This window comes from Mytilus galloprovincialis, chromosome 9 (assembly GCF_965363235.1).
Source record: "Mytilus galloprovincialis chromosome 9, xbMytGall1.hap1.1, whole genome shotgun sequence".
Lineage (NCBI taxonomy): Eukaryota > Metazoa > Mollusca > Bivalvia > Mytilida > Mytilidae > Mytilus > Mytilus galloprovincialis.
The window spans coordinates 33,521,855-33,593,943 of record NC_134846.1 but is presented as its reverse complement, the minus strand read 5'-3'; the positions used below and the strand labels follow the sequence as shown (position 1 = coordinate 33,593,943).

Below are 72,089 nucleotides of genomic sequence, written 5' to 3'. Positions count from 1 at the left end.
AGTTTCAAAATCAGGTTCTGAAAATGAAGTATATGATATAATTAATTTGATAAAACCAAAGGTTTACTTATAGGATCTCTTAAAAGGAAAAAAAAACAAAATTTTATAAAATTTAATAAAATTAAATGGATTACAGGTAATGTAAAAACCATCGGAGTAAATCACGGATATGAAATTGATAATGATGCTTTATGGCAAAGTATAAAAGAAAATATTAAAAATGTGTCCACGTTTGGAAAAGCAGGAAACTTTCATTTAATGGTAAAACCTTAATAGTAAAAAAAATCATATTGCCCATGTGAAGTTATGAAATTGAAATGCGGGGAAGTCTTGAAATATATTCAAAAGAAATAAGCAATATTATTTGGAATTGTACATGGGATGGGAAAGTAAACCAAATAGAAAGACAGGTTTGTTGTCTTGATATAACAAAGGGCGGAATGGGCATGATTAGTATAGACCTATCATTAGAAGTAAGCAAATAAAGTCTCTTTATCGCATTCTCCATGAACCGTTAGAAAGCTGGAATCCGATTGGCAAGTATTGACTTCGACAATTTGACAACAAGTATAATGATCAGTATTTTGTTATGTAAATGTTCAAATATTAAAGGACTAAATCTTAAAAATATTCCTTTATTTTATCAGAAAATGATTTATACATGGTCTAATTTTATAAAAATTTGAGATAATCCTACAACTAAGAACCAGGTACTTAATATGAGACTATTTGGTAATTCAAAGATTTCATTTCAAAATAAGCCATTGTTTTTTTCTTCCTTTCTAAAAAGTAACATGAGTATATCAAAGACATATGGAATGAAGAAACCAACACATTTTACAGTTGTTGTTCTATATTTGAAAAACTTGTAGATAAAAGAAACAGTATGTCGGAATTTCCAAGAGTTAAAAGTTGAATACCAATTGACTTCTTACAAATTTTTGAAATTGATAATGAAATTAATGAAAAAACAAACATAGAATTGAAACTTTCTAATGAAATGGTTATATTAGACAGAAATGGAAAAAATCAAACCTAAAGAGTAAAAACTCAAATATATTTGAGACATGATTAATAAGAATATATATTCAAAATGTCAACTTAAATTGCAAGAATTTTATGGCCACGAAATTAATTGGAAAATAGTATGGGGCAATTTAAAAAAAGTTAATATCACCATAAAATGAAAGAATTTCAATGGAAATGCATTCACAATATCATATGTACAGAAAGTAGACTTAAAAAAATGCAATTGTCAAACTGAAAATGTCATATTTGCCAAACAGCTAATAATACTGAAAATCTGCAACATTTTTTTTTCGTTTGCAATACAACAAAATTAATCATTAGTAAAATCAAAGATATTTTTACATTATGGAATGTTCAATTAGATGATGAAAATTTAAAACATGTTATGCTTTTGGGAGATAGCAGTGGTCAATCGAACCAAACTTGTAAATCTCTTTTTTATTTTGACAAAATGGTCCTTGTGGAAAATACAATGTAAGAAACAAAATCAAATATGACGGGATAAAAATGTCCTCTACATATATTCTAAATCTTTGGAAATCATACATGATAACACATCTGAAATCGGCACCCTGTTACTTATCGAATAATACATTAGACAAAGAGAAAATAAACACATTAATTTATGTTATACTATAAGTACATACCTTGCAGGAGATAACAGTCACAATGTTATATAGTCTGTCTTTTATATCTCTTTAATTTATATTGATTATGGTAATCCATGGTTTAAAGATGCACTCGATTATGTTATTATGTTATGTGTATCTGGTTTATAGGTGCACTCGTTTATGTTATAATGTTATATTATTTATCACTAGTATTACATTCTAGAAAGATATTCCGTTTTTCACTCATTGTCATATAAAAGAATATAAGTATTATTACATGTATATTATTTTTTTCTGATAATACAGTGCACTTTTTCAGCCTCCTGCTTCCCGGACAGTTGGTTTAAATGTCAACAAGATCCACAGTTTGCATCCTGGGCAACTGAGGAAATTGTTAATAGGAAATATTTGGATAAACAAGTATCAATTTAAAAAAAAATGATATTCCATTTCATTAAATGCACTAGAAATATATGATACTAAACCCCTAACGGGAAGGATTGTGCCTGATGTTCATATGATGAAATCATAATCTTTCAGTCAGTTTAATTGAAGTCTGGAGCTGGCATGTCAGTTAACTGCTAGTAGTCTGTTGTTATTTATGTATTATTGTCATTTTTTTTCTTTGGTTACTTCTTCTGACATCAGACTCGGATTTCTCTTGAACTGAATTTTAATGTGCGTATTGTTATGCGTTTACTTTACTACATTGGTTAGAGGTATAGGGGGAGGGTTGAGATCTCACAAACATGTTTAACCCCGCCGCATTTTTGCGCCTGTCCCAAGTCAGGAGCCTCTGGCCTTTGTTAGTCTTGTATTATTTTAATTTTAGTTTCTTGTGTACAATTTGGAAATTAGTAAGGCGTTCATTATCACTGGACTAGTATATATTTGTTTAGGGGCCAGCTGAAGGACGCCTCCGGGTGCGGGAATTTCTCGCTACATTGAAGACCTGTTGGTGACCCTCTGCTGTTGTTTTTTATTTGGTCGGGTTGTTGTCTCTTTGACACATTCCCCATTTCCATTCTCAATTTTAGATTTTACAAACTGAACAATTAAGTATTAGTTTAAAACATTACCATACCTATTTGGACTGCACCCCTTCTGGCAATTGAGGAATTAAAGTTAACTCAATATACAGATTGTTTATATAATATTTTGCACTTGTTTTACACGAAAAATCTTCATATTTCCGGCCTAAAAATTTGGTGCGTGCACCAATTAACTCTCTTGTTATATATTGTTTTTGGTGTAGGTACATCCTACATACATTCATAGTGGGAGATCATTATGTAATAGAAATGGCTCATTGTTAAGTTTGTATTGATATAAAAAGACCGCTTCAAAGATGTTCAGATTAACAACCCCGAAGTGCGAAGGGGTTTGAACAGTTCTTTTTTTGGGCCTGACATAATCATATATAATTATAAATAATAACAAAACGGTTGATATTAAAGAACCGTAGAAGAGAATTATTTAAAGATATCTTATGTTCAGTTTTGTGTTAAATTGCACAAAATAATATAAAAATGTTTGAACAGTGATTGAAATGGATATTAAAGCAATTTACAAAATCTTGTCTTAGTGTACTTTTTACATGAAATTATTTTTGAGGTTGATTCATTGTTGTTTGCCTCATCTCCAGTGGCAAATATTTCATTCATGTTAATATATGACGAGAATACATTAATGGTTAATCAAAGGTACCAGGATTATAATTTAGTACGCCAGACGCGCGTTTCGTAAGAACTTGCATAGGTATATATTTTTTCAGAATTTTTGTTTTATATACTTTGCTGAAATAAAGATTTTTTTCAAATTATAATAAAAAGCATGGAGCACCGTTCTTTTTTTTATAAGCTACGGGGCCTTCGAAATAGTGCAAATTTTCGCAGGTTGTCCATGAAAATACATGGAGACTAACTGTGCACGACTCATTGCGGGCCTGTTTTTGTATTGTTAAAAAAGAGGGGCAAAAGATACCAGAGGAACCGTCAAACTCATAAATCGAAAATAAACTGACCACGCCATGGCTAAAAATGAAACAGACAAATAGTAGTACATGGAAGCAACATAGAAAACTAAAGACTGATCAACACGAACCCCACCAAAAACTGGGGGGGGGGGGGGTCTCAGATGCTCCATAAGGGTAAGCAGATACTGCTCCACATATGGCACCCGTGGGGTTGCTCATGTTATTACAAACCCGGTAAAAAATCTAATTCGGTAAGTCACATTTCTGAACTGTTCTAATTAGACAGCCAATATGATATCATTGGAAAAATTACAGATCATCAGTTACCGCAAAATGATTTCCAAAATGATTCGAGAAACCGACACAATGTCGGTCAAGCTTGATTGAGAACGTGAAACTTGTGTATTGTCCAGTTTAGTCTTTCTTCCTTTTAGCAGAGATATTTAGAAAAATGCAAAACAGCACCTCTCTCGAACAAATTTATTATTTCCGACGTGTAAAATATTTCAAATTTGACAATGTGATCTTTTACATAGTATTTAAATTCACATTTCATTAAACCAATTTAATTTTCAACACAAAATTACCCCATCAATGCAACCATTATAAATGAACATTTGTTGATATCTTTCCTTTCACGGAACATATGGGATAATGGTAAATACTGACAGGCACGGACATTGATTTTCCGAAAGAATTAAATTTCACAGTTGACTCACTTACATTTTCCCACATAAAAACATACATGGCTATCATCTGTCAAACTTATTTTTGACTCCTTGAGTAAAATTAGTTTCGATTCTAATAAATGACTTTTGTTACACATTTAAATCTAATTTTTTTTCTGTTTGGTCTGGTAGTTGTCTTTCCTTCTCAATTTAATATTGAAAGAATTGAAAGTTATGATTATCTGTCCATATTTTAAATTTAAACCACTAGCACTTGGGTTAAAAATGTTAAAGCGTTCTCACTTTCAATAAAAGGGGTAAATTGTTCATCGACAATCAGACGAAGTCAAAAGAAATAGGAACAACATCCGCTGCAGACAATCCTCAACTAGAAGCATGTAAAAATTGTCTAGAACAAAACTGTTATCGTTTGAAAATTCAGCTCAACAATAAACATATATATATAAGAGTCGCACACCGGAAATCTCTGTGTACTGTGGTATCGGATAAACATATGGATAAACATATGCCCGTTAACTATTGATCCTCAATCCATAACTGTCGGCAACATTTGTTTTGCACAAAAAAAAAAGACACAGAAATAGAATAAATTGTTTTTTTTTTATTTTTTGTCCATTATGTATCTGCTATTGTTATTCTATAACGTCACTGTATAGAATCTGTTGACGCATAATCATGGATATCAGACTTAACTGGACTGGTAAGCGATTGATATTGAGACAAGTCCGGTTCTGTTAATTCTTGTTCTGTAGATGCGTTCATATGTTCATCTGTTTTTCTTTTGGTTGATAATGTGTCATATTTTCCTTCCTGCTTGTGTGCTTCATGATTAATTGTTTTATTATCATTTATGTTCTCATATATCGCGGGTATATTGATGTCGGTCGTTCCAGTCTTATTAACAGATGAATTGATGCTACCCGTCTCAAAATGTTTATGCCGATTTTCATAGGAATTCGAATTCTTTGCTATCTTTCGTCTTCTGTAGAAAACTACTATTATGAAAATCAAAGCAGCAGCTATTACAACAACCAATACTGATACTATAACTGCCGTTTTACTAGCTACAAAAAAATCTTTGTAAATTAAAGATAGGAATGCTATTTTATTTGATATTACAAATATACCTTAAATATTGTGTTTTGTGTGTGTTTGCACAGCATGTTTTGGTAAAACTAGCACTTTCATTACAGTTCGTTGTCCAAACGCCTCAAGTTGTCACATATAATACACAATGTTCGATGATCAAATACAAGTAATAGATATTATGAATTAAGACTGAATCTGAAAATAACATACTGACAGTTTATATAGAGAGCACACGGAGTAAGTATGATTATGCTACAATTTAAGGTAAAAACAAATCAGATATTACATTTGTGACTTAAATTATCATTTTATACACTCTTAACACCGATATAAAAGAAGACCCAAACAGGTTACCTAAACAGGTTTTTTGACTTGTTAAGTTTAGTTTAAACATATTTATCTATAGTGGATTGGGAAACAAGTTTTACAACTTATATTAATCCCTTTCTACTTTGCGGGTGCGAGTGCTGCCTTGTAGCGGCATTAGCCTACTCCTTTTCGAAATCTACAAGGGTGTCTTTAACGTGCAAGATATATGGCTCTCTCTTAACACGGGTCAGCCATTTATCGTATCCTTCCGACGGACAATCATCGTTTCCTCAAGACCATACTCGCAAATGGTGTCAAGGGAGAGCCGAAAATTGAGTTCCTGAAATTTTCATCCCGAACGAGAGTCCAACCAGGAACCTTTGTGTTAGTAGTCCGATGCACTAACCACTACACCACGACTTGCTACGTATATACTATGCTAGAAAATAGGTAAAGCGCGAACCAGACGGACCAAAACTGGACACTTGGTCTGAATGGATCAAAAGTATACGATCAGGTATTCATAAATTTCGATGTGCCATGAGCACAAGGGTTTACAGTCAACTCAAGAACCAAGAGATTGTAAATGCTTTATCCTCTTTGTATGACAAACATGTGGTTATTCCAACAGATAAAGCTTCAATAATATTGTCTTTGTATGTAAAAACCATTATTTGCAAGGCCTCACAAATGATTTTAAAATAAACAGCACAACTGGTAATACTTCAATTCTTTAACATCATTTACAAACTCACAAATGTGTTCTGCTGTTTTGATTTTTTTACATCACAGAAAACATAGAAAATATACCGTCATTATACGGAATACAAAACTTCGTTTGATGAACAATACATACCTGCATCATAATAATTGTTCGACTAAATATCTGTGCCGATTACTATTTTTTCTACAATAAAAGATTGTATTCACAAATATTCTGAAGAGCTATATTTTACAAGATGTGTTAATCAAATTGTAATAAATTCTAAAGATCTACATGTGAATCTTAGAACATAATATCTTCAATTTTGTAGCAGCATAAAGACTTTTGATTTTTCTACGCTTCACACTACTATTCCCTATAGTCAATTTGAAGATCGACAAGAACACTTCATCAAACAGAGATTTTAATAGCATGTTCACACTATACGGACTTCAAATACAGGTTTGTGCTCCTTAAGCAGAAACTGCTCAAACAGAGTTATGAGGAGGAAAGATTAAAAATGACTCTGCGTTAATTTTACGGACACCATCACGAATTGGTTAGTCTATACATTGTGTCTGTGTCTAATTTATCTAATGATCTTTTTATCGCATGTTAGGTTGTGGTTCAACATCTGTGCCGTCTGTCTTCTTTGTACCGGACGTGACCTATTCCCAATTATGACTTTCTGCATAGCGTTATTTAGCATTGCTGTACGACGTGTGTCTCAGTATTTTTGCATCCGATGTATTTAGTTATGATGTATAAGTTGTTGTTTCGCTTTGATGTGTCTTATCGCATATATCGTTTTTGGTTTAAAATCAGTATTTTCGGTACATACCACATTATGTTTTGTTTGTTAGAAAAGTCGAGTTAATTTCCATTTTCCATGGATACAGTATAATGTTAGTCGAAATAATTATGACGTCGTCACAGCATGTATTCAAATAACTCTCTCTATAACATCATTATCATGATAACTGTCAGGATTAGCATTGTGATAACAATTGTTAGAATTTCAAAATTATATACTAGTATTCGTTACAAAAAACTTCATAATTATGTTGTTTTCCTCTTAAAGTTGAATATTGGTTTCAGTTTGTAACCTGGGTTTGTTTCCCCTCAATCGATGTATTTCTTTTAAACAGTGGAATACTAATGTCGAATTTATTTGTTGAGTAGATGCATAAAATATTGACTTTCATTTTTGAAGTTTCTTTATAATCAAACTATATTGATTGATTGCTTGTTGGGTGCTTACGCCGCATTAGCACAACAAGGCTACATCGCGGCGACAAACTATATTGATATAAGTTCTGCATGTCTCAACAAGTGTAACACAATTGTTTAAAATGTATTTTATTACATATCATTTTTAAAACAAATCACGATAATTATTGTTATCGACAATTAGTAAAGCAATTAGTTATAATCTACCATATATGTTACTATATTTAGATCTAAGAGATTATTGTTAATTTTTTTTCATTTTTTTCTGTTTGTCTTTTGAATTCAAAAAACCTATTATAATATATTTGTTTTGCTAGATGCGTTCTTAACTTTTGAATTAATCAAAGTTTCCTAATTATATCATGTCATGCAAAAATGGTATCTCTTCATTTGTATTATTGTCTAATAACAAGACATCAGAAGCGCCTCTTATTAAAAATGTGCTCACGTTCAACGATTTGACAACTCTTAAATTTGTCAAACGACGCATTCAGTTCTAATAATAACAAGTGTATGCTACAATGTTACACCATGTAAAAAGGAGTTATGTCAATCTGTTCGTATGTTATCAATGCATAATTTTAAACCTGTCATGCATAACACTGTCAGTTATAAAAATTGTATGTTATACAAATGAAATTTGTTATAAGAGTGCCTTGCGATTGTTGCCAGCCAATTTGTTTTGCAAATCTTATGAAACATGCATAAATAGTGATTTCGACCAAGTATTCGATTGTTATCATTACATGTACATTTATATGCTACAACAACCCCATTACGAATATTATCAACATTTTCGATAAATTTTGTTTTCCAACGTGTTGTATTGATGTTGTAATTGGCAGTACGTGCATTCATGCCTTGAATTTAATAGATTTGGCAATGCCTCAAAAGTATCCTTAGCTAATGAAAGGTACAGACTCTTATTAAACACACATATAATGCAATTATAATCTTATATTGCAGTCATATAAAACACATTTAGTTAATATTTGATTAAATTTTATCAGATAAAAAAAAAAACAAAAAAAAAACTGGTAACATTATACGTGACAATATCAAACGATTAACAAAACTTTATTTTTCATTTAAATCAAAGCTTCACAATAAAAAGTCAACTATCTTGAACGTTTAAAATATTTGAATGAAATTACACACTAATTTTTAACTGTAGATAGTTGTAACGCAATATCATTAATGCCTAGAAATATTATATTCATCCTCTGTTTCTTTTCCAAAGAAATGATCATATGTATCTTCTGTTCTAGCAATGTTTACTCCTCGACTTGCAGAATCATAAACATTGTCTACAGCGTGGGTATAAATGGTATCTTGATCTTTGTGATGACGGGTAGTTCCTGAATGGTCATAGGTATCCTCTGGAGACAGAGCATACAGACCACCTTGATGGCCGTTTGTATTATGAATAGGTTTTGCAAACTCGTAAGCTTGATTAGTTTTTGCAAATTTGGACCTATCAACCCCAATCTGATTTGGATCTAAAATCATACAATTTTCTGAACACTTGGTTGATTCTTTTGGTGATTCGTTAAAACTTGATTCAGCTGTAGGATCAACAACGGCATATTCATCGTCATATGATTCAGGACTGGGTTTAAAAGTGTCATCATGCAGCACAATGTATGTAGGTGTACTCGTCTTATGGTCTAATGTTTGAGAGTTATTAGTTTCAAAGTTCCTGGTATAATCATATCTATCAACGATGTTTGGCAATGTTATGGTTTGGTTCCCAACATAGTCATTCGTTTCGGGATTGTTTCTCAACTTTCCGTGAGATTTATTGCATAATACAAATCTAAAATAACAAGAAAAATATATATTATCTTTTTTATTACAAATAAATGAAACTAATAATTCTTTAAAAAAAAAAAACCCGGATTAAACCAAACCAAATAATTTTGTTCTTTTTCTAAAATGTGTTCTGTTTTATATGCACATCTAGAATTGAAATGAATACATTGCAATCAAACAAACTACTTGACTAGGACAAAATCAATGTTTGATGTGTCGTAGTTCTCTTATATTTGATACGTTTCCCTCAGTTTTTGTTTGTAACCTGGATGTGTTTTTTCTCTATCGATTTATGAATTTCGAACAGCGGTATACTACTGTTGCCTTTATTTGGAGGATCAAACCAAAAGCTAAGAGTACCAAACACAAACTACAGATGCGTAGACAGGATAAGCATCTACTGCTACAATGTATGCAAATATAAACTGAGTCAAACAAAGATAAAAAGGTTGATTAACATGATTAATGTAACATTCACAAAATAAATTGCTTATTTTTAATTTGAAAAATTATTTACTTATTGTTATAAAATGAAAAAAACAACATTATTTATTTTATATATCTTTACCTTCTTCCGATGCAAACACCAATAATGACAATACATAAAAATATCATACTGCCCACTACACTGCCTATAATTATGCCTGCAAAAACAATTGATACGCCAACGTTAACAATTGCAAAGTTCAGCTATCTCTCAAAAGAGCAAGTATTAATAAAAATCAAAACTCGAACCGCATTTATTCCTTCAATATATGTATAAATAGCCAGCAAGGAGAAAACTACCTACCATTCAAACTGTAGAAGCAAATATCGTGAATAGCTATGCACCAATAATGTAACGGACGGACGTACCAAAGGACAGACGGACGAATTGAAAGGGGTAAATTCATATGCTTGTACTTTCAGTTGCAAGGACATAACAAGCGTAAGGTAATAATTCTAGTTGGACAACCTGATAAATAGGTTATAAAGGAAAAACACACAAGAAATAATACAGACAGTCAATCTACAAATATGATGCTCACATTTTTATACAAAATTTGATCGCTTCACAAGGAGAGCAAGTATGAAAGATGCACATGGATCTTTGATACTGCCAGTCAGAAAACAATCAATCAGATGCAACTGTCTTAACATGTTTCATAAATTGGGGCAGTAAATCGCATTGCATTTAGCAGTGTTCATGATGTTTGTGAGACAAAGGCCTTCCAGTTTGAACCGCCGATACAAAGTACCAGTTTAACAGATCCAATTTGTATAATAATAAATTCATCATACATACTATCATGACATTTGGTATGCCAGACTCTCGTTTCGTCTACAAATGACTCAACAGTGACACTCAAATTAATACAAAAACGTGAAAAAAGCAGAATACAGTACAAAGTATGAAATGCATGAAGCCATTATTGGTAAGGTTTTTATATGTAAGACTAATGACGAGTTTAACAATGCTTATGATGTATTGTGTTTCAACGTTTTGTTCTATCAATGATATTACACTAAGATCAAAGTTGAGAAATATAGTCTAAAACGAATCCCCCACTTAATATTTTATTTAAATACTGGATGCTGACATTCAATGTATTGTTTTGAAGGTATATGAGCAATAGCTAACACATTCAACCTCATAAATCGAAAATAAACTGACAACGCCAAAAAAAAAAAAAGACAAATAGACAGATAACAGTACTCTAGACACAACACTGAACTGAAATGAAGACCAAGCAACTCGAACCCCACAATCAACTGTTGGTGATCTCAGGTTCTCCGGAATGGCAAGCAGATCCTACTCTTCATGTTGCACACGTCGTGTATCTCATGCTACCACAAACCCGGTTACAGTCTAATTTGGTAGGTCACATTCGTGGAAAGTATCTTCTCCTATAAATCATCCGCCATGCTAAACATACAGCAGTTTAAATTTCACCATCGCAAATAGGACACAATTACTAAACATGCACCAGTTTACACTTTTATTCTTGTTTATAACGATTGAAGACTGCGAAAGCATGTCACCAGAGAAATTAATCAATAAGGTTCACCACAGAGAAATTCTTACGTGAAAAAAGTCTCGTAAGTTCATAACATATTAGTATACACTAGATTAATTGTTGAAGAAAAAAGCCCTGTGTAAAAAAAAATATAACATATATCGATACAGGAAAGCGGAAAGATTCATAGACACTAGAGATAGTGTGTTCATTGGAACTTATATAAGCGGTCTAATCTTAAATTAGTAAATGCTCGTAAAGGTTTTAAGTTAATTTCATGTATGCTACATCTTCTGACATCAGACTCGGACTTCTCTTGAACTGAATTTTAATGTGCGTATTGTTATGCGTTTACTTTTCTACATTGGCTAGAGGTATAGGGGGAGGGTTGAGATCTCACAAACATGTTTAATCCCGCCGCATTTTTGCGCCTGTCCTAAGTCAAGAGCCTTTGGCCTTTGTTAGTCTTGTATTATTTTAATTTTAGTTTCTTGTGTAAAATTTGGAAATTAGTATGGCGTTCATTATCACTGAACTAGTATATATTTGTTTAGGGGCCAGTTGAAGGACGCCTCCGGTTGGGGGAATTTCTCGCTACATTGAAGACCTGTTGGTGACCTTCTGCTGTTGCTTTTTTCTATGGTCGGGTTGTTGTCTCTTTGGCACATTCCCCATTTCCATTCTCAATTTTATCTTGTAGTGAATTCGTTATGGTTCTTGCATTGACTTGCAGTCAATCCATTTCTCTTAAGTAGCGTATCAGAAAATTAAGTACGGTTATTTTTGCACAGAAAAATAGCAACAAGATTGTTACACATAGAGAACTATAAAAAACAATTAAAGCTTTTTCATTTTCTGCAATGATTGTAATCGTAATTCAATTTTTTCCACAGAGGATTTTTTCCCATACCGATGTATGCTAATGTCACCCTTTTTCACTAACTTAATACATTACCTTATGTAATCCAATTGCTGCTGACGATGTAAACGTGCAATATGATGACGCCATTAGTGCAAGAAAACCGCAAATACTGAAGCAGTACTAGATTTAAACATCATTTCACAGTAGTGGCCAAGTTAAAAAAAAATGTGTTTCTGTGTAGGGTTATGTTTACTAAAATACATTTTCTTTTTTTTTTCTTTGCTTGTTGAGGTTGTTTCATCAAATTATTTGTTTTATCGTGCTCTTAGTATTTTCAATTTTCATGATATGCATTAAATGATATTCTTCAAGATACTTGTATCAGAGTGAAATTCGCTATACAGTTTATAAATACTAACCGATGTTGCTCTTGGATGTCACTTTTGCATTTTTTTCGTTGGCATAGTCAGACGTACCTGAAACAGTAATTCCGATATATTAAAGAGATAAAATATTTTCCAGCATCCAAGTAAAACCTGTAAATAATTTAAACAATTTCTATTGTTGTGAAATTAATAACTGAAAATCATAGAATTTTATTTTCAGCAATATGTTATGATTTGAAAAAAAATAACTTAACACACCAAGACATGTAGCGTTAGTGTCGAATTATTATGGTTCACAATCCATACAGCTAGGATTGAGTCCAGTAAGTCTTTAATTTCTTGAATTTTGTTTAAATGTGATTGGCAATCATACTTTGGTCAAAAGTAGGGGGACTATAAACTAAAGAAATAAATTGTCACTGATGTAAAACGTAATCTTTATTTTGTACTAACTTGTTGATAAACTAAAATAGATATTTAGTGTTGTACTGGCTGCTAAAGAATTCATCAATATTGAACTGGCTTTTATAGAGATATTTTGTGTTGAACCTGTTGATATAGAATTACTCTGCGTGGAACTGGTTGTCTCAAAGCTGCTCAGTGTTGACCTAGTTGTTGAATCCTTCACTGTAAGTAGAATTTTAGAGTGCACTTATATATATATATATAATTGATAAGTGTTTAATAAATATTTCTCTATCTTCAAAAGCACGCACTGTCTTAAGTAAAACATTTAAAAATTAACCCCATCTGCACATCTGTAAAAACAAACAGTGTTATGTATAATTTTATACTATTTCAAAACATCTCACAAGTAAAGCAGTGTTGGCTCGAACAGCCATTATGATCAAAATAGCTATTATAAGACGGGCAATACAAAATCAAGGGTACTTTAATCTTTGATTTTTGTAAATCTATTATGTTGCTAGATATTTATTCTTATTTTTGCTAACCCATAAATATTTGTGGTTTCAAACATTAAGTGATTTTAACTGAAATATCTTACTAGTTTAAAAGACCTCACATCTTTTTTGGATTATGAGAACTTCATGGCTAATTTGTCGTGTAACGAATGCACTGGTACAGTATTTAACAATAGACACACTTGTTCAGCTAAAGTAAAATGTTGAAACCGGTGAACAATATTCTTTAAATCTGCGAATGCGTGTTGAAGATTTCTCGTGAATTAATATTAATATTGAATCAACAAACGATGTAACAGTTTTACATAAAAAAGTTCGAGTGATTTGAGACATGAGTTTAATTAAACAGGGGCGAAAGACAACACACAGATATTGCAACTCAATTACAAAGCAAGAAAAAGACAACAAGACAGACAAAAGTATACACAACACAACATAATTAATCAATATTAATACCATTCCCGTTCGTCGAACATAATACATAATCTGAATTTATCAATGGTTGTAGGTATTCATAGACTTTAAATACCAATAAAGAGCAGATTTGTTTCTGTATCGTGAGTTCACAGGTTCAAACCAAAACATTTAAAGCCAGGGATATATAAATACGTAAATACGGTAGAATAAAGTGGACCAAAGTTAATTTTAAAAGAAAAGATAAGTCAGTTTAGGTTAACTTTGTTTAAGAGAAATGGAACGTTATGTTCCTCGCTATTTCTGAATTCACTGGGAATTGACTGGGAAAGTAACCAATGTTTTTGTAGAATGATCATACTTTCTCGAGTCTACTTAATTTTTACGTTTTTGTTCAGTATTCAACATATTCTCTATAAGTAGGTACAGATGTAAGTTGAGATATAGCATTTATCACCATCTTTTACGAGAAACATAATATTTACAGAATAAACAAAAAAGAGATGGAAGATACCAAGGATAAGTCATCCGTATTGCTCAATGTCAATATGTTTTCGGATTTTCACCTGTCCAAAGTCGTAAAAATTATACGTTTATGTCAAGCTTGCAATTTGGAACAAATACAGACGTGTACTATGTAGTACAATAGATAGTATTGATTCTTATTAGTAGTATTACATGTATGCAGTTAAATTATCTCAGAAAATACATTCAGCATACATGCAAGAACAACAAGGGGTTATACAGAATGAGTACATCCTATAGATATCTTACAAAATAAAAATTAAACCGTAAATACATATCATCAGTATGTTTAGCTACAGTTATATTTACTTTTGCATGAATACACAATTGATATATACTTTGCAGGTGGTTTCATTGCAATCTCTGCCGGTAAAAATCTTGATAGATTATAAACACAATCTCCATTAAGTTGTGTGTTTTCACAAAATCGGTATAGCTTGTTTCCGATTTCTTTTTCCTGATCTCTACAGGGTTCATCAACACCCATGTCAGTATTAAAAACATCAAACTTTATACAAAGGCTGTCTTCCTGTAACTGATTAGCTTTACAGTCTTGAATCTTATTTGTCTGGTTCACTTCTAAACAGGAACGAGTGATAAGGTTTCCTGGAATTTAAAACATGTCATTGTAAAAGACATGATTCTAAAAAGAGTTCAACAAAAATACCGAACTGAAAGACAAATTAAGAAAGGACATATCCATAAAAACGTCCATAGATCACGCTGTAAATACACGAAACAAGTGAAAAACTAGTACCATATTTCCTATTTGGAATTTAAATTTTCCGAAAAGGGAACTAAACATTGTTTCATAGCTAGTTTAAAGTCCGACTTGTATAATATTTACCGCACATTTATACCATTATAACACTCTGTGTCAATAAGCATTGTTATAAATCAATGTTCTGTACTGCCGTGTTTTGCAGCTAAATTAGAATAATACGGATTCTATATTTAAATCAAAGGAACAAAAGTTGGTTAACGTTCCTATGAAAGGTTTACACCTGTATAACTGTATTACAATCCATATCCTATTACGACTAAATTTTCGGACACATATATAATACAAAGGATGTAGCCTGGTTACTAAAAAATCCATCTGTTGAAAAGTCTCAGATAAAAAAAAAAAGTTCGAAAAAGTGAACTCAACCAAATGAAACAGGAAATTTGAACTACAACTATCAATAACAGTATGTTGATTCGAAAGGGGGCATTTAGCTTTTGATAATCTAACTACGGACCTTTATTGCTGCGATATTTCTTGAAATAAGCGCAATATTGTCACTGCACAAGGCATCGAAGTATTGTCCCAAATCTGACTCGATGTGGCTTGATAGTCTCAGCGTAATTGTTATAAAGCCTCATGAACGATGTGGTCAACATAGGTGTTTATGCTTGCCAACCGTTCAAATCATCATTTCATAGATATCCAAGTCAAATCTTGTGTAACTTACGTGTCGTAATTTTATACACAGACATCCTATTGCTATCGCCGCATATCTCATCTTTATGCTTCAAACAAGGCATGCTACATTCAGATTTTCTTTCATAAAATGGATAAGAACCAAGGTCCTCTCCATCTCCACAAAAACACTCGTGTCCAAACTATAATTGAATTAAAAAAAATATTAAAAGTCTGCCTCAGTATGCAATGTTAGAGCACACACATTTATTTTAAGGTGTTTTGACCAAGAGACTAAATATTGTTCAGTATAATGTCATCTATTTATATTTGGTTGCTTTTTAACATAGTAAAAAGTATCTTAAATTAATCTATACTTGCTATTCAGTTAACACTGGTATTAAAGAGATAATCGTAACTGGAATTACGACTATCCCAATATGGCGACGGCAGATATAGGTCAAATCTTTACAGTCATTTTTTCTCAAATGTAGCATGTTTTTGTCAATAGTTACTCAGCTGCAAGGTTTTTCTATACCATTACATCATATTTGAATCGTAACGGTGCACTTGAATTATCTTAGCGCTTTGACAATTGCCATTGAAAAATTCGGGATGATAATCGTAACTTTATGGAATTTTTCTTGTTTGATAATCGTTATTTCTTTATCGGATAATAGTAACTGAAAAGTAATAAATGTGTCTTTCAGCATTAATGGTAAATGTGTGTTAAAATACAAATGTCCAGTAAATAATTGATTACATTAACGGAAAATAAAGATAAATGAAGAAACTTACAGGTTAATATCTAGGACAATTTACTTATATATCTCGATGTATGGGCGTTTTCCAATAAAACCGTGATTTCTTATCCAAGCCACTTTAGAAAAAAATTTGTTTGATCTTTACATGTGATTTTTGTGCAATCAGTACATGGAATTAGATTTAACATTTTTAAGCAAAGAAACATACTCTTTTTAGAGGTTGATTCCTGAATGTTTCAAAATAACCAAAATGGTTCTTCATTCCTACTCAATGTTTGCAAGAGATATAAACATAAGGGTCTTACAAAGGAAGTTATGGTTTTTAAAACGGCAGTTGAATTGTTGGCAAAAAAAGAGCACACCAAATGTACCAGAGTGATACCGTATTTTTGTTAATGTCCACTACGAAACGGTTCAAAACTCCTTCAGTATCTGGTTTTAAAATTATGAAAAAAATATCAGTGTACAGCTAAGTACGTGCTTTGATGAATATAATCATTTTTGTTACTATTGCAATATAGGGATTGTGGGGAAAAAATAAACATTTAAATATGTCCACTACAAAACTGTTACCTACGAAACAAGTATTGGAGATTTTGTCTTTTTTTCAATTATATTCGTGCAAAACGAATAACAAGGGTTAGTTTCATGTAATTTTCAGTATATTTTTATCAACACAGAATAGGGTTGATGTCAACTACGAAACTGTTTGTCCACTACGATCAAAACGGTTTTGTCCACTACGGCACTCATCAAAATGTCCACTACGTAACATGAGTTTCACGTTCATATGTGAAGTACTGTCTAATCTTTATCGATAGAAAATGGTTCTCAAATTCAGAAAAAATGAAATATTTTTAGTTTATAAAGTAAAACAAACTGAAATGTCTATAGGAGACATTAAAATGCAATAAGATGTGCGTTTAAAAGCAGTTTCGTAGCGGACAAATATCCCCTTCGAAACAGTACATAAATTATGGAAATGTTACCATTTTAAAGAGTATCTAAGATTGCACTTTTTATTTACAGACAGGTCTATAATAGAGGTATTCAAATTACTCTAGAATTTTTTTTCGACAAGTTGATTTTTCATTTTTTTTAGGTCTAAAATATTGAAAACAACACGTTATTAATTTCTTGCGTCCGAAGCGCTTTTCTGGATTTACCTTCATCAGGAACGCTCAAAGCCAAATATTTGAAATCCGAAGATGTATAAGTACCGAAACCGTTGAGCTGAATGTCAAAAAATACCTAAAATAATTAGCCAAATTAATCTAAAGCCAACTTTGCCTGAGGGAGTTGAAACCTTAGTTTCTTAATAATTTATAAATTTATAAACGGACAATTTTAGTAAAGTTTGTTAAATCATGTCAGTACCGAAATACTGACTACCGAGCTGATGATACCCTCGGGGACTGATAGTCCACCAGCAGAGGTATCGACCCAGTGATGTAAAATATTGAAAACAACACGTTATTAATTTCTTGCGTCCGAAGCGTTTTTCTGGATTTACCTTCATCAGGAACGCTCAAAGCCAAATATTTGAAATCCGAAGATGTATAAGTACCGAAACCGTTGAGCTGAATGTCAAAAAATACCTAAAATAATTAGCCAAATTAATCTAAAGCCAACTTTGCCTGAGGGAGTTGAAATCTTAGTTTCTTAATAATTTATAAATTTATAAACGGACAATTTTAGTAAAGTTTGTTAAATCATGTCAGTACCGAAATACTGACTACCGAGCTGATGATACCCTCGGGGACTGATAGTCCACCAGCAGAGGTATCGACCCAGTGATGTAAAATATTGAAAACAACACGTTATTAATTTCTTGCGTCCGAAGCGCTTTTCTGGATTTACCTTCATCAGGAACGCTCAAAGCCAAATATTTGAAATCCGAAGATGTATAAGTACCGAAACCGTTGAGCTGAATGTCAAAAAATACCTAAAATAATTAGCCAAATTAATCTAAAGCCAACTTTGCCTGAGGGAGTTGAAACCTTAGTTTCTTAATAATTTATAAATTTATAAACGGACAATTTTAGTAAAGTTTGTTAAATCATGTCAGTACCGAAATACTGACTACCGAGCTGATGATACCCTCGGGGACTGATAGTCCACCAGCAGAGGTATCGACCCAGTGATGTAAAATATTGAAAACAACACGTTATTAATTTCTTGCGTCCGAAGCGCTTTTCTGGATTTACCTTCATCAGGAACGCTCAAAGCCAAATATTTGAAATCCGAAGATGTATAAGTACCGAAACCGTTGAGCTGAATGTCAAAAAATACCTAAAATAATTAGCCAAATTAATCTAAAGCCAACTTTGCCTGAGGGAGTTGAAACCTTAGTTTCTTAATAATTTATAAATTTATAAACGGACAATTTTAGTAAAGTTTGTTAAATCATGTCAGTACCGAAATACTGACTACCGAGCTGATGATACCCTCGGGGACTGATAGTCCACTAGCAGAGGTATCGACCCAGTGATGTAAAATATTGAAAACAACACGTTATTAATTTCTTGCGTCCGAAGCGCTTTTCTGGATTTACCTTCATCAGGAACGCTCAAAGCCAAATATTTGAAATCCGAAGATGTATAAGTACCGAAACCGTTGAGCTGAATGTCAAAAAATACCTAAAATAATTAGCCAAATTAATCTAAAGCCAACTTTGCCTGAGGGAGTTGAAACCTTAGTTTCTTAATAATTTATAAATTTATAAACGGACAATTTTAGTAAAGTTTGTTAAATCATGTCAGTACCGAAATACTGACTACCGAGCTGATGATACCCTCGGGGACTGATAGTCCACCAGCAGAGGTATCGACCCAGTGATGTAAAATTCACACTTTAATTGAAAAACGCCCTTTTAACTGACAAGAATATGCATAACCTTTTAATATATACATGTACCTGTTAAAGATATGGAAAATGAAGGAGCTCTTGAGTCAGGTATTTTGGCAAGTAGATATTTTAATTTCTTTCAAAGTTTCAATGTTATGTGCGCGTTCAAGTTTTTTGTTGTTGTTGATAAAATAGAGGGGGATTAGCAATATCCCATATCCCAAAAGTGCAAAACTGTAGTTCCTTATTTCTCGTCAAACTGTCTCTGGCGAATACTAAACGTGTTTCCTATTTCATTATGGCATAATAGGGTATGGGCTAGAATTGAATCAGCAGTGACTTCCCGGGGACAGAAATAGAACATATAGCCACCTGCAATAAATGATTTAAAACAATATATTTACTACATTTACTATGTTTTTATTCAGGATAAATCAATGTTTTTAACAATCTTAATCACAAATCTGATGTAGGGTGGCACATGCATTTCGCCCGACAACTATTGCCATATATCAAATCAAAATTACCTCTCAGCTTATTCCCATTTTTGTGACATTCCTATTTCTTGGAGTTTTCTGTATTTTTACATAGTTCGTGTTTTTCCCATTTCCAAATTTCTTGAAGCTTGTTCACTCTTCCAATTTTATGATATAATAGTATGTAGCTGTTTTCATAAGAACTATTAATAATATATATGCACAAAAAGAAATGTCATAAGATGTTGAAACGTGATTAGTTCATCACCAGAATTTCATCATATGCTATCAGATAAACGTTTTTAGTGTCAATATCAATAAAACACTATCCAGTTACGATCATCTTTATTTTCAATTTTCAATACCATATTTTCGATTATCTTTTTTCCGAGTTACAATTATCATCCCAAATTTTTCAATGGCAATTGTCAAAGCGCTCAGACAAGTCCAGTGCATCGTTACGATTCAAATATGATGTAATGGTATAGAAAAACCTTGCAGCTTAGTAACTATTGACAAAAACATGCTACATTTGAGAAAAATGACTGTAAAGATTTGACCTATATCTGCCGTCGCCATATTGGGATAGTCGTAATTCCAGTTACGATTATCTCTTTAATACCAGTGTTAACTGAATAGCAAGTATAGATTAATTTAAGATACTTTTTACTATGACCTGCAAATGTATGTTAATTAAAGGAACCAGTAATATATCGCTGTTCAATACTGTAGTTAAACACATCAATTACAAGAGGAAAACATCAGAACACTCAGGGCAGAGACATATATAAATAAATAATAAAACACTACAACATTGTATAATACAACATGAACACCATAGAATAAAAACACACACTTCCTTTGAATTTTCGACACTACATCAGAAAAACCGAAATGAATTATAAACTGTGTATCACACGAATGTTTCAACGTGACTTATCTATGTGACATTGTTGTTATTACAGATATATTTCTAAAAATAGAAACGAATTTGTTTATTGTAGATACGTACAAGAATATATTTGTAATTGTGTTATACTTTGTATTGTCTAACCATGTCGGTTCTTTTTCAAAATTAAAACGGTTTATAAAATTTTTTTAATTATTGATAAATTCTTTACCTGTGTTCCGAAGAATTTATGTTTATATGATGATTGAGTGCATATATCAAAACAAATATCGGCCGACATTGCTGTGTTCCTTTTGTGAGCTTCACCAAAAAGTCTAAACCCCAAGATGTTATCTCGATAGCAGCTGACATATTCGTAAGAAGCTGATTAGAAAGACAACATAAAATTAATAAGGGGAAAAGCCATGATATACATTTTGTTTTGTTAATTCCATTGCTTATGGGTAATTAAGATATTTTTGGTATAATCAGAACAATATATATTTTCATGACGAAATTTTTTAATCATGTTTGGCGTTGATTTGCATCAATGGCAAAATGGATGACTACGAACAAAAGGAAAGTTGATCTTCTTATGAAACATTCTATAATTTTAGGAGTGGACCACTATATCCTTAGAATGTCTCGATTTAAAAAATATATGCACATCTATATTTCCGAGTATCACGGTATTCCTTTGTCACGTCAACTTTTAATATAGAATATATTCGTGGTTATAGCAATTCAAAAGTCGTGTCTGTGCTACTTAAAAAACTAAAAATAAAAACATGCATAAGTTAAATTTCGGAATAGATATTTTTACTACCGTATGTAATGAATATAAGATGTAGAAGAATATGACTGTCTGGCATGGTTAAGCTTACCAGGCCTCACTCCAATACCACATTAAATATGTTAATTTTTGTGTAATACTTTCACACGTAAGATCTTCTACATCGTCATGTCCTGATGCCCCATACATTTGTTTTAAGATGTTTTCGATCAGAGACAATAACAATCAAAACCAAGGAGTAAACAAAGACTCACAAAACCAAAGGACATTTACTTCGTACTTTATTTTGCCTTTTTAACTTTTTGGTGGATTCGAGCGTCACTGATGAGTCTTTTGTAGACGTCTGGCGTATATACAAAATTTAGTCCTGGTATCTATGACGAGTTTATTTGCATCAACAGTTATAAATAATAATTAAGAAACAACACAAACTCCACTAAAAACCGGGAGTGAAATCAGGTGCTCCGGAGGGGTGAGCATTTCCTGAATAGTATACGGCACCCGTCATGTTATTTCTTTGTTCAGTTAGGTAATGATGGAAGGTTATTATGACGGAGGAATAATATCAGATATGATTTCTGACAAACTTTTGTCATAATGGCCAATCAGCTCGTTTTGGTGATCGTAAAATTTCTTGAGTGATGACCTTAATTTTATTGATTCATAGCCCTGTCTAAGCAACTTCTGAGAAAGCAGTATTCCTCGTTCAACAAAATCAAAGAGGATGCAAACTATTTCAAACTAAAACCATTGAGATCTTAAACCAAAAAATAAGTAATACTATATTCCCGTTTAATTTTACATGTTTTAGATTACATTTGACCAGATTAAATTTGATGTAACCTGTTTATTTGAAAAAAGGTAAACGAACCAAAATGATACTTTTTTTTAGAAACACTGAAAATAGATGTAAAAGGAAAACACTAGTGTCAGTAATAATTCTTTACAATTTAGCTATAGATCCGCTATATTTTGTTAACAAATCCGAAATGTGTAAATCTGTTCCTTTATCGAGCTATGCTTATTTTGTTGGACCCATGTTATATGTATAGATTATAACATGCCCTTTTCCATATTGGCCCTGGTATCATCCCGAGACTCCCATATCGGCCTCGAGGCTTTAGCCGAGGGCCGATATGGGTCGAGGGATGATACCAGGGCCAATATGGAAAAGACATGTTATAATCTTTTTATCACATATTTAATTTCTGCAGAAAAGAGAAACAAAGGTCAATTATAATAATTTAATGAAAGATAAAAGGTAAAATCTTAAACATTTTATCACAAACGTATCGTTAAGGACACAGTGACGTCACGTCATTTAGAATCAGGGCACAATATGAATATGGTCTTTTTTGCCCCGGGCAATTTTGAGGTTATTGCATATGCAAAACCAGACGTATTCGTAACAAATATGTGATAAACATAAAATATGGCATGGCTTCATTGTTATCTCGATAAAACTAAATTGATTGAAAAAAAAATTACCAAATGAATGTATATGACACTTCACGTTGACTTTGTTTTCGCCGGAATTGCAGGTTATTTTCAAACTAATGAAACTACGTCGAGATCGATTCAGACCCCCTTATTTCATTCGGAAGTGTCTGTTTGAACTTAAAATGTTAGTTATTATTTGTTTCAATTATGATCGTTTGAACACATATTTCCCGAGGAACTACATAGACTATCCAGAATGTGAGTGTTTATTACAAAATGTATTTGATTAATCACATCATCATCTAGATGTTTTTAGTTTTATCTTTGACATATTAACACACGCACTAAATATAACCCCGAAGGACTTTATATTAAGTAAATAAATTAGAGGTTCATATACAAATGAATCACCTCTTTGACAAAAAATGCGTTTAATACCTGTAATTGTCAACCAATTAACATGCTTTATTTTATCTTACAATTAGATTGTTCGTGGAATTCCTGGATTCCTCTAATTGATATTGCGCATTAAACATGTTAAAGATATCAATGAAGACCCTCATTGTGTTTTCATAGGCTATATAAGAAGTATCGTAAACTTGATCTTTGGAATGTAAGTATAGTTTAAAATAACTTGTCTACTCCAATATTGGTCCTTGTATCGTGCCGATATGGGTCTAGGAATTATACCAGGGATAATATAAGAAAAACATGTTATATAGGAAGATGTGGTAGGAGCGCCAATGAGACAACTCCTCATCCAAGTAAATTTATAAAAGTAAACCATTATAGGTCAAGGTACGGCCTTCAACAAGGAGCTTTTGCCCACACCGAACAACAAGCTAAAAAAGCCCTAAAAAATTCTAGTGTAAAACCATTCAAACGGGAAAACTAACGATCTAAAACAAAAACGAGAAAACACTTATGAACCACACAAACAGACGACGACCACTGAACATCAGCTTTCTGACTAATGTTGCAAAATTTTCATAATGTAATTCAATACAAACACTGTCGTTGTTAGCCATTGATGTTACGTCAATTGGAATCAGGGCACAATAACCAATAGCCTCTTGTTTGCCCCGGGCAGTTTTTAGGTTATAACATATGCAAAACCTATTTTTATCAAATATGTGATAAACCAATATTCTAACAGAACAATCACATACCGGTTTTTGAATATTGCTAATTATATCATAATTGTTATATACAAACGGCAGGATAGTACATTTGTAATCCCAAATTTGTTGTTTTAACTTATTTTATTGACATTTAAAAAGTGATAAATGAACAGTTTTTTTTAATTGTAATTATATTTGAAAATTCTTAAACTCAACTTTATGACCCTTTAAACATTGAAATCCATATTCACCCTTGCATATATATGACACATCGAAACGTAGATCTTTTCCTATTTTTATTGATGAGATTTCGGAACAATTAATATAAAAAAATACATGTTTGTAGGTATAGGAAGATGTGGTAGGAGTGCCAACGAGACAACTCCCCATCCAAGTAACAATTTATAAAAGTAAACCATTATAGGTTAAGGTACGACCTTCGACAAGGAGCTTTTGCTCATATCGAACAGCAAGCTATAAAAGGCCCCAAAAAATACTAGTGTATTCATTCAAACGGTAAAACCAACGATCTAATTTATATGAAAACGAAAATCGAGAAACAGTTATGAACCACACAAGCAGACCACGACTACTGAATATCGGATTCCTAACTATTGTAGCAAAGTTTTCATCATTTAATTCAATACAAACACTGTCGTTGTTAGCCATTGACGTCACGTCATTTGGAATCAGGGCACAATAAACAATGACCTCTTGTTTGCACCGGGCAGTTTGTAGGTTATAACATATGCAAAACCCATTTTTATGAAATGTGGGATAAACCAATATTTTAACAGAAAAATCACATGCCGGTATTTGTATATTGCAAATTATATCCTAATTGTTATATATAAACGGGAGGATAGTACGTTTGTTATTCCATAATAGTTGTTTTAATTTACTTCATTGACAATATAAAAGTAATTAATAAACAGTTTGTTTTAATTGTAATGAAATTATACTCTGAAATTCTTAAATATGTAACAAAACCTAAATGACCCTTTTTTTTAAAAACATTGAAATCTATATTTACCCTTGCATATATATGACAAATCGAAACGTAGATCTTCCCATAGACATGCAGACGTCAGAAGAGATCCATTTACTTGACAGCTTGTAGAACCTTCACACCGTTTTATTAACTTATATTCATTACTGTTGAGGTTGCACTCTGGCTGGTTTCTATCACATTTGTCTATATTTTGAACGCTTACATTTCCTATTGTTATTGATGAGAGTTCGGAACAATTTAATGACACTTCATTCCCCGGAATAAGATGAACTATAGTAGTGGATTCTGAAAATATAAATATATTTATATCAGTATTATATAAAATTATTTAAAAGATTATGTTGCTATACATAAATAATTCTGTTTTTTTTTTAAGGAATGTGTACAATTATTTCCACTGAAAACAATATTTTGATATATAAATATTTTAATATGAGCGTCACTGATGAGTCTAATTATGAAGACGACACGCGTGTCTGGCGTACTAAATTATAATCCTGTTACCTTTGATAACTATTCGATTGACGTTTATTTATAGATACTTGAATGTTACCACTTTTGGACAAAAACACCATGATTATGTCCATAGTCCTTGTTCCTAGGTTATACACATCCAATCGTTACAGAATGTCACTTGACTAATGCAAAAAGAAGGATGTTTAGCTATTAAGTATTTTTTTTTAGATTAAGGTTGAAATTAAAAAAAAGTCAAAATGGCATCGCCTAAAAATAATCAGTGATAGTGGTGAACACCGAGTATATTTGCTTTTGTTTGTTGATAATGTTGTAAATTGATGGTTCTACCTAGAGGTTAATTGAAATATTAATACAAGTTCAGATCAGTGCTGAAAATGCTTTTTTTGGGATAGAAGCTTAAAAAGTGAATATGCCATATTGTTCTATTCAAACAGAGTAGTCACGCATCCTTTTAAAAAGAAATATTCAATGGATGAGGCTCTAGACACATTTTTTGCTTCACGGCTTATTATAACTTCTTCCATAAAGGGTAATAGGAGAGTTTGAAATTCTGGCTTAATAAGTACAAACAAATGTCAGCAAAGCGTTCAATATTCTATATTGAAAACCGACTGTAGATTATAAAAATGAAAACATAAGCAATAACATGACAATTTCGTAATTGTATAATATAGTTGATAGAATGTTTGTTTTCAGCTTAACGTCTTATCGAAAATGTGAATAATTTCAATAGTTGATATCTAAAAAATTGTCCGACCTTCCTTTTAAAAGTAAATATTTGTAGTAGTTAATTTTTACACACTCACCAGTCCTAACTATTGAAACTTTGAATGATTTCAATAGTAAATAAAATATAATACTATTCAGAAAGTTAGCCATGTTTCCCTGTTTACTGACCAAAATCAAATAAGAAGGAAGTTCATTATGAAAGTTATCAAAATTGATACTTCTATTTATACACGTAGGTAATATGCGGAAAATTGTTATCTAAATGTTGACCTTGTCATTTTAATGTTTAAACGCACCTGGTTGCAACTATTTCAACTTTACGCTTGAACGATTACTCGTATTTTGAATATCTGTATGTAAAAAGTTTCTGTGTTACTGACTATTCAAAGGAGTAGGTCCGGTAAGGACCGATTTTGGCCTCAAAATTCAGGTTCATCTGTTGAAAGATTTTGACCACTTTTTAAACACTTAAGTGTCTATTTCATTTGAATCAATTAGTTTATGTGAAAGAATTCAACTGATTAAGTCATTAAAAACGATCCAATTCAAGCTCAAATATGAAAAATCTACCAAATATGCCAAAAAATGTCACTTTTCAGATGGTTTTTGTCAAAAATGAAAGTGGCCGCATCCGTGTTCATCCTCAACCTTTATACATGTTATGTATTATCATAAAATACAATTTACATTTCAATATTAAGGATGAGCACGAATGCGGCCACTTTCGTTTTACACGAAAACCGTCTAAAATTTACCTTAAATGCTAGAATTGTGAAGATTTTAGTAATTTAGCATGACTTAATGGTGCCAGTACCCGATATATGTGCATTGTGTTGTCAAAAAGAGCCCATATTTATGTAGCAGAAGCATTTTACTGTCAAATAAATAACTAAAAGTTTACATTTTAACAACTTTGTAAAACTGCTATATTTTGGGGCCAAAAAGGGGTCTTACTGGACCTACTCCTTTATGTGAAAAGTTATATTCTGTTTATTTATTTCTCAAGAAGTGTTAATGCTTGATTACAAACAAAGTTATACTATTTTTCTCTATTCACACCAACATAATTTCATTTGAAATTTGTTTCTGCTGTTATATTTCATCTTATTATGCAGTTTTTGACTTATCTTTTTCTTTGTAACAATTTTTAATATACGACGTTCTTTAATTTCTAAAGGAATAGTTATTTTCATAAGATTTACATATGTTCGCACATTTTATTTCACGATGTAAGTGTATGCTATCCCTTTTCCTGTTTTCAATGGATTTAATTAAAAAATCTTAAAGATATCTGTGTAATTGCTTTAAATCTTGACGGAAATATTAAAAACATATAGAGTAAATCAAAGAGTCTCATTCAAATTTGTTTTTTTGATTATAGTAAGGAGGTTGAAAATAGGAACCATTACAACATTCACTTTGTCGACATTGAAAAATGAATATGAAACAAAACAAATCAATCGATTAGTTTATAAGGTAGGTAACTTGTTGTAATAAAGGGATGGTAAATTCAATAATTGATCGTGTGAGTACTATAGTGGTATATGGATAATTTTGATGAAAACGGCAGATACATATAGGTATTTTTTGAGATAGCAGTGGTGTATTTTTTGAGATAGCAATGGTGTGATTTCGCATTACTATAAGACGTGCTGGGTAGTTTGCTATCCAAAATCAATGGATTTAGTTATGATGTTGTATTTGTAATTCTTTTCGGATATTGTTAAATGTGTTGTAGTTTGTTGTTGTAATTCTATTTTTTTTTTTATTCTATTCGTATGTAAAAGTAAAGATAATTAATCATCCAGTTCATTTTATAAGATTTTACTTTGGGACAACTTAGGAAATACCGACATAGCTAGATAATACAATTAATTGTCTATTTGCTAACACACAATTCTAGATTCATAAAATTGTTATTGTTATATTAAACATTAAATACCATAATAACAAACCTGAATTTGATCAATATTAAAAAAAAAATGGAAATTACCTGTGACGACACTTTTACCTGTGACGTCGCTTTTTAGCGTTATCATCGTGTGACATTGCAAGTTTTTTTTGTGATGTTTTTTTTATTTCTTCTTTTTTATTTCGTGGTTAGTCCCCACTTCGGTGTTGAAATGAACATCAATTACATAGTAATTTTTATCAATATAGTACTGTTTGTAAGGGTACGAATTATTCTTAATACTACGGATTTTCTTGTCTCAGGTATAGATAAAATTAGCAATATATGACACAATATTTTGGGTAATCGGTGCTCTTCAACTTTGTACGTTTTTTGCTTGACCTGGGCTTCGCTGGTTATTCTTATGTAGACAAAGCGCGCGTATGATGTATTAGATTTTAGGCATGGTACCTTTGATAACAATTAGCATGTCGAAATGTCCTATTGTGTTGTTTATTTGTGTATTTCTCTGTCCATAATGTTCTTGCATTTATATGTACTACAGTCCTGTCTTGTTTTAATAAAATGCCCTGTACCAAGTCAGGAAAACGGCAGTTATCTTATAGTTCGTTTCTGTGTGTTTTGCATTGTCGATTTGTTTTTTTGTTGCACTTCAGTGTTTCTGTTGTTTTGTTGTTTTCCTCTTATAATTGATGTTTTTACCTATTTTTTCCCCTCGATTAATTGATGACTTTCAAACAGCGGTATACCACTGTTGCCTTTATTTGTATATCCCTATACAACTATACTCCGATATTCTGAATTCTACGAGTTTTGGTCAGAACTATACTATTCTTATTTCCAGACTTCGAATAAAATATCTTAAACATTTAGCTGGAAAACGAAAATTATTTTTTATAATGTTCTATTGCCATTATTATTAGAATTTGTTTTTTTCTAGAACATGTTTTCAAATTATCGCAGTTATGTACTTTACTTAAATGAGTGGCATGATTGGAACTTAATACATATATTATCAGCTGGAAGTCAAATATTACAGAGTTGTGGATACCGTATAGCGGGTTATTTTCGCTTATTTTTGCGGGAAATTAAAATCAAATTCCGCGAAAATTTATGAATCCGTTTGGTACTTTCTAAAAGCTAAAGCGTTTTTAAAACTATCTGTTTTCCCGTTCGTCGAATCAATAATGGTTTATGTTATTTGAACCAATACAAATGCGAACGACCATTGTTCCCAGGTTGTCAGGTTGTTATTAGTTAATTTGTTACATAATAAAGTAATTAATAATATTAGAGTGTAAGGTATTTTATCCTTATTAATCAGTGTCAAATTAAATCAAAATCGCAAGTCACTCATGCTAATTTTATGATCTAATTAGAACATCAAAGGTCCGGGCAGTTTCGTTAATAATCAAAATATACTGAACTCCGAGGAAAATTCGAAACCGAAAGACCCTTATCAAGTGGCAAAATCAAATGATAAAACACATTAAACGAATGGACAACAACTGTCATATTCCTGACTTGGTACAGGCATTTCCAAATGTAGAAAATGGTGGATTAAACCTGATTTTATAGCGCTAAACCTCTCACTTGTATGACAGTCGCATCAATTTCCATTATATTTGCAACGATATATCGATGCGTGAACAAAACCGACATAATATATACAATAGGTAAATAGTCACAATATTGGTATAGCAGTCATCACCTAGTCGCAATCTCAAAACAAACAAAAAATAATAAAAAAGCACAAAAAGCATCTATATCAAATTTAAAAACCACATGCATTGCTTAGCGTGTTTAACGTCATAAAATGTAAATGTCACACATAGAAATATAAAATAATTTTGCCGTTCAATGTTTTTTTCAAAACAAAAAACAAAAATTCACATAGGGAATGGTGGTATACAGGGTTAAAATTCAAAAGTATGTTAGAACTCATTTCAGAAACAGACCGATATTAAAAATTATCCAGAAGTTCCTTAGAATTTATAAGACTCCACATATGGTTGATATCCCTACGCGAGTAAAATAATTGTGTCGTTCAAAGTGTTTACAATTCTATAATAGAACAATTACATAATGACATATAATAGAACAAAAAAATCATTGGCAGGACCTTCAAAAGCACAGAGTCACGTCATATGAATCAAAGAAACATAAAAAGTCGTACATACAAAACACACTGCAAAAATGAAAGATTATTTCAACACATCGACCATATTGACGGTGATTTATAATTACCGAGCCATGTCAAACGGATTTCACAGAAAACAGACCAAACAGTAAAAGCAATATCAATTATAGAACAAAGACAAATGTAAAAACTATATAACCCGTTGTTAAGATGATAAACAACGTCAGTACGTAGAATCTATACACCAGGACCATCATGTATTAATTACGAAGTTGATACGGAATATTTATCAACAAGGTCTTGGTACCTTCCGGTGAACCTTTTTAGAAAAAGGACTTAACGTTCTTTGACATACCCCTGGTTCATCATTTCTGCTCAGACACTGGTGACCTTAAACAAAGTCTGAGTAGAATCTGAAAGCTCTTGAATATGGAATAAAGTTGGAAATGTATATCCCATATGCAGGTGAAGTTGGTATATTGCTACTAAGGTGGGGGACATTGATAATTTCGAAATTAAAATCGTCTCGTTTGTTGTAGATTCTGGTACTAAGATGTATATTCAATTCGAAGTATAAGTCTAAAAATGAGGCAACCGTAACATTCGCATGAGGTTTGTACACCTGTGAAATACATGTAAGTACTGGTTATCTACTGATTTACTGAATCAAAATATAATCAATAAATATAAAGACGTCATGCAGGTAAAACAATTATTCAACCATAACAATAGATACTTGTCAATTTTTGCAACTTTTTAACTACAACCATTTCAGTATCCGCCAAAATATTTAATTGGAATTAAAGAATCCGCCAAAATGTTTCGTATACTTTGTTGCCCCTAAATCGCGAAATTCTACGCCCGGGAAAAATAACCGGCTATACGGTATCACAGAATAAAAAATATCCATGGAGGTTCTTCTATAGAAATAAAACAAACTACTTACTCCAAAATCTGTGTAATATCAAAGTGGTCTACCTCCAAAAAAAATGGTGCCAAGACAAGACCAACATTTGGAATAATCCTGGATTAACTTAAATAACCAATATCTAGCTAAGAATCTAACAATGTATTAAGTTTCGTGCAAATACGTAAAACATTTGGGAGTTGATATAACAAAGCTAGTGCTGGTCAATACCTAAATAACTTCGACGAAAGCGGCATAGCTGTGATGGGACTCAAGGGACGGAGATATCCTATCTCAAATTGAATGTGCTGGACAGAGTCAGCCTCTCGAATGCATACAATTTTTTTCTTCAGTAAATGACAACATTTTATATGCAGCTACATAAAATGTTCGTACTAATCTAACAATGTACTACGTTTATAGTACATGTACATACAATAAATCATGTTGGAGAAGTTCCGATGATATGATGGTCGGTTCAAAAGGATTACCTTGTCTTAGGCAAAAGGAACATAGATCTGAATTGACTACACATAATACAAAACCCTTACATGCGGATGTTTGCATGTCATGATAAATCATTTTACTAGTCGTGATGTGATTTAAAAACGGATTTAAAAGATGGTACGAACATGGACCGAAGCACTGACAAAAGTTGACAGACAGACAACCTGTTTCCAATTTGACACAAACTACCTTTTATGTTTTTTTTAGATGAAGGCTTGACACAAGGATGTAGAGCATCATCTTGATGCCCAAACATTCTTTCAGTACAATTTGCTAGAGTTTCCTTTGCATTTTGTGTACTGTTTTCCACTAACATCTAAACATTATTTTATGTTTGTTCATATAGCCTAGGTGACCCGAAAGTGTAATCAGTTCCTGCTCCATATGTTGCGACCGTCGTGTTGCTCGAGCAAAGTGACTTTTACAGAATCGACACTTGCTTGGTATGACTAAGTGTTAAGTCATAACAAGACGACACAACTTCCATAGCCGAAATGGCAAAAACAAAAATGTCAAACATGTAAATACATACATTGTCTGCAAACATATTAATTTCTGAATCATTATACAAAGTTCTTGTAATTAAATTTCCATTAAAAAGATTATCGATAACTATAAATCACCATTCATCAACGTATTAGTTTAAGGAATGTGATCAATCCCTAACATATATTACTTTGTAGCAAGTTTTTTAGAGGGGCTCGTGTTGGTCAGTTTTATTTTCTATGTTGTGTTTTGTATACTTTTGTTCCTCTTTTGATCGTTTTTTTTTGTGTTTTGCAATGAAAGTGACCTTTTTTTACCCACTAATGAGTTTGATTGTCTTTTTGGTATCATACGCTTCTCTTTTTGTAGATTTGTTTTTTGAAGATTTTTAATGGCTTTATGAAAATTGTTTCAGGTGAGAAACAGGTTGCACATGTTGAAAACAAAATATAGAATTAAATACAGAATAAATATGTATTTATTCATTTTGAACGTATATTGATTTATTTAGCATGGTATGATTAAAACCTTTCGAATTACACAAAATGTACCTGTTTTGTTTAATGAACTTCATTTAAAATCTTTTAGAATTTTTTCATTGTAAAGATACAGAGGGGAATTCGAAAATTAAATCAAACAATATAATAGCCATAAAACAATAACAATGCAAGGACATACAACAATAACAAAACGTCACACAAAAACCAAAGACTGAGTAGCTCAAATGAAGAAAGGGTAGATTATTATTGAAATATATTTCTATTGTGTAAATAGATTTTCGATTTGAAAAATATCCAACCATAGTATTTTCATTTATTAAATTCAACAACTATTTGAGGATATTATAAACTCCTTGCACTCATAATTATTTTGCTTAGTTTCTTAACATTTCTATGTTTATAGAGTACTTTCTTTTGCAAAAGCAATGACAAATTATTCGAGAAGCATGCGCATTCATTTCATGTAAAATTGAACAGCCGATCCTTCACAAGAACCAAGTAAAAATGACGATATTTGCAAAATTTTAACCACTAACGTTTAACGAGTTACGAGATAATGGTTATTTCTTCGACATGTTTGGTACGTAACAGAGTAACTGTCATGGACATGTCAGTGAGAAATAGAACATGTATAAGTTGAAAATGTCACTATGACTTCAGGCATGCCTTTATAAATTTTGTGTTTCTAAACTAGAGGCTCTCAGGAGCCTGTGTCGCTAACCTTGGTCTTTGTGCATATTAAACATAGGACACATGAAAAAATTGTGTTTTGGTGTTTGTGGTGTGTTTGTAGATCTTACTTCACTGGACAATCTTGCTGCTGACAGTTATCTCTATCTATAATTAATTTGTCCCAGAAGTGACAGTTGAAAATAATTTGTAAAAATTTAAACAAAACTTTACAAAACTTGCAAAAATTGTTAAAAATTTACTATAAAGGGCAATAACTCCTTAAGGGTTCAATTGACCATTTTGAACATGTTGACTTATTTGTGGTTCTTACTTTGCTGTACATTATTGCTGTTTACAGCTTATCTCTATCTATAATAATATTAAGATAATAACCAAAAGCTGCAAAATTTTCTTAAAATTACCAATTCAGGGGCAGCAACCAAACAAAAAGTTGTCAGATTGGTCTGACAATTTCAGGGCAGATAGATCTTGACCTAACGAACAATTTTATCCACAACAGACTTGCTCTTAATGCTTTGGTTTCAGAGATATGAACCAAAAACTGCATTTAACCCTATGTACTATTTTAGCAATGTCGGCTATCTTGGTTCATGGGCGGGGTCATTGGACACATTTTTTTAAAACTAAATACCCCATGAATGATTGTGCCAGAGTTTGGTTTAATTTGGCAAAGTAGTTTCAGAGGAGAAGATTTTTTTAAAAGATTACTTAAATTTTAGAAAACTGGTTAAACATTGACTATAAAGGGCAATAACTCCTTAAGGGATCACTTGACAATTTTGGTCATTTGACTTATTTGTAGATCTTACTTTGCTGTACATTATTGCTGTTTACAGTTTACCTCTATCTATAATAATATTCAAGATAAAAACCAAAAACTGCAAAATTTCATTAAATTTCTAATTCAGGGGCAGCAACCCCAAAACGGGTTGTCTGATTTGTCTGAAAATTTGAGAGCAGATAGATCTTGACCTGATAAACAATTTTAGATTCTAAATGCTTTGGTTTCAGAGATACGAGCCAAAATCTACATTTTACCCCATATGTTCTATTTTTAGCTATGTCGGCAATCTTGGTTGGTTGACCGGGTCTCTAGAGACCCAAGTGATGATTGTGGTTAAACTTGGCCCAGTAGTTTCAGAGGAGAAGATTTTTGTAAAAGTTAACGACGACGGACGCCGAACAACGACGGACGACGGACGCCAAGTAATGAGAAAAGATCACTTGGCCCTTTGGCCCAGGTGAGCTAAAAAGGGAAATCCACCAAGCGCTTGGGACGCTGCAATCAGTGTTATGTTATTCTTATCATTATAATGATACAAGATATAAACGCAAATGTGATCTTACGCATATAATACAATTCATAGAACCATAGAATGAGTCAGACGTATGTTATGCCCACATAAATATCCGAGTACAAAGTAGCTTGTACAACAATATCCTTTTTCTTTTTACATAGAAATAGGCTATAATAACTGATGTTTCCAATGGTTCCACAATCTCAACAATTCGTCTTACGATTAAAGCGATTTGAGATTAAGATACTATATTCAGGTGTAATACTATACAAACTGTCTTTTGATGAGGTAAATATGCGGTTTTATTGACTTTTGAAAAACTGATATTCACTAAGGCCGACGGCCGAAGTGAATATCAGTTTTTCAAAAGTCAATTAAACCCCATATTTATCGAATCAAAAGACAGTAATTGTTTTATTCCATATTCAGAGAAGAAAATGTATTCAATCACAAACATATACCAAAACAAATTTGACATGAAACATTTTACCATAACGTTGCATGAAAAAGCGCGTGACGTTTAGCGCGGTGAATAACACTTTCCCAGGTGAATATGCTTTTTTATTCAAAATCCAATTCGTATAGAGAAACCTACTAAAATAATACTAATATGGAATAACACTATTTATTTCCCCTATTAGTCTTTTTAAAGAAGTACCGAAGTGATCTTTGTAAAGTTTTATCCTGTCCAGTACTATAGATGAAATTTCACATAACATTTCATTGCATACAAGAAAATAACCATCACTGGAATTAAGTTAACCATCAAATTTTCCCCCTTATCTTATCTAACCTGTGTACAAGGTTGAGAAACCATGTAACCTCAAGTTTACAAAATTCCATAGAATACCCAAATAAATAAAAAAATATTGGTGATTTGAAATACCAAAGAAATATGTTGATGAATCAGAAATGTTTTACTGCAATAAAAATGTAGGATTAATTACCGACAACTGTAAAATTTAAGGGAATAATTGTTTCCGACCTTTTTCCGAATAAAACTGGGTGTGGTGTACCAGATTTAGTGGTATTACACCTAAATACCATGTAATGTGAACTGATCATCACAAATTTGTCTTTTTTAAACTGATAATTCTTGTCATATTTTCTAATTCAAAACATACAATAATTGCTATTCCAGGAGCATGTGTTAATTGACGGCAATCATATTATACGCGACATGGTGAGCGTATCCGGCTGTGGAAGCATCCTCCGCCATGCAAATTGAGACTCAGTTTACAATTTCACAATCGAGAATAGAACACAGACGATAAATAAACAGACCACAGGATTAGTAGGAAAGATATTAATAGTGAGTGTAGACACCAATGCACAATATCGTCAACTTTGGTGATGTACGTTCAACTTGTGTAGTGTTTAATTCGCTCGTTCTTCCTTATAACTCTTGTGGAGAACTTTTTATGTAAGGAGCACGTTCCTGTTATAGAAGAAAGTCAATATTGTACAAGCATGCATCAACGTTACGTATTAACTGAGATATGTAAGCGCTATTTGATGGGAAAATGTATGTTACTGGTGGGAAATCGGCAATTTGAAAAAAATAAAAATAAAACAACACGTTTATCAGAGGGGCATGTCATCATTTACCAAATTATGTCATTTGTTCATCAATTGCCAACCGGGCCAGGACAGAAAAACAATGACATTGGCCTAAGACAACTGTTATCTAGAAGAATGGAAAGACAAGTGGTCAGAGCTAAAACAATTAGACAGCATTGTGTTTTACAAACCAGCCCTAATCAGGCATTTTTGGGCTTTATACACCCTAAATAATTGTTAATATTGGTATCGTCCTTAGTATACATAAATCGATGCCAGTTAACTATGGAACCTCCATCCACAATTCATAAACAGGATAAACGGTTTGATTTACGCATTTGCTATACACATCATGGGTCTGCTACCATTTTTAATATTAAACATTTCAACATTTTATAAAACGTCACTGTATAGAAGCTGTTGACGCATAAGTGTGGATATCGGACTCAGTCGGATTGGTAAGTGATTGATATTGAGATGAGTCCGGTTCTGTTGACGCATAAGTGTGAATATCAGATTCTGGTGGATTGGTAAGCGATTGATATTGAGATAAGTCCGGTTCTGTTGATTCTGTAGATGCGTACATATGTTCAGCTGATTTTCTATTGGTTGATAATGTGTCATAGTTTCCTTCCTGTTTGTGTGCTTCAAGATTAACTATTTTATTATCACTTATGTTCTCATATATCGCGGGCATATTGATGCCTGCCATTCCAGTCCTGTTAACCGACGAATTGATGCTGTCTGTCTGAGAATGTTTTTGCCGATTTTCAGAGGAATTCAAATTCTTTGCTATTTTTCGTTTTCTGTAGAGAAGTAATATTATGAAAACCAGAACAACAACTATTACGACAACCAATACTGATACGATAACTGTCGGAATACTAGCTACAAAAAAATCATTGTAAATTAAAGATATGGATGTTATTTATTTAAATATTAAACATAGTGTTTTGTATGTGCTTTTTCATTACAATTCGTTGTCCAGATGACTCAAGTTGTCACATGTAATAAACAATTTTCAAAAATAAAATAATAATAGTAATAGTAATGCATATTATGAATTCAAGGCTGAATATAACGATAACATTCTGCCAGATTATATAGAATGCACACGGCAAAGTAGGAGTATGCTACAATTTAAGGTTACACACAAATCAGATATTACATTTGTGACTAAAATAATCAGTTTATATACTTTTGACTTAGTTATAAAAGAAGATACACCGTTATCCAAACAGATATTTTACCACATATATGAACATCTGAAGTTTGTATATTAGATTTTGAACTAAACTATCTACTGGATAAAAATACATCTAATTTTATTATATAAATATACATAAAAGTTCGTTAAAAGACGTCTCTTCCTTGGTTTTTTGTTTGGTTTTGCAATACACATTAGACGTGTGAAGTCCTTAAACAAACAGGTAACATAAGAAGATATTGAAAAGAAGATTAATACTGATATCGAAAAAAAATAGGATAATGTGAACATCTTATACCATATATTAGATAAACATTAGTTTCTAGTTCGTTTTGTTTAACGCACAGATAACATTATTACACTTTGTCTTTTACTAGCATTTTCAAAGGATTTTCAATATTCCAGGCATTATGAGACTGTTAACTAGATTTGTAAACTGAAAATACGCGACATTTCTGATTAGAAGAGCAGTAGAATGTTCCTCTCTCAGAATCCTGGGTGTGCCCTCTAATTTTAGTACGTATTCCGATGCGCAACATCAATTTTAATATATTTAAGATTAGTGTCTTGTAAATTACTTTTCACGTTATATAAAATTGTAAAACCTATGAAATAGATAATTATGTTCTAAATTGGACATATTATTCATGCATTTGTTATAGATAAACATGAACATAATTTTTTTACTGAAATGACTGTTCTCTTTCTGAATTTTAATAGTTAGAGGATTGATGCGCGTAAGAAATGTCATACTACCCAGAAGGAAGTAGGAACAATAATGACTTCAATCAAGAGGAACTTTAGGTCATGTTAAGGGACGGGCGAATTATAAATGAAAATAACAATGGCTGTTGTAACTTACCCTGAGTTGTAGTTTCTACAAGAGGAGTACTGGTAGTTTTTTGTAACGGCACTTAAAATAATACTTAGTAAAACGTGAGGTAAATTCAGGATTTAAAGAATAAAGTCTCCATATAAATATACCTGTACATTCTTACAAATATTGAATATAATGTATCAATGTACATATATTAACAAATTGAAATGCATGATGTTAATGTGATTTTGATTAATGTAGAATAAAGTTATACTCATACGTTACTTCGTGACATGATTGCGGTCCTCTTTCTGTTTGATTTTTTTGTTTGCCCTTTTCATTTTTAACCTTATTCTTGAGTATTTTTAAAATGAATACATTGATTGATCGATTGTTCTTGCCAGAAGTGTAGTGGTAAATATTTGATGCATTGATAGAACGAGAACAAATTAACCAATAATGCGAACTATAAGTTCTGCAATGTTTGCCTATCAGCTTTTGGTAAGAACATGTTCTTTGCAAATTAATAATAATTTTGATCGGTTTGTTTACACCGGTCACAATTATTATTTGTCATTATTTAGAAATGCTTTTTATTATGTGTAAGTGTTTTAAACTGCTCTTTACATGTACAATATAGATTATGACCACGTTCTGTTACGTGTAATATATACAAGCTATAGTATTTTATGAATAAAATAAATCAAATGTGGTATCCACTGATTGCTGTTCCGTAGTCTGTTAGGCCACGGTTTTCAAAATTTTAGCCTCAATTTTTTCAATTCATAAAAATACGTAACATTTCTCTGTATTATCTCTACTATTAAACGAGAAGACCTCATTTTTTGTGTCGTTTCTCCTTCCTTCCACATTAAATTAATAATAATACCTTTGTGTCGTATAGGTACCATGCATAGTTGCATTTTTAATCCTCGCTTATGATTATTCCGTTTGGGTTATTTTTGGGAGAAAACGATAAACGGGCGTCCGGATATTGTTTCCGTCATCGGTTGGACTTTTAAATAATAGACTAGACCTTCGTTTAGGACGGTTTAAATTACATCTTGTTAATATTTTCAACCAAGTTAAAGATTTCTGGTTCATTAATGTTGAAAATTTCTATCTTACTGTTGAACAATTACGAATTAATTAATTGATTTTCATATTGACCCCCTCCAACGGAGTAGCGAAATAAATAACTTTATTTTACTGTGTAGTTCCTCTTAAAATCATTCAAACTATTAACCCCTATGAAACTTTTTTACTGCTTGTTTTGAAATAAAGTAAATTTTACTGAGGAATAATATTGTTATGTTTAGTCATGTTACTTGACATATCATATTTTATCACCTGAAATTAAACAGCCAATTGTTTGTGTATGTTACGTTTGTTTTCGTTCCTGATCCTGATATACATTAGAATGAAACTTATGCAATGAGATATTTTCACGATTTTAACAATCTTTAAAACCTTTCAAATAAACATGTCACTGTACTCTATCTATCTTTTGTACATACGTGTTTGTGAATTAGAAGAACTTCTGCTTGTCGAACTATTCGCCAAACTTTTTTCTGTAATAGATGAGAAAATCAGATTGTAATGAGAACACAATTCCAAAGCAAACTGGCAAACTGGCAAACTGGTAGGTACCAAGAAGTGCATCATACAGACCTTCTAAAATTCAAACTGACCACACGCACGATACACGCACGCACGATACACGCACGGTGAATGCACGATACACGCACGGTACACGCACGATACACGATACACGCACGATGAGCGATGAGCGTTACACGGAGGATTAACGCAAAATGAATGATGAATGATGAACGCACGATACACGCACGATGCACGATAAATGATAAATACACGATACACGCACGTTGAATGATTCATTGGCGACTGAACAACGAACGCTTTTTACACGATTCTCAAAGCTATTTTATTTAGAATAGTATTTAAAATTGATATGCATTTTCATTAAAGGCAATACTTGTAGCTGTTTTGCCGATACCACCATAATAGATAATATGCTATTTTGCCAGCTCAGATTCAAATAACTTAATTAAAGTCGGCTATTTTATAGGCACCGGAAATATTTTTGAACTTGGACAGAAGCTTATAACAATCAAAATATAGTGTCTTGATTTTGTTCAGCCTCACCCTGAGAGTTCAAGTTTACGGCAAACGAAGGCGAGACATTGTGTTCCGCGAAACTCTTACTAATTTTATTTCATAAAGTTAAAAATCGAGATTTTATTTTTATGCATACAATGTCCGACGCATTATATCTACAGAGATAGACTGGTTCTAGAAATTATCTTAACTAACATGTTTGATATAATTGATTGCAATAAATGAATGATCTATGTATTTTTACATGTTATATACTAGTATTTTTTCACTTTGACGGATACATTTTATAAACGATTATATATGTATATATTTAAAAAATATTGTAAGCTGTTTTCGTTTTCACTACAAGCATAGCAGAAATTATTTGATTCTTTTATGTTAACATTCACTGCAAATTTTTGTAGTTCTGTACATATATCCTTATCAACAGGACATATTAGGTGATAATTTCACCAATAAATGAGTAGTTGAACAATCTTTAGAACGTGTCGGTTTTCCTTGATATTGCCGAAAATCAGTGATCCGACTGACACAAGCGAACTGACATAACACCTGATTAAACAATCATACTTTCTTTTTTTACGTTACAAAGTTCCTTATATTATCCATTGTTATCAGAAACGTACGTGTTAATTGAGAGCAAAAGATATTATTTTGTCAGAAAAATTTGATTCGTACAAATTAATTAGAACTACCTAAGAAAATGACATTTACTAAATAATTAGAAAATTTAAACATTTGTAATACCAAATACTTCATTATATATATACTTCTGAAACTACTTTTCGTCCTGAATATGCATGAAATGTTTGCCACTGGACGTTTAAACAACCACTGAATAATCAATTAATCAAATTTTGATCTCAGTAAAAATGACTTCAACAATATAAGACACAATTGGTGTCTGTTGTTTGTTTGTACAGTAAACATACTGAATGTGTTTATATTCCTTTCCAATTTCAAGTATGTAAGAAAATTCATACATATTTTCAAACATCTTAGCTGACACTTCAAATTTCTAGGAGGTGAGATTCACGGGGTTTTACCTTAAACTCTTTGGGAAAATGCAATTTTTAATTCCAATTTGAAACCTAACCATTGCTAACGGTGTTTATATTCCTTTCCAATTTCAAGTATGTAAGAAAATTCAAACATATTTTCAAACATCTTACCTGACACTTCAAATTTCTAGGAGGTGAGATTCACGGGGTTTTACCTAAAACTCTTTGGGAAAATGCAATTTTTAATTCTAATTTGAAACCTAACGGTAATAGATATCCCAAGGTTTTTTTTAAATGCATGTCTAATTTGATAAGGAGATTTGAAAAATCTATCTCAATGGTAGTTGAAATTATTCAGTGCAATCATTTTGTGTCCGTCGTTGTCTTTCATACATATATATCAATGAATTGGTGTATCCACTGTTTGCTTTTCGTAATCTGTTTTTTATGGCAGTCAGGCCTCGCGATAGATTCCAAAATTTAAGCTCCCACTTAGGTAAATTAATGATCATTTATAGGGGAGGGGCTATTTTTCTCGATGCAAACATTATTTTCCTTCCTGAAAAAAAACCCCAGCTTAACAATTTTCTATATGTTTTCATTAAATCATAAACCGATGCATATTAAATGATTTTTTAAAAATTTAAAACATATTTTTATGGTAAATATATCTAAATGTTACAGACTCGTACAAATATCTAGGTGTGTGGCTTGATGAGCATACATGTATAACGTTTCAAAAGAATGCAAAAGAGCTCGCAAAGTCAGCTAGTCGAGCTCTTGGAGCGGTATATGGAAAAGTGATATCAGCCGGTGGTGTGACCCACAGTGTATTTAGCAAACTTTATTCAACTATGGTAGAGCCTATACTCCTCTACGGAAGTGGAATTTGGGGCTTTAAAAACTTTAGCCAAATCTCGACCGTGCAGAATAAGGCATGTAAACTCTTCTTGGGTGTAGGAAAACACACTTCGAATATAGCGACGCGCGGAGATATGGGTTGGACCTCGACCAAGACTAAACTAAAAAAATCGTGTGTACGCTTACTATGTAAACTTTATAGACTTGATGAGAATCGTCTCCTAAGTAAGATTTGGAGATGGTCATCCAGAAGAAGAAAAGGTTGGACTTTTGAGGTGAATAAAATTGTGGACAAGGTGGATAGTAATATTGTTGTACAGGACATTGGCGTTTCTGTGAACAATGCAATGCAAGTGGTCCATGAAAAACTCATCAACTTAGACAATGTAGAATGGCGAAATGAACTTTTAAATGATAAAGGCAACCAAGTAAATGGAAACAAACTTCGTACCTATCGACTTTATAAAGACAATGTTAATGTTGAAACATATACCAGAATAAACATTCCAAAATATCAGAGACGATGCATGGCAATGTTTCGCGCTGGCTCGTTGCCGCTAGCCCTGGAGACCGGGCGTGACTCCAGGCCGCCTACTCCGCTTGAACAAAGACTTTGTAGATACTGTGAACTAGATGAAATAGAAACAGAAACACATTTTCTAATGACATGTCTATTATATTCAGATTTGAGATATGATTTTTTACTCGAATGCGTTAAATATATTGAAAATTTTAACAGTATGAGTTTAAATGATCAATTTGTTAATATCATGAACTGCGAAGAAATACAGCAATATTTTTGTAAGAGTCTGCATAAATTCATTTTACGTCGAAAACTTTTCACTTTTAACTAGTGTTAAAACAAGATTAAGGTTAACCTGATTTTTTCTTTAATTTTAATTTATAACTTTATACCGAAGTATTTTTATTTAATGGATTGTAATTATATTAACTGTGATAGATCTAGTAACATTATTTTACTTTATTTTTATTCATTACTTTTTAATCGCCAAGTTTATTTTGTTTTTACTTAACAGATAACGTATTTGTAAATTAGTGTTAATACAGATTTTTATAAGAATTTAGTGTAAATATAGTTTTAAAAGTGTCTCATAAGTCAATTTTATGGCTGGGTATTGATTGAATGTTTTATGTGATGATATGTATATTGTGTACTTTATTATGACAATCAATATGTGACACTATAATAAAATAAATTTATCTTATCTGTCTGGGTAATTTTTCTCTCTAAATAATTATTTTTTTTTCATTTTTTAAGGTAATAGTGTTATTAGTTATGTAATTTGACACGTGTCTTATAGTTCAGTGATTTTCGGAAAAATTAACGAAAACCAGCACAGGCATTGTTCAATTATTGCCCTTATTCGGTGCATTACGTTTGCGCGCATTACCACTACATTTGCGCGCAAAAATCATTACGTTTGCGCGCAGCTTTTGATTACAATTGCGCGCATTTTTTTGACAGGTAAACTCAAGTAAAATACAGGTAATAATACCTATTTATTTATAATTTGTTCAATTATTTACCCTGCTCACCAACGATGAGGTGGAAGAAGATAAGTCCGTTTTATTTTGCACAAGCACTAAATCCTAGAAATCTATACAGATAAAATTGTTAAAATGCTAAAACATAGCTAATCTTAAAAAAAGGTAAAGGCGACGTCAACTGTGACATATCGGGGAAAGATGCATTTTTCGACTGGTTTTTATCATTCAAACTGATTTAATTTGTAAACGAGTGCATGGACACCTATTTTTTAAAACGGCAATTTGTTTCATTTTGCAAGGAGATTATGTGACCCAAATTTTATAAAACTGTAAATAACGCATTTTTTTAAATTTTGATAAACATGCAGCAAAAAATGACGTTTTTTTCCTCTATTCATGAACATTTGATAAATATGAGTTATTTCTGAATAAAAATTGCATAATTTTCAATGATTCTTATATAATACAGAAATTACCGATTATTTATAATGATCACTTTAAAATTTGTTTTACAATTTTATATGAACAAATTATAATTTGAATTAAGAAATATTTTCAAAATTAATAATTGATAGTCATGTTTATTATGAAAATAAAAAAAATATATAGTCAATTGTAATTTAATTTAAATTTTTACCTGAATTTACCTGTAAAATGAATGCGCGCAAATGTAATCAAAAGCTGCGCGCAAACGTAAAACATTTTAATCCCCAAATGCGCGCAAACGTAGTGCGCCCCAATTATTATCAGTGATCTTTTATTGATTAAATTTGAATATATGCATTAAATATCAATCTCTATCTAGATAAGAAATGTGTTTACACTGCACATCACTCTTTTAGTCCTTAGTAGCATATTATAACATATTAGTGCACTTGTGAGTCCTTAGCCGTGTTTAGACGCACTATTTTCTGCTCTTTGGTTGGATTGTTGTCTCTTTGACACATTCTCCATTTCAATCCTCCATTTTATTCAATTAGTTGTGATTCTCTTTATCTCTCTGTTTTATGTTTTTGCAGACAAAAACAATTCACAGAATTAATCTAAAATAGCAGACATTAAACTCTTTCTTTTTAAAACTTTTAGAATTTTAACATTTTTTCGAGATTTAACCATTACCTTTTAAAAGAGCATATTTCCCTTCTTTTTAGAAATTTGGCTTCATACCGTATGGAGATTTTTGTTCCAACTATTATGAAGAAATTAACGACTTTTTTAAACTAGATAAATATTCAACAAAAATACGGTTTTTTCTTAAATCAATTTCTTTTAACAAAAATCAATTATTAACAAAGAATTGTTACACAAATGTAGGAAGAACCCAATTTTGTAACGAAGATATTCCTTATCTCTTTACCGAAATCTGCATATCTTTATATTTTGAAACATAAAATGTTAAGGGTGTCTGCTCAAAGGACAGAAATATCCAAGAACCCGAAATATTAAGTAAATGTCGAATAATTCAAACCCATTTGTCTTTTAAATTTAGCACATGAAGATATAATTTTTAGCACATATACACATGTACAAATTGATTTTGTAAAAAAAAATCACTGTCGGTCTAAAACTGTTTCGCATGCCCATAAATGTCCTAAAGCTTTTAATGTCAGATCATGAGGGTCTGAATGGGGATTCAGTATTTCTGTATTCTATATTTTTAGGCAATTTGTTTTATAATTCGTTTTACCTTTTGCCGATCATTCTTTATTCCATATATTCTAGTACCTCGTCATTTTCTTTTCTATTTGTCTGGTTATTTTTTATTCTTTATTTTTTTGTCTATAATTTCCTTCTATAAACCCCCAGTCACACCCTCATGTAAAATGGAAGATGATAAACATTTTAGTATACATACCACCCGTTGTCACTTTCACCTGACATACAAATCACATATTGTTATTACGGCCCGTTATTTCCACCTGGACACAGGACTTATATAATAAATATATTACGTAATAACAACGGATATAGTAAATTCAGTAGAATATAACATGTATCAACGCACTGACTTCTTAAATGTATTTTGAACTGACAATTGTAAATAGTATTTTTAGTTATTTTAAAACTAAGAATGAAAATCGCGAATGTGTCAAAGAGACAACAACCCGAAAAGAACAATTGACAGCCGAAGGCCACCAGTTATATTTGCTAATGTTTTTGTTTCGAATAAGGCAAAAGCCATTGTATTTTCAGAAAATCTCTAAACGGGTAATGAGAGTTTAGCGACCTTGACTTGCTAACAGCCTTAGCACTGTCTCTAAACATTGTCGAATTTAAGAGCCTATATCAATTAAGGGATATGCTACCTAGCTTTTAGAGTTTACAAAAATATACATTTCAGAACCAAATTCTGGCTTCTTTATATTTATAAAAAAATTGAGTTCAAGGCAGTATTTTGTCGACGAGAACTATTACCCAAAGTGCAACATGCGAGAAGAAGTTTCATTTCCCTTATTGTTTTTAGTGATGTGACTAATCTTTCGACGTTACGTCACGGAAATATATCTTAAATGAAAAGGTGCAATTGGGTGCATCCCTAAAAAACAAATTAAAAAAAATGCTTTATATACTGACATTGAAACAAATATACTGCTCATAATAATTGCACATATCAGAGACATATAATATTGTATTATATGTCTCTGCACATATGTAGACTTTAATTAAGATATCCCGCGTTTTATAAACAATCGCACTCCATTGCGCCAAAGTCGTCAGCTTGAGTTGTTCGTTGAGCGTTTTCACAAATTCTGGTATTAATTATACTTTGTTGTTTCCAGTTAATCGCCATTTTGAATACGTGTTTTAAATATTTGCAAATGATGCATGTACTTGTCCACACATGAACATATTGAAGCTGGTTACGAGGTTTCAATACATATTCGTACAATCGTTCTTAAAGTTTTTGAAAATACGTGTTGATGTTTTGATAACAAGAAAAAGATGTGGTATGATTGGGGATGAGACAACTCATCGCAAGAAATAAAATGACACAGAAGTTTTCACCATTAGTCACCCCACGGCCTTCAACAGTGAGTAATGAACACACCACAGTAATTATTTCATAAATTATCTCATACAATATGTTAAACAGACAATTTGTTAAAAAAAATGAGGAAATAAATCAATAAAATATTCCTGTTGATACTATCTTTTGATTGAAAAAATTTTCTGTCCAAGTTTGATAAAAAAAAAACCAAGACAGTTTATAAATCTAATAAGTGTTTTAAAACTTCTTGATACTATCTTATGATTATTAACAAGCTTCTGTCCAAGTTTAATAGAAATCCAGGATAGTTTAAGAAACGGTCATTAAAATTGTCATTAAAATTTCAAAGACGCCGACGGAATGTAGAATCGCTTAGTCTCGCTTTTTCGACTAAAGTCGAAAACTCGACAAAAAACATACAAATCAGATTTCTTTCTGACATACGGGTGCACTACACTTTTTTATACGCCCGTCGACATTTTGACGGGACGTTTTATGGTATACAAATGTCCGGCGTCCGTCCGTCCGCATGTCGCATTGTAACTTGAGAACCGCTTATCCATTTCATGAAACTTAACAAAGTTGTTTCTTATGATGGTTTTCGGAATTTACTCATATTTTTAGTGAAACCATTTCTATTTACACGCATCTTTGTCGGAATTAAAATAAAAACAAAACACTAATAAATATATATATTCCTTTTGTCTCCGTATATATATATATCTCACATAAACATTTGAACAAGCTGACCACATTATTATTTATAAGTTGGCGCACATCAAAGTCGTGCTCCTATGGCAAACAATTTTGTTGCAAAAGAAATGAAACAACAGCAAAATTATTTGTCCTTTTCATCATTTTAAATAAGAACAACACATTAATTAAATATTTGAAGCATAAATCTTTTCGATACAATTGTTTTAAATCACTTAAAATAAAAAAGATCGTCATTGTTTAATCAGTTGCTATATATATATGTTATTTGGCAAGTGTCAAACGGTTCATTGATTTTCGGCATATCAAAGAAAAACCGGCACGTGTCTAAATAATGTTGAATATCTCGTTTTTTTATGATTATTTTTCTGTAAAATTTGAAATTTATGCATTAAATATCAATCTCTAACACGATATATAAAAATAATACATATAAATCACTCCTTCTATTCCTTAGTGGCATTGTATAGTCAAAGCCTTAGTGCACTAAGGATTCCTTAGCAGTGTTAAGACGTACCGGAAAAAAACAGCATCCGTCATTCTTTAATAATCATAGAAGGTTAACAACTAGTTTGTTTCCCAGCCGTTATTGAAATTCTTGACAATACCTTAATATTTGTATGTTCCGAAGGCAAACTGAATGTTTTACGGAGGGTACCAACCTAGTCAGTAATAATGCTTATCTAGGCCTTGTTTTAAATAAGTTTCTGGACTTTAGTATTACTGCAAAAGCAGTTGCTAGGTCAGCAAACAGAGCTCTAGGTCTGGTTATAGCTAAGTGTAAAGCTATTGGTGGCATGTCATATGACGTCTATAAAAAACTATTTGATGCACTTGTAAGTCCTATTGTTGAATATGGTGCTGCGATTTGGGGATGCAAGAATTTCTCATTTATTAAAGCGATTCAAATGAGAGCGTGTAGGTTCTTCCTTGGTGTTGGTAAATATACACCTAATCCAGCTATTATGGGAGACATGGGGTGGATTCCAATTTACCATACTCAATGGAAAGTAATTGCAAGACACTGGCACAGATTAGTAAATATGGAGCCAGATCGTATTAATAGGAAAATATTCATATGGGCTGATGAGGTCAGTCTGAAACATAGAATTGTGAAAAATTTGAATTTCATTGTTAAAAAACATTTCACGGAACTTGAATTGGTTGACTTTTGTAATACAAACACTAATATTAATAAAAATATGTTTATTGATACAGTCATGTCAAGAATGTTGGATAATTATATTGAAGAATGGAAAAGTATTATTAGTTCATCCTCTTCCAGACGGGAAAATGGGCGTAATAAATTGAGAACCTATAATATTTTTAAGCAGGAGTATGTTGTAGAAAACTACTGCAAACTGTTAATGCCTTTTTTGTGAAAGAAGCGCCTTTGCAAAATTTAGATGTGGGGTGGCTCCTATTAGACTGGAAACTGGGAGGTATGAAAATTTGCCGCTGGAAGAGAGATGTTGTTTTAATTGTTTTAATACTGTCGAAGATGAATATCATGTTATTTTACATTGTCCTGTTTATAATGATCTTAGACAAGTTCTTTTTACTGAGTCTCTTAAAATTGATGAACATTTTAATAGTTTTACAGATTGTCAGAAAATGGTATTTTTATTTTCGAATCAAGATATTATAAGATTATGTGCCAAAACCTGTAATTTTATTCTTAAACGACGCCGAGAAGTTTTATATTGTAAATAATAATTAAATACTTTTGTTGTATAATTTTACCATTTAGATTTAATATTTATTATGTACATATACATATTCTTTTAAGTGACTATCGTCTCTCATAAATCTGTACAGATTGGCTTATGTATAAAAAATGTATCTGTTATAAATGTATTGTGTAATTTTATATATAAGGTGAGACGTAAATAAAATATTGAATTGAATTGAATTGAATAATCTTTTAGACATACATAAAAAACAGTGTCATTGATAGGCAACCATGAACACAATGAAAAATGAATCCGTGAAAGTGTTCCATGTTTATTCCATTCAAGTAAAGACTTGTTATGATAATACCATATATTTAACTAATTTAAAAAAAAACAAAAAAAAAACAAGATTATATCTTAAACTTGTGAATCCAATTTCAAGTTTTAAAAGTTCCTCAATTTAAAATAATACATGATATATTTGCGTGATCTTATATTTGTTTAATTAAAATAATGCCTTCAAATACATGTAACGTTTATTTTTATTCAATTTTCCACAAAACATTTTAGCTTAGTTTAAATGAAATTCAGAACAGAGAATTCAAACACTGTTGAAGAGAATATACATATTCGTGTTTATTCGCCTCAGTTTAATTTGTTAATTCATGTTTGACATTTAACAATTTAATCCGCAATCCACATTTACCCGACAATCTTGTATCTTGTATTTTCTCAATGAAATAACATAACGTGCATGTGACCATCAGAAACTAAGACAAAAATGATATTTATAATGGTATTTATCAAAACTTAAATATTTCGAAATTTCTTAGTAGCATAGGAATTTGCGAAGAATTATAATCTACCTAGGATCTACAACCAAGGATTTGTATAGTTTATTTTCAATAAAATATTGTTGGTGTTTTTGGCGACTATAGCAGCAACATTGCCGTTATTAGATAAAAATATTAAATTTTCGCTATCTGATAATTATAGCCGCGGGTTAAAATATTCATTAAAATGTATAATATTATACTATAATGGACATTTTAGAATGACATGAAGTTCATCTTCAATAGTAGAGCTACAACACATGTCATCTCGTGGACTTCTTTTCTTTCATACTTTCCAGTTTCTATTTTTTTAGTGGAGCTACCCCACATTTAAATTTTGCAAAAACACATTTGTATTTAATTGACAGAATATTTTTAACAAATACCAGTTGGCCAACAGTATATTTTTAAGTTCATTTTCGCTCAGTTGAATAAAAATTCCAATTTTAACTCTTCTGTCGTAGAAATGTCAATATCATGTTATTGTTTGTACGTACAACATGTATCATTATATCAAAATGTGTCCGTCCCAGCCAAGATTCACCGAATAACCACAAAATCTTTACAGATGATAAAATATTTACACAAAAAGTCATGAATCTGTATGAACGTTATGTACGATGAAGTTAATTAAGAGTCTACAAGAAAGTAAGTATGACTGTAAATTTTATTTAAAGTCGGAACATACATATATATTATATATATATATATATATACATATACTTTAACCGCTCTATAACCGACTATCATATAAAAACCGCAATGTATGAACGTAACACAATTAGAGATGAACGTTTCACAAATGCACGTTATCTGATCTACACAATTATACACGATGGACGAACGCACGGTTAAGAATGAATGATTGATGAACGCACGATACACGGTTAAAAATGAATGTTTGATGAGCGCACGATACACGATTAAGAATACACGATGCACGCACGTTACACGGAAAATACACGGAACGATGAATGCTGAACGCACGATCGGTACACGCACGATGCACGCACGCAACACGCACGATACACGATGAACGCACGGAATAATGGTCAGTTTGAATTTTAAAAGGTCTGAACCACATCTTTTTATATGTTATGCACGTTAACGTATGAGTAAAAGAATTAAAAAACAACTAAGGGTACAGGACGCCACTAAAAGTAAAGGTTTGATTCATATCTTGGTCCTTTACACATTATTGTCAGAACTGGACATTTTTAACCTATTTTTGTGACACGCATCATGATTTCACCTTTCAAATTGTCAATATCCCATTTCTATATATATCATTTTTTTCTGGTATCACCTGAGCTGAACAACAGTAACAAACAGTTTAACCCATCGTATGTTACATATTTATTGGACTAAAATCTTATATATTTCAAATATCCCAAAATATGAACTAGTTTTAAAGAGCTTACATCTTTATGATTAACTGTACACATATCAGGACTATTCTTGCGTGAATGAACTGATAGATATAATGCCAAAAAATAGACAAAACTTGTTAAATTACGTTGAACTAGACGAGAAAAAAGCAAAATGCAGAACTGGTGAAAAATATTATTTAAAATGAAAACAAAATGTAGAATATAATGTTTTACACCATGTTTAAATTTATCACGTCTGATGAACAAGAATATTGAATTCACTATGAAATACAATTGAGAGTGCGAACGGAGTAAAATATTTCTTAATTTCGCAATAATTATAGTAAATAAGGATAGTTGAAGAGGAATACATGTAATGTAATTTTAAAAGATGTTTTGCAATTAATCGGTTCAAAATCGTAGACAATGGTTTCCCAAATGAAAATATAGCTAACAAACCTTAAAAACTAGTTGACATGGTAGCAACTTCTTTTAACAGTAATAATCCTCAGCGGCAATGTTTCATTATGCAAAATATGTTCGACTGTACGAAGAGTAATAATTTAAATATGTAAAACGAACATGATGAAAACTCTCACAAAAATGTCCCTTCAATAGGAATGCTCAACTGTGCAACTGTATTTGGCCTTTTACATTTGTTTTAATTCGAGCGTCACTGATGAGTCTTTTGTAGAAAAAAATGCGCGTCTGAACGTAAACACACTTTAATTCTGGTAACTATGATGAGTGTACTTAAACAAGTTCTAGTATCAGATCTGGAAATTTTTCCGACTAATCAAAACTCAACATCTTAAAAAAGGAATATTGTCTTGACAATTAAAGTTCAAATTGTCTCCTTTTTCATATATTTTGGTTTCAATATTGCAATTTATACCATTACAGACAAGGTGTCTAAAAATAGAGTACTTGACTCCGATAATTATTTCTATAAAGCTAAAGTTATTTGATGATTGGTCCATTCAGACAACTCAATCCAAGTCTAAATGTATGAATAACTGTTACAGGTCAAAGTACGACCTTAAACATTTGCTCACAACAAGTTATAAAAGGCATCGAAATGACTAGACGTGTAAAACAATTCAAACAGAAAAAACCAACGTTCCAATTTATATAAAAAAAACGAGAGACTAGAAACACATCACCAACAAACGACAGCCACCAAACAACAGGCTCATGTTTTCGAAAAGTTTCATAAAAATGCAGCGGAATTAAACGTTTTATCAGACACCAACCATCAAACATAACCTGAGACAGTATTGTAACATTACACGTAAAAAGGCACACTATAAAATAGCACTTGAAATAGCTTACCTCGTTAAAAAAATATCAAACAAAAACAAGAAAACCTACACTGAATATATAAGTTTGATATGCATTTTATGACACAATATCAATAACATATAAAATATTAGGTACATGTATCTATATTGTATATAACATAGACGTTACAGGAAATAATTAAAAGGAATATCAAACTTTAGAACATCACTTTAAAATATTTCGACCAATAAATAATAAGAAATAAAAAAAAATAGTTCAGTATTATGTGGAAACATACCTTACCTTTGCATGAATACATTATTGAAATATTCTTTGAAGGTGGTAGCAATGTCATATCAGTCGTTAAAAGGTTTGCCAGATTATAAACACAGTTTCCGTTAAGTTTTGTATTTTTACAAAACTCATACAGCTGGTTTCCAATTTCTTTGCCCTGATTTCTACATATCTGGTCAGTAACATTGACAGTAGAAAAAATGTCAAACTTTACACAAAGGCTTTTTTCTTGTAACTGATCAGTGTTACAATCTGCTATCATATTTTCCCGGTCAATTTTTAAACAGGAATGGTTGCTGGATATTTCTGAAATGGATGTTATCTCATTGAAAAGGCACGTTTATAAGACCTTAATGCAAAGATAATATGTGGAATTAATACTAATGATAAATCTCACTATTGCAGTGTGTTGCATCCAAATTCAAATGATACAAATATAGAACATATAAATTGAAAAAAAACTCACAAACTTTGTTTGTTTTACGTGTTCATGTGAGGAATTCTCCTCTACGAAATGAATTATATTTTTTCCATATCCTATTAAAAAAAAGCCACGAACGAAAAGATTGGCATATAGCACGGAAGGAAGAGTAGGCCAGTAGTCAAAATCACCATTCTCTATTACCCAAGTCAAACTTTGGATTGGAGGTTTTACGAAAGGCACAGTATGCTATTGTTTAAAACGGGTTTGATAGTCTGGTTTTAACATCTTTCATCGATACAGCTTTTTAACACGGTAAATTTATGTATTACTGAAAAATTATTACACCAGGGTTTTCGATATCACAAACTGGTCAAAACATTTACTAAATTTTATCACCGGTATAAGGAAATAATTCGTAAATATAACTCAACATGCAGACATCTTATACGTTCAGGTATTTCACATCCAAAATTTTATGGAAATATTCTTTATAAAGCACAAAAATGTCAGTATTCTCCTCAGAAACTAACAAAACCTTTAAATAGACTTATTAAAAGGGGATATAGTTACGATACTGTTGTCAGGTCATTAAAGATTGCATATTTTGGCTTTAACATTGATTCACTGATAGGGTCTTTGCATCGGAACTAAACACATTTATTTCTAAAAAAAAAAAAAAAAAAAAAAAAAAAAAAACAGTTGTTGGCATGACACGGGTTATGTTCTTCTCATATATTTTATGATAGTATGATACTAAACCCCTAACGGGAGGGATTGTACCTGATATTCATATGATGAAGACATAATCTTTAAATCAGTTTAATTGAGGTCTGGAGCTGGCATGTCAGTTAACTGCTAGTAGTCTGTTGTTATTTATGTATTATTGTCATTTTATTTATTTTCTTTTGTTACATCTTTTGACATCAGACTCGGACTTCTCTTGAACTGAATTTTAATGTGCGTATTGTTATTCTTTTACTTTTCTACATTGGCTAGAGGTATAGGGGGAGGGTTGAGATCTCATAAACATGTTTAACCCCGCCGCAATTTTGCGCCTGTCCCAAGTCAGGAGCCTCTGGCCTTTGTTAGTCTTGTATGATTTTAAATTTTAGTTTCTTGTGTATAATTCGGAGTTTAGTATGACGTTCATTATCACTGTACTATTATGCATATTTTAGGGGCCAGCTGAAGGACACCTACGGGTGCGGGAATTCTCGCTACATTGAAGACCCATTGGTTGCCTTCGGCTGTTGTTTGCTCTATGGTCGGGTGGTTGTCGCTTTGACATATTCACCATTTCCTTTCTCAATTTTATGATTGAGATACAATCAATTTGCACACTCTATCTATAACAATACTAGTACAAATGCACATACAAATCTTTATTATTTAAAGTTAGTAACTTACTTGTCGTAATTTTATAAACAGACATCCTGTAAAAACCACCGCACATCTCATCTTCATTATGTAAACATGGCATGCTACATTCGGATTCTTTTAATTTATTATAGTGGTAAGAATTGAGTTGCTGACCATCTCCACAAAAGCACTCATGCCCATACTATAATAGATATTAAAAATGTCCGCGTCAGAATACAGTATTTACACCCATATGTTTATATATATGAGGAAAATAATTCAAGAGATGAAATCATACTCTAAAAAAAAAATATATATGTATACATATAGATATTGAGACACCAAATTGTTTTTGTTTAGAAAAGGAAGTTGTTTCATCAAAAAGACAAAATTGAGAACATAGACTTTAGGATACTGCGTGTTCCAGTCCCAGTTTAGCACAAACAGAAAAGAAAAACAAATAGATAAAGATATAACGAAAATGAATAATACCTTATTAAATATGCTCGCAACTACTAAATAAAGGCAACAGTAGTATAACGCTGTTCAAAACTCATAAATCCAGGGCAAAAAAGCAAATTAACGTGGTAACAAACTAAAACTGAGGGAAACGCATTAAAATCGGGATGAAAACAAAACTTACTGCAATCCGTCGTGATCTTATAGAAACCCTAAATATACATCTGTCACTGTATTTGTTTTGATTTTTTGTTTATCATAGATAACGTTTGTTCAGATTCCAATCATAAACTATAAGCATGGCCATTTTTTTCATGTAGAAATTGAAAGCTATGTAGCAAAATCCTACATACAATGCACATAATTTGAACCACGTGACCTGGTCCTTTTCTTTTTATTAAATAAATTCCATTAGTTGTTAATCGAAAATTTAAATAATACCAAATTTACGGATAATGCAATCTTATCCGTCCTTGATCGAATAAAAAACAAAGTGTCTTTGAAAACTTTCTTTGGCGGATCTTTACAAATCTGTTGTGTAATTTAAATACTAAATGCTATTATAAATTATTTGCATATAACGGTCAGTGTTGTTGAATTTATCAATAAAAAATAAAAATGCAATCTAGATGGGTTTTTACTAAGATTTGTCATAAACTGTGAATTCTTTACAGTATATTAACAAATCTGCTATTGAATGGACATTCTACTCAATATGATAAGCGGAATATGAAAAGAAAACAGTCGCTCTTAAAAACATACTAGATGGATTTTATTCATATTTTACAGAAGAAAATACATAACCGAAGACAGAAACAACACCTGCTATTTGATATAGTGGTTAGAGCTTATCGTTTTGTTTCATATCTTTAGAATTGGCTACAACTGTTGTGATATGACGATAGCAAATAACAAATCAGAATTTGTATGAATTGAACACCTATTGTAAATTAAAATTCGCTTTATCAACTTTGTGCATCCAAAACGCTTTACTGGATGTTTAGTTTATGAACCAAATTGCAAGTACAGATTGTTTTGAGATGCTACATTTCCTATTCGTGTAGTATTACAGTTTGAAAATTGATATACAATATACCTGTGTTCCGAAGTATTCGTATTTGTCTGATGTTTGATACTCTGTACAAATTTCAAAACAAATATCAGCCGACATTGCTTGATTGTCTTTGTGACTTTCATTCAATACTCTTTCCCGGTCATCTACATAGCAGCCGGTATATTCGTAAGATGCCGCTAAGAAAGATATGGAAAAAAACAATGTTTAATTGTTTATTGTTTATTTTGTATTTAACCATGTTAACTGTTCATAACAAGAAAAGCTTAATTATGTCTTTTCCAAATTAAATTATTCTACTAAACGACAACCTATAGTAATGTTTGGCGTCCAAATACGTGTGAATGTTTTAAAAATATATTTCTCTAATTCTTACACTATTCATTCGTTTAAGTCTGTTGACTATTCTTTATTCAATAAACGTATGGTTCGTTTGATTTCACTGCTTCAGTCATTGGTCAACATTTGATTATGACGTCAAATTTTCTCATCTTCCAATAAATTTCTTATTGTGACGGCATAAAAAAAAGCGACCATGCATGATGACGTCACATAAAAAGAACACATCTTTTTGCAGATCATTTAAACAAAAAAGGAATACATTTGCCTGCATACTGTTTCAAAAGTATTAGTAAAACATATTCCACCATCAAATCTCATCTAATACGACATTTACCCACTCTCGAGAGTTAAACATCAAACATTTAAAACGGTCTGCGAGGCTCCTCTTTAAAATTTGAGATTCTTACTATCGCGAGTGGATATATATCGTATCACACTAGATACAGTGGAAGAATGTGTATATATAGAAGATAGAAATTAGTTAAAGAAAAGGGATTTTTTTCTTTTTATTAAAAGTTATACAATGTAAAAAGAAGCTTCATACAATAAATTAAGTTTCTAAGAAGCAACACATTATTTTTTAAACATATACATTACTCTTAAAGCCAATCGAAAAAGTATATAAAAAATCAAATATACCATTTGGTTTTTCTTAACTTCTTTAGTAAAGAGTTCGAGGTCTTTAATTTTTTTTACTGCATCTTATCCTGTAACGTACACTGTACTAACACATTAAAGTTCAAGAGATTCATCCAAATCGTATCAAATTAAATCCAACGTATACACGTCCATAATTAAAGTACATGTCTGTTGTTCGCTATTCATGTTATAAAGTTATCATTAAACATAAAAAGGTTAAAAATAATGAATAGTCTTTTATACTATGATGAAAATTGGATCTGGGCGTTTAAACAACACATTATTGTATCGTATTTCTAATACCGAATTTAGATCTCACATTTTCTATAAGTCATTGTAATCGATATTTACCCTTGCATATATATGACAAATCGAAATATAGATCTTCCCATAGGCACGATGATGTCAGAAGAGATCCGTTCACAAAGCAGCTGGGATACCCTTCACATCTTTTTATTAATTCGTGATCATTCCTGTTGAGATAACAATCAGCCTGTCTACTTTCACATTTGCCTGTATTTTGAACGCTTATATTTTTAAATGTTATGGATGAGTATTCAGAGCAGTTAAACAACACTTCATCCCCCGGAACAATGTGAATTGTAGAAGTGGATACTGAAAAACAAATTTATAATTAGTATTGCATATAGTTGATAGTGTTAAATTAGATAATGAAACAACTCAACAAAAATCTAAGTAATACATGGGCTATATCAAAAATGCTTGTTTTGATCTGAAGAAATTTTGTCATTTTCTTTTCAGGTGAGGAAAACTAGCCGGTGACGTTAAAGTTTTGACACGACCTGTAATACTAATTATTTCAAGGATACGGACAAATCACGATGGTAAGGATCAATATGCGAGTACAAAAGTCAGATTGGTACCTTCAGGCTAAATCACTCAAATCAGTAGGAGCCATTGTCGTGTTATGTTCATTTTATTGTACAGACTTTTATATTTAAAGAAAGAATAAGTACACTTCACTGTATTCCAAAAACACAATAAGATATCACCCACAGTTTTTGGTTGGGTTCGTGTTGCTCAGTCTTTTATTTTCTAGGTTGTGTTTTGTAAACTGGTGTTTGCCTTTTGGTCTTATTCTTTTATTTTACCATGATGTTGTCAGTTAATTGCCGACTAATGAGTTTGAATGTCCTTTTTCGTATCTTTTCGCACTCTTATAGATACGTCTATACGAATGGGCATTCGAAAATCGGTCCGATTTGAAGAGGCAACGCCAAAGCTACGATACAAACAAAGAATGGAATACAAAATACAGCAATATAACATGCATGTATTAAACAAAAAGCTTCGAAACCCGGAGCCATCAAAACCTGGACTTATTTCACGTGCACCGGAAAGCATTCTAAATTTTATTTATTCTGATACATGAGGTATAATTGAGTTTAACCTTTCATTAAGGATGAATATGTCGTAAATATGAATAATTTATGGAAGTACAATGGGTAGTATATTTTATCATTCTTATAGAATATTTTATATAATTCTGAATGGAAAAAGTAAATCACTAAGCACTCATCTGAACTTTCTATTGCTAGTTTGAAAAATGTCAACAGAAAATGTTTAAACAATCACATGAACTTTCCATTGACAATTTCAATAGTAAATGTTTTTAAACACTCACCTGATCTTACTATCGAAAATTCAAAGAATTCCAATAATAAATACAATGTTAAACTATTCCAAAAAGTAACCATGTTACCCTGTTTGTTTGTGACAAAAATGATAGTATAAGAAGGAAGTCAAATTGAAATTGATACCTTTATTAATAGATGAAAGTAATTTAGGGAAATTTTTATATACATTTTTGAATAACATTTAAATCTTACAGGATATCAACCAGTGTAACTTGACGCTTGCATGCATAATCTTCTTTATATAAATATAACCAAATAAGTGTTGTTCGTAGTATTTGCTAAAGCCTCGGTCATACCTTACCGGATAGCACAAACGGACGCCTAACGGATGAAAATAAAAGTTGTCCGTTGACAAAATTGTTATCCGTTGTGAGTCCGTTGATGTACTGACCGAATAAAACGGACGTTTAACGGATGCATAACGGACACAAACCGGATATGCAACGTACAAGAAACGGACACGTACCGGACAGAACGGATGTCGAACGTACATCCAACGGACGAGTACCACACAAAACGGATATCTAACGGAAGCGTACTGGATAAAACGGATGAACAAGATATACGGAAAAACCAAAGGCGACAATAATAATACATGTAAATCGAATAAATATTCAAAATGTTTCTGTGTAACTGGTTTTGGTTTGTTCTTCAAAAATTCCGCCAAAGGGCAGTGTCTGGCCTGAATAAGAACTGCTTGATTGTGAAGGCGTGCCTATACTCTAAGATCGATTCATGAACCTTAAAAAATCTGACATACCAATAATTGGCATTTCTAAATTTTCAATTGGCATTTATCCGTTTCAGATCCGTTCATCATCCGTTTTATCCGTTAAACGTCCGGTAGAAGTCCGTTGGTGATTTTATCTTCCAGACCTCCAACGGATGTATAACGGACACGTAACGGATACAAAACGGAAACGAAACGGACGAGTACCGTACAAAACGGACGAGTACCGTACAAAACGGACGTTCAACGGACATTTTATCCGTTGGACGGCCGTTCAAAGTTTTGAACATGCTCAAAATTTTCCACCGGACAGAACGGACGTCGACGGATAAAACGTACGCTTAACGGACATGGATGGACGTCTTACGGATAAAAACGGACGTCTAACGGACATGAACGGATTGAAAAAAAATTATCCGTTAGGCGTCCGTTCGAGCTATCCGGTAAGGTGTGACCGAAGCTTACATAATAACTTGGTATAACTAGTTTTATAGTTCCGTAACATGTGTGTTATTGACTTGGTTTGCGGTTGTTTATACTCTCATCAGATAAAAAAGGTTAAAAAATATGTGTAAACACTCATAAACTGTTGTTAATCATGTAAATGGAAGACTACACAATATGTTTCCCAAATATTTGTTATTCCTGCAAAGTTCAATCTATGTTGTATGGATGGCGACTCGTATAGTCAAATATACTTCATCATTATTAAAGAATAAATCAGTAACAGTGGAACATGGAACGTTGTAAATGTTGTAAAAGAAAAAGAATGAAGGATTATCTCATGTTTTCCTAAACATGTAAGATATATGTGTAAAAAAACTAAGAACCTTCTAAATGTTTTAAAAGATGTATTTTGAAAGCACAGCTCAGATTGATGATATAAATTACTACATTATAAATATTGACTCCAACATATTAACTGTTTTTAGTTCATCCTCGCAACAATTACTGTTAGTCCGTACTCAAAAAATATAAGTATTACCGTGTAATACCAATCGAAAATTGTAAAAGTAAAAATAGGAAGATGTAGTTAAATTGCAATTCAGACATGTTGGTTTTATTAGAATCCGCCACCAATTCGATCAGACCAACATGATAGCACTTATAGGTTAAGGACATGGCAACAATCATAAAATTTGAGCACACGAAAAAAAGTTTTAATTAGTATTTTGCTTGTTTTTATATGATTTAATACTAACAGAAAGTGTCTATAGACTTACTTATAGGTATCTTTCTGAAGCACCTGCCATCACCCCAAGTTTTATGTTTGGTTAATGATGCTCAGTCTTTAGTTTTATGTGTTTTGTGTACTATTGTTTGTCTGTTCGTCTTTTTTTTCTTTTTTAGCCATTACGTTATCAGTTTATTTTTAACTTATGAGTTTGAATGTCCCACTTGTATCTTTCTCCTTTCTTTTACTTCGAAATTAACGTTCTATTTATCGATCTGTAAAATTATTTTTTTCCAACAAATAAAACAAAATGTTTAGAAATGGAACAGAGTTGATTAAACTCTGAATAGAATGTTGAAGTTTTCAAAAGAATAGATGATTAACAACAAATATTAGATGAAAATTTGCAAAGACAGACTAAGGTAATAGTTTGGTTTGTCAAATATCAAGAAAATTATAGAAGTAGAAGCCACTTTATCAGATCTCATAATTTGACCATTCGTTATCTCATATAGTGTAGAAGGACTATGAAAAGCAGTGACTACTATCATTGAGATTTGTTTCGACAACAAAGACAAAATAGAGCTATCAAAGAACAGAAACTAAAAACTCGAAAAGTGACAACCTGATTTAGCACATTTAAATTAAGCAAATGGAAGCTATCATACTAAACCTTAAGTTTAGATCAATGAAATACAATATATTTTTTTAACTAGGTTAACAGAACAATTATTCATATAATCGACTGTGAATTTGTATAAACAATGCCGAGCATCGAGGGAAAATCTAAACGGAAAGTCCCTAAGCAAATAGCAAAATCAAAACTTCAAACACATCAAACGAATGAATAACACCTGTTATATTCCTGACTTGGTACAGGTAATTCCTTTTGCAGAAAATGGTTGATTAAACCTGGTTTTTTAGCAAAAACATTTCACTTGTATGGCAGTTGCAAAAAAATTAAATTATGCTTTTGAGGAAATATAAAGAAAAATGATACAATCGGAGATAGTTATCACTTGCGGGCGTTATTATGCGTTTTCAAAGATAGATCCTAAATTTCGTTAAAGATAACAATTAAGTATAGGTTTTAGATGAAAATTTAACCAAGGAGTCAACAGATTTCTAGTATGATCATTTTAATCTTAATGCTCTCAAAATTCCACTCAGAAGATAAAATGCGTTCAAACTCCGAAGGGTATAAATCAATTGTCTTTTTTAATAAAAATAATTTGAACATTATAGCAGGCACGTTTTGCAAAGATAGCAAATAATACGGACACCAAAAAAAGGCAATGTTATAATCAACATGATCAATTACGAGGTTTAAAGTAAATAATCAAAAATACCGAACTCGAAGGAAAATCTCTTATCAAATGGCAAAATCAAAACCTCAAACTTATCAAACGAATTGAAAACAACTGTAGTATTCCTGACTTGGTACCAGCATTTCCTTTTGTAGAAAATAAATAATGCATATATGTCAAATTTATTATAGAGGGCACAATATAATCTAAAGAAAAGATAATATCTACAAAGAAGAAACCATGGACTGAAAAAAATAAAAACAAATGCATCTCTGTTCCATAACATGTTTCAGACCCTTTAATAGGAGAATTTTTACTGTTAAGAATCACAGTTTATGAACAAACTCATTTTAGACCCGTCTAAATTGCATTAACTGATCAATTCAACAGCACTCAGCGTTATCTTGATGATATTTTTTCGTTAATTAATCAAGAACTTTTAAAACACAATGCCAAATTTACCCAAAGGAACCTGCTTAAAATAAATCAAATTTAAATAATAGTAATAAATGTCCTTTAATTTATTTGGATATTTCGGTTTTAAACGGGAAACTGCACATTAAAATTTGTGACAAAAGGGACAATTGTTCGTTCCCTAATGTTATTTTTCCCTTTTTGGATGATAATGTTCCTTTGGCACCATCTTACATTGTTCATATTTCACAACTAGTTTGCTATACCCGTGTCTGTTGTAACGTTTTTGATTTTAGCGAATGTAATCTATTTATTTCTGGTTAAGTATTAAGCCAGTTTCATATGATTTTGTTTTATAAATTGACCATGAACCCACTTATTCATGGTATGGTATTTATATTTCTGACCTGACACTACGTACGCTTTATTGCTTAATTCTTTAGAAATTAATATGTAATGTTTCGGGTTCTATCGGGAATAATCCAAGGTAAACCCTCATCAGAGGCCGACCTTTATATATGTATTTCGTATCTAGTATCATAGATAGATGTGTGTCTGTTTCATAACAGATTTTTTTTCAAATTTACTACACGTGCATATATAGGTCTACGTTACAGCTAGTCTTTTTACAGACTAATTGTTTTTTGTTTTGTTTTGTTTTATAATTTAAAGATTTTATATATACAATAAAAGACTCTTTTTGATAAGTGTTGATGTAAGTTGCAGATTCCCGTTCAGTCCATATAGTGTGAACGAGCTTTAACTATTAACGGTGATATGTAAACGCAACACGATGGAGAAAAGGGTTGGCTGAAAGACGGGAAGTTGACAAAGTTGGGAATTTTTTGCTCTCACATTTGTCATTTTATAGAGGCTTTTGCATATACCCCTTCGTTTAGTTTTGTCAGCAATGAAACGAAACTAATCGATCTAAAAGCAGAAATATGCATTTCAAATAAATATACTTTTAAAACATATTGAACATAATAAAAAAAAATTCACATACTATATATATATATCATGTATAAAATAACTGAATAAATAGTCAACGACCAATCTTACAGGGCGATGGATCATGTAATATGATTCTGTACACTACAAAATATAATATATTTCAAGTCATAAAGGGTACAACATCACCATTGAATAACTATAAATTGAACAAATATTAGATATTTCGGATAACATATATCCTTCTTCAATAATAGCACGATGTCAAATGAATCATGTAAATATATTCAAAATGAGAAACTTTTTCTAAATCTTGAAATTTATACAATTTAAGCGAATACCACAGACGCTGATACAATTTTAAAATTTCCAAACACGGTACAAAGATTACAAAGATATGCCAAATGAAAAAAGTTATTTTCGATGTGAACTGGCACAACTCTAAATTTCCAAAGGTTGTGTCAGTTTAGATATTATAACTGCATTGAGGGCAGTCCTCAAACAAAAAAATAAAAAAATCAAAAATGTCCTAACCGATCCAAGTTGGTATAATGTTTCAAATTTGACAACGGTAGGGCAATTGCAACAGAATCTTCATATTTAAGCCTCCCAAACGAATAGCAGTCTAATAATGATTAGAAAAATAAGTTTTATCTAATAAGGTAAAGTAATTGAACGTGGCTACGTACTTATACATCCATCCCGAATGAATGGAGCCCTGTAATTTAAACTGGTATTTAAAAAAAAATCGAACTGTAAAGCCAGTACTAAAGCCGGAGTTGCTGGAAACAAGTGATGATAGGAAAATGAGGGACTCATTCTATGTTTTTTTCATTTATGCCCTCTGGGGAAACTGTCCGTAACTTTCTTATCCAAAATCTTTCCCGAGCGACTCTGTCGACCTTTGACCAACCCTCGTAGTGGTCTATGAGTGTGATGGTAAGGTTTTTGAAATCAGCTTGTGTGTGCCCAGGTGATCTCAAATGACGACCTACGGGTAGGTCGGGCTTGCAAGTGTAGTCACTTCGTTGACCATTCATGCGTTTGTTGAATGGCTGTTCTGTCTCGCCAACATACTGCATGCCACATCGACACTATATATATATATATATATCTTTATTCTCATAAAGCCAATGCATTACATCGGTACAGAGATAACAGATACAACAATAAATATTTACAATATGTACAAAACAAGCGAGAGAGGTTACAAAAGTTACAAGCCAGGAGTACAAACACTAGTATTTATATTTTTTATAAAAGAACAAAGCTTCTTCAGAACTGGTTTTCTTGTACTTGACATAAGTTCAGAGAATTTAACTGTATTTTGCCGGAGGAGGTATACAACATTCTTGGTTTTGCAAGTTACATTGCAAAATATAGCGTTCACAGACCCAGTCGAGTGGCAAGTAAATGTTTGAGTATTTAGTATTTGTTGACAAGTCAGACAACTTCTGTTACCACATGACTTGCACCATCCTGCAATTGAACAGCTTTTATTTGAGGAGACTTCAGCTCTAACAAATAAGTATTTCAGACTTGCTGGTCTCCGAAAAGCTAATACGGGAGGATTCGGAAAGATCTTGGATAATTTAGGGTGTTTGGCAATAGTTTGCCAACTGGCTCGGATCAAACGTGAAAGGTTAGTAAAGGCTAGATTGTATGTTAGAACAAACGGGACTATGTTGCTGCGCCTCTTCCGTTTGTACTGTAAGAGGTCATTGCGGCTGTTATTATTAGCGCGCACAAACTCCTTATCTATGCCCAATTTCTTATAACCTCGTTTTGTCAAAATCATGTATATATGTATATATCTATGTAACACTTCCAAACGTGTCCTTCCCCCCCAAACGTGTCTGATTCCCCCAAACGTGTCTATTTCCCCCAAATGTGTCCGTAATATTCCATTTTCCCCAAACGTGTCCGATTTTATAACCTCCAAACGTGTCCGATAATTGTTATTCACCAAAACGTGTCCACTGTTAAACGCCAGTACGTCTCACGTCTTTTAGCGCTAATACATGTATGTCCTAAATTAAATCGATAACGTTTATGGCAATTTTATTTAGGGGAACAGTTGATGAGGTAGCCATTTATTAGCATTTGTTTGTTCAATGCCGGTTTTTATAATTTTTATTATAATTGCCAATTTAATCTGTATCATATGAATTAAATTTTGACTAAAATGGCTTTTTGTCCAGTTGCAAGTATTTCATACTCATTTAGAGCAAACATACAAAAAAGATAGTGCAGTTGAATTAATCGTTTACTGTGTTAACTATTTGTTTATTATAAACTTATGATGTCTTTTATATGAAACCGACGGCGATCTTTCAGCAAAGTTTACTTCCATTTTTTCAACAGTTCTGATATTTAGAAAGCTTATGAAATCAAAAACTGTTCATATAAATTTTAGGTTTCGAGCATCACTTAAGACACACGACCAAGAACAAAATATCCAGTGCCAAATAATTCATGCATTATTTGAACGACATCATGTTAACAATACATATACTGTAGATAGGTTCTACAAATGTATTATCATACCGGGAGCTAGTCCACATTTTTCAACACTGGTATCACGCAGTACTAAGATAGTGAACAAATGTATCATGTAAAATTGTTTAGTTAAAACTCTCTAGACGATATAACGAGCTAAATTTACTACAATGAAGGATAGATAAGTGTCCTAGACGTGGCACACTGTATACTGTTAAAGATGATATAACAGACTTCTGTTTTCAAATAAACAGACCCTAGATAAGAACGAAACATATAAATGATTTTTTACTAGCAATGGTTTTATAGATTCATTTTATCAATATGATTATTATGTTTAGTTTAAACATATTTATTTATAGTGGATTGGGAAACAAGTTTTGCAACTTATATTAATCCCTTTACACTTTGCGGGTGCGAGAGCTGCCTTGTAGCGAGCGGCATTAGCCTGCTCTTTTTCGAAATCTACAAGGGTGTTTTTAACGTGCAAAAGATATGGCTCTCTCTTAACACGGGTCAGTCATTTATCGTCCCGTCCGACGGACGATTATTATGTGATCTACACCGGTTGTTAATGACCGTAATTGAAAAATTGATTTGTACTGTATCTATAAACTTTAGACTGATGATTGCGTATTGTGCAGTTGCAAGTACTTCATGCATATTTAGAGACTATGCGGTATGGGCTTTGCTCATTGTTGAAGGCCATACGGTGACCTATAGTTGTTAATATCGGTGTCATTTTGGTCTCTTGTGGACAGTTGTCTCATTTGCAATCATACCACATCTTCTTTTTTATTTATACAAGTTTTAATGTTTTTACATTTGTTGTATAATTTAAGTTTAGACTGTTGATGGCGTTTTTCCAGTTGCAAGTATTTCATGCATTTTTAGTGAGAACAATACAAGTTTAAATGATTTTACATTTCTAGTGTATAAATTTTAGACTGTTGATTGCGTATTGTCCAGTTGCAATTGTTTCATGCATATTTAGAGAGAAAATATAGGCTTTAATGCGCAAAGAAAGAACATTTTGACCAGGTATATGTACAGTTTATACAAACATGTTTGCTTACAATTTACATACGACATAGCCGAAATGACGCCCCCACTTTTACTCAGTTTATACTGCCGGTTTAATAAAGACCTTACGACTCAAGTAATTTTTTAATGAAATGGTAAAATTATTATACGTTTACGAAATAGCAATAACCAAATAACGCTTGCTATTGACACGTTTTTGTGATTGGACACGTTTGGGGGTTAGTTGAAAAATGGACACGTTTGGGTGTTTATACAATTGACACGCTATGGCGCCCATACATGTTTTGCAGTTTAGTGACGTCGATGTGGACACGTTTGGGGAAATCGGACACGTTTGAGGGGAAGGACACGTTTCTGAGTGTTACATATATATAAGCATACACGATATCGTATGTTTTAAATATGATAATTGTATGCTATAAGCTTAAAATATTACCTAATGTATAAAGCATAATTCGATAGAGTAAGTATTCACATGGTTGGTTGAATGGTGCATTCCATTAAACTTATTTTTAACATGAAAGTCCAAACAAAATCAGCCAACATGACAAATATACACTGTTAATTTCTTACCCACGTGAGCACTGTACATATGATGAACGGTGTTATTTAGCGAGAGAACATCACCTGTCGGAAAGTGAAGTTAAAGAATCACATACCTATCAATATAGAACAATTCGACAAGGAAAGAAGCACAGTTGGTTCTAAAAGGAATGCCGATTGTTTGCTGAAAAACAACATTCCTTTAGATTTAAACGTAACAGATACTTTGTCAATCAAAAAATCAACCATCTTGAAAATGTCAGTTTGAGAGATTTGTGTTTGAATCTGAGTATTTTTTTTTTTAACTAAGTACGACTTATCCTTTCCATTACCATGATAACAAGATGCTTGTACATGTATTTACGCTGGTCATATTTATTTTATGAAACATAGCAGGACCAACACTTTCCATTTGTCTTTAAGATCGGATTGGTAAATACTTGTAAAAAGTGAAAAAAAAAATCCAATGTTTTACTACTAATGCATGATAGAATTATATATAATATGATGATCTTTGTTTTTAGGTATTTACATCTGAATCACTCCACGGCTAAAATAGGTACATTATTGCTTAACAGTAATTTTAAAGCTCGGCGTTGATTTCTGAAAAAAATAATGTTAGCGATTTAGAAAGACGATGAGAATTGAAGTTGGAAGAACCAGCAGTATTACGTTGTTTGCAAGGACACTTATGTAGTTAAGCTATCTAAATAAAATGGACATTGTTCATAGGAGGAATAAGTTTTTCTGTATGACTAAACGCACCTTTTAAGACAACCTTATGACTCTAAATTCGTAAATTTACAAACCTATCTTGAAATTTTCGAGGACAAATAGTTTCGATACGGATGAATATTCTTTTTGTTCAACCCTTTTTTACAAAGTCATTTGTAAAGATAAGAAATATATAAGTATCTCTCCTTTCCTACATGTTGCATAATACAATTCAGTCTCGATGCATTTGTTTAAGAATTGTCACTTTAATTTAAAAGGGGTCATAAGTTCGTCAATCTCCAACCAGGAAAAACATGAACCTTTGTCGCATACAACTGATAATTCAAAAGATGGAAAAATAAACCCCCCAAAAAATGGATAACAATGAATAATGTGTCGTGATTGTATGGTATTAATTCCTACTGACTGTTATCTTTCGAAATTCAGCTCAACGTTTACAATAAGTGTCACACGCCGCTAATTACTTTATATCAGGATATTGTTCTGAATAATGGGAAACCGATGATCGTTAGCCATTGAAGCAGCAGCCAAAATCCACAGCAAGAGTTTTTTCAATAAGCACATCAAGTCGCAGAAATATATTCAATGGTGTCTATCATGCATGTTTTATACATTATGTATCTTTAACACTGTTTGCTTATTATAATATACAATATACAAAATGCCGTAAATTGTCACAATTTTTGTTTTTATTGGACAACGTAGCGCGATTTATTTATAGATAATGATGCTACATGATATAACGCGAATAGAATTAATTTTGTACTATACCAGTGACGTATTACGAATATTACGAAAATGACATTTGTGACCTCCATTTAAAAAACAAATACGGTACTTTATCGATGTTTCAATCTTGAAATCGACAATAAACAGACACATACATGTCACACATAGAATCTAAGAACAGGCTTAAAATCCAAAAGGAGTAAGACTGGTAGCGTCAACATATAAAGTGTTTCTTCCTATAGATGCACCACAACCAATGCAAATTCACACTCAGAGGATACATGTATATCCTAATCCAGAATGGATCGCAACGGCTAGGTGTCTAATTTGTAAAGTAAATAAACTGTATAGAACTACTACAATAAGACTCCATATGAACATCAAAAAGTACCAAAAGAGACTTGATGTCATGAGAGTTCCATGTAAAAAGAATTGTCACCTAAAAAGAGCAACATGTATGTATAAGATTGTATAAATAAAGGCAACAGTAGTATACCGCTGTTCAAAACTCATAAATCCATGGACAAAAAACAAAATCGGGGTAACAAACTAAAACCGAGGGAAACACATTAAATATAAAAAAAGAACAACGACATAACACTAAAATGTAACACACACAGAAACGGACCAAACATCAGACAAAATCCCACGAGAATAACAAATATAACATCAAAACCAAATACATGAATTTGGGATAGACAAGTACCTTGACATGTCTTATCGCAATGTGAAATTACACTAACAAATAAGAGAAAACAAACGACGCAACGTTAAAATGTAACACACACAGAAACGAACAATAATATAACAATGGCCATATTCCTGACTTGGTACAGGACATTTTTAAAGAAAAAAATGGTGGGTTGAACCTGGTTTTGTGGCATCCCAAACCTCGCACTTTAATGGCAATGTTAAATATAACATTGAAATGACAACATTATATTACAGGACTACAATACAAATAAATAGGAGAACGTATTAGACATGCATTTGGTGGTGTTTACTTTGTTCAAGGAAGTAAGGCATTTAACTGTTAAATCAAAGAACTGTGTTTGGAAGCATGTCATAAACATTAGTATTTTTTTTCGCACCTTTGAAGGTGTCATAAATAAGGATAAGTAAGTGGTCAAATGTCATAATTCGATTGAGAGAAAACAAATCATGTCTTTTTTTCATTTGCAGACTCTGATTGTAAATGACAGGGATCAAAAGCTTACTCAGTACCTGAAACATAGCTTGGGTGGACGCCTCCATAGATGCTGTTGGTAAATCTGCCAATGAAGAGATAAAAGCAAAATTATAAGTATACAAATAAATGAGCGCATTCTAAAATCAAAATGTACAATTTTATTACGAAAGTGTTAGATATCGTTTATACTAAGTCTTGAAGGTGTCAATGTTGAGATCGCATGAACTACAATCCCAGTGTAAGAATGTGGCAATTTTGATAATGCATGGTAGTTTGTGAGCTACTGATAGCTACTTAACTTTTTGCTTTTCGTCTAAATGTAGTTTTGTTTTTGCGTTAAGCTGCGAAAAAAAAATCTGTTACCTTTTGTGATTTGACCTTTGATTTAACCGTTTTAACTTGATTTATGTAGTTTACATCATGTTTGAGTTAGTTACATTTCAGAGCTTTTGCACGAGTATAAAACTTAGTTTAACGATTTCATTTACTTTTGAAGAAGGCTGTTAAATATTTTTTTTTGGACAAACTGTCAAGACTTCTCAAGATTTAAGAACCTATGTTATTTTCAGACCCAGTCAGTTTGTTTGTTTACATTATGTTTTCAATGCTTTGTGAGTATACACAATTTTCTTCTATATATATATATACCCTCAGAATTAATGTCATAAGACCCTTTCATATATAAACAATGTTAGAAATCCGTTATCATTTGACCAAGAGAATTAGCATAGTTTGTAGAGGTTTGTCTTTTACATTATCCGCATAAATGTAACGTAACAAAACATTTCCATGTAATTAGAAATTGTCACTTCAACAAAAGATATGTATTGCATTGTTTGTAATTTTTTAGAACTTTTCACAGTTTTATGTATTTGCGGATTTTCATTGTAATTCTGGACAACCAAAAGTGTTACTTAGTATCTGAAACATAACTTGGGGAAGATAACCCCATAGATGCTGTTGGTATATCTGCTAATTACGAGTTCAAAACAATATATATATATATAATACTTAATAAAAAATATTTGAACAATTTCTGAAATTAAAATATACACTTTTTTAACGAAAGTGTTAAATATTGTCTTCACTTACGTTGTTAAAAAAAAGAGACCGTACAAATAACTTTGCAAGTGTTAGATAAGTCTGATAATTCATGCTAGTGTGTGAGCTACTTAACTTAAATATTTTTTGGCTCAAAATCTTTTTTTTTAACGTTTTGCTAAATAAAGATATCTGTTATGATCCTAATGACATTGATTCAACCTTGGCCTCTTGTGCTGTAGTTTCATTTGCCTTTCAGATTTGCATGAGTACATCATATAGATAAATTTTAGTTTAACGATTTTATTTACTTTGGAAGAAGGATGTTAAATATTTCATGAGTGGACAAACTATCTAAACTCCTCCAGATTTTAAGAACCGGAATTGTTTCCTGATCCACTCGTTTTGTTTGATTACATGCTGTTTGGTATTCAATGCTTTGTGAATATAGAAAAGGGACGTTTCGTCAATATAATTTTACCAAAGCATTTAGAAAAGGCAACGGTGTCATTTCATGATTATCCAATACAAGTATTTTAGTTTACAAATGCGTATACAATAGCGCATCGAATGCATGTTATGTAC

General features: G+C 31.8%; 2 protein-coding genes across 2 annotated transcripts; both read right to left on the bottom strand.

The window, feature by feature from the left end:
• Positions 1-8,701: 8,701 nt before the first annotated feature.
• LOC143046769 (uncharacterized) lies at positions 8,702-15,154 on the bottom strand. Its single transcript, XM_076219848.1, has 5 exons — positions 14,864-15,154; positions 13,146-13,319; positions 12,726-12,782; positions 10,016-10,091; positions 8,702-9,451 (listed from the first exon to the last, which is right to left on the bottom strand). Exons 1-5 carry the CDS (start codon positions 15,039-15,041, stop codon positions 8,830-8,832), a joined length of 1,107 nt encoding a protein of 368 aa, XP_076075963.1. The 5' UTR covers positions 15,042-15,154; the 3' UTR covers positions 8,702-8,829.
• A 21,408-nt stretch (positions 15,155-36,562) lies between these two features.
• On the bottom strand, positions 36,563-59,230 carry LOC143046768 (uncharacterized). Its single transcript, XM_076219847.1, has 7 exons — positions 59,136-59,230; positions 57,842-58,105; positions 56,534-56,688; positions 55,027-55,180; positions 53,205-53,501; positions 40,049-40,102; positions 36,563-37,395 (listed from the first exon to the last, which is right to left on the bottom strand). Exons 1-7 carry the CDS (start codon positions 59,206-59,208, stop codon positions 36,911-36,913), a joined length of 1,482 nt encoding a protein of 493 aa, XP_076075962.1. The 5' UTR covers positions 59,209-59,230; the 3' UTR covers positions 36,563-36,910.
• Between the last annotated feature and the right edge of the window lie 12,859 nt (positions 59,231-72,089).

Bases quoted from the DNA above. Each gene is read 5' to 3' on its own strand.
- LOC143046769 (XM_076219848.1), bottom strand. From the start codon at position 15,041: ATGGGTGTTGATGAACCCTGTAGAGATCAGGAAAAAGAAATCGGAAAC. The intron at 13,320-14,863 runs GTAAATATAACT...TTCTACTTACAG, and splicing joins AATTGTGTATTCATGCAAAA to TGAAGGATTCAACAACTAGG. The intron at 10,092-12,725 runs GTTAGTATTTAT...TTGTTTTTGCAG, and splicing joins GACATCCAAGAGCAACATCG to GCATAATTATAGGCAGTGTA.
- LOC143046768 (XM_076219847.1), bottom strand. From the start codon at position 59,208: ATGGTTACTTTTTGGAATAGTTTAACATTGTATTTATTATTGGAATTC. The intron at 53,502-55,026 runs GTAAGTTACTAA...CATCCATTTCAG, and splicing joins TGTTTATAAAATTACGACAA to AAATATCCAGCAACCATTCC. The intron at 40,103-53,204 runs GTAAGGTATGTT...CATCTATTACAG, and splicing joins AATAATGTATTCATGCAAAG to AAAAAAGTTTGGCGAATAGT.